The 72,089-nt window shown below is 38.4% G+C and overlaps 2 protein-coding genes and 2 long non-coding RNA genes across 6 annotated transcripts; 3 read left to right on the top strand and 1 right to left on the bottom strand.

Annotated features, from left to right (window-relative positions):
* Positions 1-4,598: 4,598 nt before the first annotated feature.
* LOC131381056 (uncharacterized) lies at positions 4,599-13,748 on the bottom strand. The gene is made up of 3 exons (XR_009209479.1): positions 13,633-13,748; positions 6,521-6,590; positions 4,599-4,685 (listed from the first exon to the last, which is right to left on the bottom strand). It is a non-coding gene; the product is annotated as an uncharacterized LOC131381056 (long non-coding RNA).
* LOC131381055 (uncharacterized) lies at positions 10,780-13,791 on the top strand. The gene is made up of 3 exons (XR_009209478.1): positions 10,780-10,912; positions 11,164-11,235; positions 13,412-13,791. It is a non-coding gene; the product is annotated as an uncharacterized LOC131381055 (long non-coding RNA).
* A 90-nt stretch (positions 13,792-13,881) lies between these two features.
* EIF5A2 (eukaryotic translation initiation factor 5A2) lies at positions 13,882-29,440 on the top strand. Of its 2 annotated transcripts, none has more exons than XM_032174000.2 (5): positions 13,882-14,013; positions 14,701-14,900; positions 15,433-15,537; positions 28,350-28,481; positions 29,361-29,440. In XM_032174000.2, exons 2-5 carry the CDS (start codon positions 14,736-14,738, stop codon positions 29,418-29,420), a joined length of 462 nt encoding a protein of 153 aa, XP_032029891.1. In that variant the 5' UTR covers positions 13,882-14,013; positions 14,701-14,735; the 3' UTR covers positions 29,421-29,440. The 2 variants fall into 2 exon arrangements, with proteins under 2 accessions (XP_032029891.1, XP_058282947.1); XM_058426964.1 differs by having other exon boundaries at positions 13,888-14,013; positions 14,730-14,900.
* A 15,861-nt stretch (positions 29,441-45,301) lies between these two features.
* Positions 45,302-49,698, top strand: RPL22L1 (ribosomal protein L22 like 1). 2 transcript variants are annotated; one of them, XM_032173999.2, is made up of 4 exons: positions 45,302-45,347; positions 47,068-47,157; positions 47,321-47,442; positions 48,899-49,698. In XM_032173999.2, the coding sequence occupies exons 1-4, from the start codon at positions 45,339-45,341 to the stop codon at positions 49,041-49,043; spliced, it is 366 nt and encodes a 121-aa protein (XP_032029890.1). In that variant the 5' UTR covers positions 45,302-45,338; the 3' UTR covers positions 49,044-49,698. The 2 variants fall into 2 exon arrangements, with proteins under 2 accessions (XP_032029890.1, XP_032029889.1); XM_032173998.2 differs by having other exon boundaries at positions 45,306-45,347; positions 47,065-47,157.
* The last annotated feature ends 22,391 nt before the right edge of the window (positions 49,699-72,089 follow it).

The raw sequence follows: 72,089 nt of genomic DNA, 5'->3' as shown, positions 1-72,089 counted from the left end.
TTGTTTTTCTATCAGTACCATGCTGTTTTGGTTACTGTAGCCCTGTAGTATAGTTTGAATTCGGGTGGCGTGATGCCTACAGCTTTGTTCTTTTTCCTTACGATTGCCTTGGCTATCCGGGCTCTTTGTTGGTTCCATATGAATTTTAAAATATTTTCAAGTTCTGTGAAGAATGTCATTGGTATTTTGATAGGAATAGCACTGAATCTGCAGACTGTTTTAGGCAGTCTGGCCATTTTGATGTTTATTCTTGCTATCCATTAGCATGGGATGTTCTTCCATTTGTTTCTGTCTTCTCTGATTTCTTTGAGCAGTGTTTTGTAGTTCTCCTTATAGAGCTCTTTTGCCTCCCTAGTTGGCTGTATTCCTAGGTATTTTATTCTTTTTGAGGCCATTGTGAATAGGATTGCCTTCCTGATTTGGCTCTCGGCTTGACTGTTGTTGGTGTATAGAAATTCTAGTGATTTTTGAACAATGATTTTGTATCCTGAAGCTTTACTGAAATTGTTTATCAGATCAAGGAGCTTTTGGACCAAGACTATAGGGTTTCCTAGCTATGGAATCATGTCATCTGCAAACAGGGATAGACTGACTTCCTGTCTTCCTATTTGGATGCTCTTTATTTCTTTTCCTGCCTGATTGCTCTGGCCAGGAATTCCAATACTATATTGAATAGGAGTGGTGACAGAGGGCATCTTTGTCTTGTGCTGGTTTTAAAGGGGAGTGCTTCTAGGTTTTGCCCATCCATTATGATGCTAGCTGTGGGTTTTCATAGATAACTCTTATTTGAGGTATGTTCCTTCAGCACCTAGTTTATTGAGCATTTTTAACATGAAGCAGTGTTGAATTTTATCAAAAGCCTTTTCTGTATCTATTGAGCTAGTCATACAGTTTTGGTCTTTAGTTCTGTTTATGTGATGAATCACATTTATTGACTTGTGTATGTTGAACCAATCTTGCATCCTGGAAATGAAGCCTACTTGATCATGGTGGATTAGCTTTTTGATTTGCTCCTGGATTTAGTTTACAAGTATATTGTTGAGGATTTTTGCATCAATGTTCATCAAGGATATTGGCCTGAATATCCTTGATATTCTCTTTTTTTGTTGTGTCTCTGCCAGGTTTTGGTATTAGAATGATCCTGGCCTCATAGAATGAGTTGGGGAGGAGTCCCTCCTCCTCAGTTTTTTGGAATAGTTTCAGTAGGAATGGTATCAACTCTTCATTGTACATCTGATAGAATCTGGCTGTATATCCATCTGGTCCTGGGCTTTTTTTGGTTGGTAGGCTATTTATTACGGATTCAGTTTTGGAGTTCATTATTGGTCTCATCAGGGAATCAATTTCTTCCTGATTCAGTCTAGATTTTGTAGTTTGTGTGCATAGAGGTGTTCATAGTAGTTTCTGATGGTTATTTTTATTTCTGTGGGGTCAGTGGTAACATTCTCTTTGTCATTTTTAATTGTGTATATTTGGCTCTTTTCTCTTTCTTCTTTATAGCTTGCAGCCTATCTTATTAACTTTTTCAAAAAACAAACTCCTGGATTTGTTGATCTTTTGAATGGTTATTGGTGTATTGATTTCCTTCAGTTTAGCTCTGGTTTTGGTTATTTCTTATCTTCTACTGCCTTGGGAATTGATTTGCTCTTCCTTCTCTAATTCTTTCAGTTGTGATGTTAGGTTGTTAATTTGAGATCTTTCCAACTTTTTGATGTGGACATGTGGTGCTATAAATTTCCTTCTTAACACTGCCTTAGCTGTTTCCCAGAGATTCTGGTATGTTGTATCTTTGTTCTCGTTAGTTTCAAAGAACTTCTTGATTTCTGCCTTAATTTTATTATTTATCCAAAAGTCATTCAGGAACACGTTGTTTAATGTCCATGTAACTGCATGGTTTTGAGTGATTTTCTTAGTCTTGACTTCTATTTTATTGCACTGTGGTCTGAGACTGTTTAGTATGATTTTGTTTCTTTTGTATTTGCTGAGGGTTGTTGTATGTCCAATTATATGGTTGATTTTAGAGTATGTGCCATATGCTGATGAGAATAATATATATTCTGCTGCTTTGGGGTGAAGAGTTCTATAGGGGTCTATCAGATCTATTTGGTTCAATGTTGAGTTCAGGTCCTGAATATCTTGGTTAATTTTCTGCCTGGATGATCTAATACTGTCAGTGGAGTGTTTAAATCTCCCACTATTATTGTGTTGAAGTCTATCTCTCTTTCTAGGTCTCTAAGAACTTGCTTTATGAATCTGGGTGCTCCTGTGTTTGGTACATATATATTCAGGATAGTTAGGTCTTCTTGTTGAATTTAACACTTTCCCATTATGTAATGCCCTTCTTCGTATTTTTTTTTTTTATCTTTGTTGGTTTAAACTCTGTCTTGTCTGAAATTAGGATTGTAACCCTTGCTTTTTTCTGTTTTCCATTTGCTTGGTACATTTTCCTCCATCCCTTTTTCTTGAGCCTATGGGTAACATTACATATGAGATGGGTCTCTGAAGACAGCATACCATTGGGTCTTGCTTTTTTTATTCAGCTTGCCACTCTGTGCCTTTGAAGCGGGGCATTTAGCCTGGTTAAATTCAAGATTAGTCTAAGAGTCTGTTATCATGCTACTGATAAGGACATACCAGAGACTGGATAATTTATAAAGAAAAAGAGGTTTAATGAACTCACCATTCCACGTGGCTGGGGAGGACTCACAATCATGGTGAAAGATGAAGGAGGGGCAAAGGCACATCTTTCATGGCAGCACGAAAGAGCATGTGCAGGGGAACTCCCCTTTATAACATCATTAGGTGTCATGAGACTTATTCACTATCATGAGAACAGCACAAGAAAAACCTACCCCCATGATTTAATTACCTCCCACAGAGTCCCTCCCATGACACGTGGGGATTATGGGAGCTACAACTGAAGACAAGATTTGGGTGGGGACACAGAGCTAAACCAGAGCAATCCAACCTTGGCCCCTCCCAAATCTCAAGTCCTCACATATCAAAACCAATCATGCCTTCCCAACAGTCCCCCAAAGTCTTAGCCCATTCCAGCATTAAACCAAAAATCCAAGTTCAAAGTCTCATCTGAGACAAGGCAAGTCCCTTCTGCCTACGAGCCTGCAAAATCAAAAGCAAGTTAGTTACTTCCTAGATACAACGGGGGTACAGGCATTGGGTAAATAAACCCATTCCAAATGGGAGAAATTGGCCAAACAAAACAAAATTGGCTACAGGCCCCATGCAAGTCCAAAATCCAGCAGGGCAGTCAAATCTTTAAGCTCCAAAATGATCTCCTTTGACTCCACGTCTCACATCCAAGTCACACTGATGCAAGAGGTGAGTTCCCAAGGCCTTGGGCAGTTCCACTCCTGTGGTATTGCAGGGTACAGCCCCCCATCCTGGCTGCTTTCATGGGCTAGTGTTGAGTGCCCGTGGCTTTTCCAGGCACATGCTGCAAGCTGTTGGTGGATCTACCATTCTGGGGTCTGCAGGATGGTGGCCTCATAGCTCCTGTAGGCAGTGCCCCAGTGGGGACTCTGTGTGGAGGCTCTGACCCCACATTTCCCTTCCACACTGCCATAGCAGAGGTTCTCCATGAGGGATCCGTCCCTGCAGCAAACTTCTGCCTGGACATTCCATACATCCTCTGAAATATAGGCAGAGGTTCCCAAACCTCAATTGTTGACTTCTGTGCACCCACAGGCTCAACACTACATGGAAGCTGCCAAGACTTCGGGCTTGCACCGTCTGAAGTCATGGATCAAGTTGTACCTGGGCCCCTTTTAACCACAGCTGGAGTGGCTGGGATGCAGGACATCCCAAGTCCCCCCAGGCTGCACACAGCATGGGGTCCCTGGGCCCAGCCCATGAAACCATTTTTTCCTCCTAGGCATCTGGGCCTGTGATGAAAGGGACTGCCATGAAGGTCTCTGACATGTCCTGGAGACATTTTCCCTATTGTCTTGATGATTAACATTCAGCTCCTCATTACTTATGCAAATTTCTGCAGTGGGCTTGAATTTCTCCCCAGAAAATAGGTTTTTCTTTCTACTGTATCATCAGGCAGCAAATTTTTCAAACTTTTATGCTCTGCTTCCTCATGAACACTCTGCCGTTTAGAAATTTCTTCCTCCAGATACTCTAAATCATCTCTCTCAGGTTCAAAGTTCCATAGATCTCTAGGGCAGGGGCAAAATGCTGCCAATCTCTCTGCTAAAGCATAACAAGAGTCACCTTTGCTCCATTCCCAACAAGTTCCTCACCTCCATCTGAAACCACCTAAGTCTGGACTTTATTGTCCATATCACTCTCAGCATTTTGGTCAAGGCCATTCAACAAGTCTCTAGAAAGTTCCAAACTTTCCCACATTTCCCTATCTTTTTTTGAGCCCTCCAAACTGCCCCAGCCTCTGCCTGTTACCCAGTTCCAAAGTCACTTCCACATTTTCAGGTGTCCTTATAACAGTACCCCCCTCTACTGGTACCAATTTACTGTATTAGTCTGTTCTCACACTGCTAATAAAGGCATACCTGAGAGTGGGTAATTTATAAAGAAAAAGAGGTTTAATGGACTCACAGTTTCACATGTTTGAGGAGGCCTCACAATCATGGTGGAAGGGGAAGGAGGAACAAAGGCACATCTTACATGGTGGCAGGCAACAGAGCATGTGCAGGGGATTTGCCCTTTATAAAAACATGATAATTGTTCACTATCATGAGAACAGCAAAAGAAAAACTCACCCCCATGATTTAATTACCTGCCACCGGCTCCCTCCCATAACACGTGGGGATTATGGGAGCTACAATTCAAGATGAGATTTGGGTGGAGACACAGCCAAACCATATCAGTTAGTGTTGATATGTATGGATTTGATCCTGTCACTGTGCTGTTAGCTGATTACTGTGCTTGCTTGTTTGTGTGGGTGCTGTATAGTGTCACTGCTCTGTGTATTTAAGTGTGTTTTTGTTTTAGCTGGTAGTGGTCTTTCCTTTCTGTATTTACTGATCCTTTCAAGATCTCTTGTAAGGCAGCTCTGGTGGTAACAAACCCCCTCAACATTTGCTTATCTGGAAAGGATCTTATTTCTCCTTCACTTAGGAAGCTTTAGTTTCAGATACCTGGGCTTTCCAGGTTTCCCGGCAAAAGCTGTAACTCTGTCAAAGAAGGAGGAGAAGGAGGTTAGACCCCTCCCCCATACATATCTCAGAACTTTGGGAGGCCAATGCAGGTGGGTCACTTGAGGTCAGGAGTTTGAGACCAGCCTATATAAATATATATATATATACAGGCACCTATAATCCCAGCTACTCAGGAGACTGAGGCAGGAGCATCGCTTGAACCCAGGAGGCAGAAGTTGCAGTAGGCTGAGATCACGCCACTGCCCTCCAGCCTGGATGACAAAGCAAGGCTCTATCTCAAATATATAAATAAATATTAAGATTTTGTTTCACCTTGTGTCCATTTTGGTATGTTGTATTTTTCAAGAAATTTTATATTTAAAAACGCTTTATAAAGTGTTTCTTATAGACGGCATATAGTTGGGTCTTTTGTGTGGTCTCTAGTCTGACAATCTCAGCCTTTTGAGTGTTTAATCCATTTATATATAATGTAATTATGGATATGGCTAAATTTATCAATTTGTTATTTGTTTTCTATTTACCCCATCTGATTTGTTTCTTTGTTTATACTTTCCTGCTTTTTTTTTGTAGGTGGAGGTGGTAAATCTAATATTGTTTAGAATTCCATTTTAATTATTTCATTTGTTTCTTAGTGATTCCTCTTTATATTGCTTTGAATGGTTATTCTAAGAACTATAATATGCATTGTTATCTAATTTTAGTCTATTTAGAGGCAGTATTAGAAAACTTCACATGAAATCTAAAATCCTTGCAACAATATACTTTCACTTACCTCTCATTTTTTGTGCTAGTTATCATATGCATTACATCTACATATGTAATAAACCCCAGATTACAGTATTGTTATAGTTTTTTAATCAATCATATGACTTAAAAAAATTAGAAGAAAAATATATAATATTTTATATTTACCCATATATTTACCATTTCAGGTGTTCTTCCTACCTTCTAATAGATTTACATTTCAATTTGGAGACTTCCTTAAATCAAACTTATAAATCTCATCATTCTACTTACAAATGTAGCACATAAGTTTAATCAATTTTAAGTAAGTTTTTAGTGAATGCTTGGTGCCAGTTACAAATCTAAACACTCTTAAACAGTACATATTGTATTTAAAAGTTCAATACATTGCTTTTTTTAAAAGTACCTCAATAGTCTAGTAAATAAATAAGACCTTCCCAAGTATAAACATAGCTCTTATAAATACAATAAATTTAATTCATAAATGTGGCAAGTCTTAAGATCTTCTAAATGTTACAATATTATTTTAAAACTTAGTGTCTTGAGTCGGTTTTTTTTTTTTTTTTTTTTTTTTTTTGCTATACTAGAATACCTGAGACTGGGTTTTTTTTAAAGAAAATTAATTTATTTCTTACAATTCTGGATTCTGGGAATTCTAAGGGTATGGTGCTGGCATTCAGTTGGCTTCTGGTGAGGACCTTCTTGCTGTGTCATAACATGGTAGAGGGCATCACATGGAAAGGAAAAGAGCATGCCAAACTGACTTTTATAACAGACCCACTCTGTGATAACTAACCCACTCCAGTGACAACCCATTAATCTATTAACCCATTAATCCATCTTTCTGCCCTCATGACCCAATCACCTCTTAAAAGCCTCACCTCTTAATACTGTTCCATTGGGGATTAAGTTCCAACATGAGTTTTCGAGGGAACATTCAAACCACAGCACTTAGAAACACTTCAATTTAAAACCACGAGTTTAACCCAATCACCCAATTATACATTTTAAAATTTGGAATCTCAAGGCTTATCTTCACTTGAATATGCTAAATTATCTTTAATATTACATATAATTAAAAATCAAATTTGTACCATCAAACCCCTGAGAGTACCCTGTTTCTTTATTTCTATACATAACTCTCAACCTTCCCGAAGTTAAAACACATTCACCCACTAAGGAAGCAACTGTATCATCTCAAACGATTTGAACTTCTTTGTTTGAACGACACAGCCATATTTGCTGTTGAGATGCCCAGAGCTGCTTGATTCCTTTCTACATCGTTTCTCCCTCTTTCTCTCAATTGTGGCAGCTCCTTCATACTATTTCATAAAATTCCCTTTTTGCTTAACTTTTTAAAAATTTGTTTCTTTTGCTTGCAACCAAGAACCCTAACTAATCTACCAGAGAGTTGCAGCCCATACATTATATTGCAAATATGATTATTAAGAATTGGATAGAACCAAGATGGGGTAGAAGATCGTTAACTCTAAGTTCAAATTACAAAAGCAGAACATAGTAGTCTATGTTATACAGTGGTGAAACCGCTCAACAAATTATCTCTTAGGCTGCATGGCCACTGAAAATGAAGCTCTAACTGAAGGAAACTGGTAACTGCTGCCACTCAACAATTTAAAGAGTTTAAAGGATGAGAAAATTTTAGGACTTTGGGGGTGAGATGACTACTTCAGACAGGATTGGGTAACTTAAACCACGAGAAATTTGTTCCCTAAATTTCACCTTAGAACAAGAAAAAAATACTGACTCAAAGGCTAAGATTTCTTTGAAACAAATTTAAGAGTTTGAATCTGTGCATTGCTGGTCTCATTTGTAAACATTAGGCAACTGATAAGGGAAAGCTCTACAAGGAAAATGGGGACATCTATGTACTTCAACTTCTAAGTTGAAGTACTCCAAACCTCCAAATCCTCTGTAAACGCTATCAACAACACATAATCTGACAAAGAGTGTTTCTTGTAAACAACTGTATCTGCCTTGCCTGAGGAAACTGTCACTCCCTTGAGGAGGAAGCCATTAATTCCCTTATGCTCCACCCTTCATTGTTACTTAGGCCAGGATCCAATCCCAATTTGGAGACTGAAAGTCAAATTAAACTACCTGAAATTGAAATTGAACTACCTGAAAGTGAAAGTTTGGCCACAAAATGAGTTACAGGCATTTGTTGATTTATATGGTCAAAAATACGAAAATTATTTTAGAAACGGAGGGTGCTCAACCGTAGAGATCAGATCAATAAAATTAAATCAGGCTTAATTTGCTGATGTAGGTATATATGTCATTGTATTTTTGTGCAGCTGTCAGACAGTTTGCTGGTTTGGTTAATGCTATTCTAACAGTGCTATTCCATTTAAAAAGAAATCAACATGGTCGAACCTCCTTTATATAAAGCAGAATGTGAAAGGAAAATAAATCTCACCAAGCGAAAGGGGAAAGTCAAGCTGGAAACTGCATCAGGCAAACCTGCTTCCCATTTTATTCCTAAATAAGATAGCTACAAAGATAAAAAAGCTACAAAGCTCCCTCACAATTTGCCCACAAGAAAATTCCTCGTGGACCTCATGATCTTTGCCCTAAAAAAACAGTTCTGATTTTCACACCGGCAATGTAAATTGATAGCTTATCTTCACAGGTGAGGGACAAAAAACAGAACTTAAAGTCATCCCTCTGCTCAACTGAGACAAATACTTATCTGATTGCTTCCTAGGCCCTACTGTTCACCTAAAAATGAAGATTCACTGAGCCAGTCTAAGGCATAAATAACTATTCCTCTAAACCCCTCTCACATGTAAATTGTGTACTCAGTGAAAGGTTGATTAAAGACTCAGAAGAATGCAACCATTTGTCTTTAATCTACCCAGAAGCCCCACCCCACCACCAACTCCACCCCACTTTGAGTTGTCCTGTCTTTTCAGACTGAAACAATGTACAACTTACATGTATTGACTGACATTTCAGGTCTCCCAAAAATGTATAAAATCAGCAGAGCACGGTGGCTCACACCTGTAATCCCAGCACTTTGGGAGGCCGAGGCAGGTGGATCACGAGGTCAGGAGATCGAGACCATCCTGGCTAACATGGTGAAACCCCGTCTCTGCTAAAAATACAAAAAAATTAGCCAGGTATGGTGGCAAGCACCTGTAGTCCCAGCTACTGCGGAGGCTGAGGCAGGAGAATGGCGTGAACCTGGGAGGCAGAGCTTGCAGTGAGCCGAGATCGCGCCACTGCACTCCAGCCTGGGCGACAAAGCGAGACTCCATCTCAAAAAACAAAAAATGTATAAAATCAAGCTGTACCTTGACCACCTTGGTTACATGTCATTAGGACCTCCTGAAGCTGTAGCATAGGTGCATCCTTAACCTTGGCAAAACAAACTTTCTAAATTGATTGAGATCTGTTCCAGATACTTTTGGTTTGCAAGAGGTAGAAACAGGACTATTGGAGCAAGGTGCCTTGTCAAGGGGTGGACAGGAAATGAAAGCTAGAGCAATCCGAATTTCACCTTCCAGAACTTTAACTCTTAGACTTTGTATTAACACTTGTAGGTTGTTAATTCTAACAGCATCAGATGAGATTATACAATGGTTCTTTCCACAGAAACTCTAAAGTTGCACAGTTTCTATCCTTTCAGGCTTCCTTTCAAACCTGTAGTTATTCCGTATCATTCCTATGAAGACGTGCTTTTTACTTAAATTGGTAGGAACTGTTTTCTGTTGCTTGCAACCAAAAAACCCTAAGAAATACAATGTTCTTTCTCGTTCTCCTCTTCCGCTGGTGATCCTTTAAATAGCACAGGGCTCTATTTTTCACTCCTCTTTTTTCATTGCGCATTCTTCCTCTAAATGTTCCACTTTCATAGCTTTAATCATCACCTATATACTGATTCATAAATGTATCTCTATTTCAGATAGTTCCCTTTCCCATAGGAACCTTAAACTCAATCTGCCCAAAAGTGAACTCGACTTTCCTCGCAAACTGCTGTTTCTCCTGTATTTTCTATCTCAATGAAAATTCACCACCATTCACCCAGATTCTTACACCATAAACTGTTGAGTCTTAATTTGACTCTTTTCTCTTCTTCGTATTCTGTGCCTCCCCATTTTGATCCTTAACATTGAATTAATTATGACATTTTTTTCCATTTTCCCTTATAACTCTGCAATCTTCTCATTCATGTTTGTTCAACATAATTATGTCTAATTGATTTCCTACTTCCAATATTTTCTCCCCCTAAAAAATACTCCATATCACAACTAGAATAGTCTAAATTAAAAAAAAAAAAAAAAAGGCTGGGCACGGTGGCTCACACCTGTAATCCCAGCACTTTGGGAGGCTGGGGCAGGCAGATCACAAGGTCAGGAGATTAAGACCATTCTGGCTAACATGGTGAAACCCTGTCTCTACTAAAAATACAAAAAAAAAAAATTAGCCAGGCATAGTGGCAGGTACCTATAGTCCCAGCTACTCAGGAGGCTGAGGCAGGAGAATGGCTTGAACCTGGGAGGTGGAGGTTGCAGTGAGCTGAGATCACACCACTGCACTCCAGCCTGGGTGACACAGTGACACTCCATCTCAAAAAAAATTAATTAAAAAAATTTAAAAATAATAAAAAATTTATCATTTTCTTGTATGTACTGTCTCAATGCTTCTCTACTGCCCTTGGGAGAAAGTCCAAATTCACCCATCTTTACAGTACACACCATCATACTACACCATTTACAGTACAAATGATGCCACGATTCTGTCACAATACACCTCTGTAACCCCATTTCCTTTGCCTAAAGTGCCCTTTCTAAACTCCTCTCCATTGCTAACTTCAATTTGTCTTTCAAATCTCAAATTGATATCCCCCCAGAGAAGCAGTTCCTGAACCTTCTAGACCTATGATGCCCAATATGATAGCCACCAACCATGCCTAGTTATTGAGCGCTTGAATTATAGCTAGTCTGAATTTAGATGTACTGAAAGTGTAAAATACACCAGATTTTGAAGGCTTAGTATGGAAAAAAGTAAAGTATCTTAGTAATAATTTTTATATTGGTTACATGTAAAATAATATTTTGGACATATTCAGTTAAACAGAATATACTATTGAAATTAGTTTCATTTTTTAACTTTATGTGTCTAAAAGAAAACCCAAAACTATATGTGGCTTGTATCATATTTTAATTGGACACTGCCTAGCCTAGATAAGCCCCTTTTTTCAGTATCTTATAGTTATTTCTTTACTAGCCTTTGTTTTATATTTTAAAATTACTAGACTGTCTTCTGCAATAGACTGCAAGCACCTTAGGAACCAGAGGCTGTCTTGGTCAACACAGTAATACCAAAGGTAAGGCTGCTAAAGTACACACAGTCGATCTCCATTATTTTTTATTCCATATTTGCAAATTTGCATACTGGACATAATTTACTTATAATCTTAAAATCAATACTTGCAGTGCTTTTGAAGTCATTTGTGAACACGCACAGAGACTGGTGCCATCTAATGCACATTTAGCTGAGGTCAAACACAGCCATGCTCTGCCTTCTTGTTTCAGTTGTCAAACTGTAAACCAGTATTCTTTTCAGTCTATTTATTGCCAGTTTTTGCATTGTTGTGCCTTTTGTTGATTTCACTGTTCAAAATGGCCCCCAAGTACTGTGCTGAAGAGCTAATGTTCCGAAACACAAGAAAGCTACAGTGTGCCTTACAGAGAGCATATGTTAGATAAACTACCTCCAGGTATGAATTACATTGCTGTTGGCCATGAGTTTAATGTTAATGAACCAACAATACATAGAAAATCAGGTGTCTTTAAATAGAAACACACTAAAAATCACATATTAACCAATGTTGTGGCCCAGAGGCTCAGAGGAACCTAACCCTGTATTTCCCCTAGGAGCAATGGTTTAGTATTTGCCAATTCAGTGTTCTTACTGACTTCAGGAGAACTGACTGTATTTATTGAATGAGTGATGCTCAGTCATTTGATTCCAAACCCAAATCTTTTGTGAATGCAGTATATGGTGGTAGGTAGAGCAGCGACTCTGGAACCAAACTGCCTAGGTTCCAATCTTGGTTTTCCAACTTACTAGCTTTGTAATCTGGGGAAAATTGCTTAACTTTCCTCCTTTTTCCGTAACTAAAAATTCAGGTTAAAAAAGTACTGTTAATATTTGCCAGGGGCTGGATGTAGAGGGAGGAAACTGAGCACAAAAAACCACTAGAAAACTTTTGGAATGAGGGAAATATTCCATATCTTGATCATTGCAGATGATCAAGATATGTTTTTCAAAACTCATAAAAAGAAAACGGACAAATTTTACTTTATATGAATAACTTCAAAAGGTTAAAAATAGAGAGCAGCAGTCACAATCAAAGGAATAATGCACATCAAAAATTTAGTACACTACCTGCCTATATAAATACTAAATACTATTAGTGATCATTCTAAAAACAATAGGGAAAAGTTAGGAGGTATAAGGAAAAGCAGAAAGAGCTAATGAACCGAGATTCTAATCCGGCTCTTTCTTTCTGGGGGGTTGGGCGTGGGGGGGGGTGGTGGTGTCACTCTGTCACCCAGGTTGGAATACAGTGGCCGGATCTCCGCTCACTGCAGTCTCCACCTCCCAGGCTCAAGTGACCCTCCCACCTCAACCTCCCTAGTAGCTGGGACCACAGGTGCACGGCACCATGACCAGCTAAGCTTTTGTATTTTTGGTAGAGAAGGGGTTTCACCACACTGCCCAGGCTGATCTCGAACTCCTGAGCTCAGGGAACCCACCTGCCTCAGCCTCCCAACGTGCTGGGATTACAGGCATGAGCCACTGCTGTAATGGCTCCTTTATATATTAGCTAGAGGCTGAATTCAGTACATGAGAGGGCAGTAACTTATTGCAAAAGTTAAACTGGACATGTTTGAAAGATATGTGTAAACTGTAGAGTCATACAGGAATGTGAGATATGGGATTATTCACGAGACAGCAATAGGAAGTCAGAGTTACCACATAAATGCGGGTGTGGGATGGGAAATAATTTCCTAGATCACCTCCCCAAGATAGAATACTGTGGTAGGTTGCGAAATGAAACTGTCAAGAGGGAGCACATCGCTTTTAAGAACCTTTCTATGGCAGTCTACAAGCTCTAGGTCAATTTTGAAGACCATCCAAGCGTTCTAATGTGGCAGGGTTAAACCCCAAACTCTAAGGAATGCCAATGCCAGGAGGAAAGAATGGATGAGTTGGCAGAACACCTCTCTGGACCCACAATGCCGTAGGAGTCAGACGCCCTTTGCCTCCACAACTTCCCAACAGCCTTTGCTGTGAGAAATGGGTTAATTCATTTCACTGCTGGCTTGTTAGTTGGCGGATGCTTCAGGAGTTCCCACCCCAAGCAGCAGTGCTGACTCCACAGGGGCATCCAGCAGCAGCCGCTGCCAAAAATCTCACCAAGAGGTGAATGGGGTCCTCAGGACCGGCGGTGCCGAGCTGGGTAATAAAATACTGCACCTGAATTCTTCTTTAAGGACCAGGAGGAGGTTCGAACCCCAAGAAAGGATGCAAGCTGAACCAGAAGCTCGAACCCAAAGTTCGCTTCACAGCCAGCCACACTGGCACTCGCTGAATCTACGCGCCTCGCGAATTCTGACGATCGTCATGTGATAACTGCCAAGCACCTGATGGCAGGGGCCACTGGGTGCCTTGCTTGGTTCCCATTAAAGTCCACTGCGACCCGAACTCAACAAACCTAAGAGTTGGAAGGCGCAAGTTCCTCTGCCAGCGAGCTCACCCTCGGCAACCAGACTGCTGAAAGTGCGCTCCACGCCGGAAGTGCACTAATCCGCAGCACGTGGGGTTGCCAGGGCGCTCTTCACGTGACTGGGCGGAGCCTCGGGAATCTGGTAGCCAATGGTAGCCCGAGAGGGCGGTGCCTGTGACGCTCCGGGGCCTATCCCGGAAATAGGGCTGCGTGGGGGCGGGTAAGGGCGGGGAGGCTGGGGTGTGGAAAGTGTGGCGGCCCCGCCCCGTCTCTTGGAACTGCCGCGGCCGCCACTGCCGCCGCCGGCGCCGCTGCTGTAGGGGACCAGCGCGGGTGCGCAGACGAAAGGCGCTCTTTGCCAGCTGAAAGGTGAGGACCTGGGGAAAAGCTGATGGGGATGGGGCCAGAGCGAGGCAGGGCCGGGGAAGGAGCCCAGAGCCGAGCGCTAACCGAGGGAAAGAAGGAGAATGGATGGGGGAACAGAGGCGAGCGCGGGACCCGCCGGGGCTCAGGCCCTAGTGGGGCCGGGCCGGGCCGAGCTGAGCCCTGGATGCCGGCAGAACAGGGGGCGCCTGTGCGGCCCCGGCGGCGGCGTTGAAGGGTGGAGGGCGGGGTGCGCGCCAGCTAGCAGAGGGCCGGGTGCTGCTGGCCAGGTTCTGTTACCCCGCATCCTTCGCGGGGACGTGCGGCCTGGACTGGGTCCCCCGCAGTAGGGTTCGGGGCGGCGGCCGAGGGCTGGGCGGCGGGGGAAGGTCGCCGGCTTCTGCGGTGGGGCGATGGGGGCCGCAACCTGCTGTTTCCAGCGCGGAGAAGCGCCCAGGGCGGGTTTCCCCACCCTCAGCGAGCTCCTCTGCGACTTCTCATCCCACCTCCCCAAGCAATAGCTGGAAAAGTTTGTAGAGGCCAGAGTTAGAAAGTGTCCACTAGTCTAGGGTGGGTGTTCCTTACATGCAGAAATAACGGGCCCATGATGCTTGGCACATAACTTGTCCGAAATGAGACGTTTCCCTGCCTACATACCCGTTGTTAAAAAGCAAACACAAACTTTTTGTGTAGTTCCCACGGAAAAACTACCATCTCCCCAGCCCACCATGGCAGACGAAATTGATTTCACTACTGGAGATGCCGGGGCTTCCAGCACTTACCCTATGCAGTGCTCGGCCTTGCGCAAAAACGGCTTCGTGGTGCTCAAAGGACGACCATGCAAAATAGTGGAGATGTCAACTTCTAAAACTGGAAAGCATGGTCATGCCAAGGTAAGTACCCTTGCAGATCAGGCTTAGGCTTCGGCGTTGGGACTTTGATCATTTGTATTCCGTTACAGATCATGAGATTTCTATACTTAAAATTTTGCAATAAGCATTATTTTTTCCTTCCCACAATTACTGGGTAATCAGTTATTACATTGAATACTTAAAGGTAGCATTCCCTTCTTGGGCCCTTACTGGGAACTGAAACTTTCCTGAATCCTAGTGACCTATAAGATCTATTCAGTTTACAGATGAGAAAACCTGTTCTAGCAATTCTAAGAAACCTACACTTTATTTTTCTTGTGTAATCTCATAATTGAATCACTGGACTATATTGGGTCTTGACATGTCATGACACTGTTTAGTTGTTTACTAACTCTTAACTGTAAGACCACTACTTTTTTTTTAAGTAAAATTAGATGCCCTTGGAAGGAGGAGAAAAAGAATCTGTCGTAATCAGCGTTGGTATTGTGCTCTTGTGTGTGTAATGAGTGATATACTTGGCAGAGATTAAACAGGTTTCCTGTTCTCCTGTTAGGTTCACCTTGTTGGAATTGATATTTTCACGGGCAAAAAATATGAAGATATTTGTCCTTCTACTCACAACATGGATGTTCCAAATATTAAGAGAAATGATTATCAAGTAAGCATTGATTTTCTTTAGAATGTTGCTTGTTTCTTCAAGGTGCAAATACTTTGTACTATCAGTAATAATTTGACAAAACCCAAGAGAAGTTTTGTAGGTTTTTCTAACCAATTATTAGGCACCAGCTATCTTAGAAATTGGAGAAATAGTGATGTTTAACACATGTACTTTTCTAGGATTATTGCTAGTTTGCTATTTTTTTCACATTCTTGCATTTTTTAAAAAGTCAAATACTTATTACTGTTCCTCAGGCCAAGTGACTGCATATTGCAGTTAAGTCCAATGTTTAGTAAAATACTATTCTCTCTGTTGTAAAATATTTCTTATTCTAGTTTAAAACATCCCTCCTGGAAATTTTGTTTCTTTTCACTGATCAGACCTGAGACATTCAAGAAACTACTGAAATTCATGTTCCTACCAAGTTTTTGCATTATTGAATGTTAGGCAGAACTTGACATTCTTAAGTAGGGAAATAAGTTGAAAGCCATAAATATAAAGGATAAAGTACATGGTCACTGAGTATTTTGAAGAAAACACAAAAACTATATAATTGGTTAAATTGTATTCAGTGACCATGCTATGACCTTTTGCTAAATTATATATGTAAATTTCAAGTTTTAGTTCCAGTTATACATTTGGGTAGGTCATATTTAATGATAGCATTTTGTTGTTTGGAGTATTGATAATAACCAAATAATTGACCTTATAGGATGTGGAAGCTCAGATTACTTATAACTAAAGCTTTTCTTGAAAGTCTTCAATTTCTATATCAAGCATACCATATATCAAACTCATTTCTGCTCATTTTATGTAGTAAAAAATACAAAGTTGACACTGGTATTTGTTTTATCCGACTTAAACTGATTTTTTTCTGTACCCTTTGTTGTATTGTATAAATTTCTTTTAATGTTACTATCAACTGCACTTACGCAATGATTTCCTTTTGCTGTTTGTCCACATGCAAACATGCTTTTTTGTGGTTTTAATATAGTAAACACTTTTATATTTTCACTTTCCTACTTGTCATAAATGTTTTCTAGGTTGCTTTGAAGTCTTTGTAGAAATTTGAATTGTCTTGCAAGTGGGTTTTTTTAACCAGGTAGATCTGGGTTTGGATCTAGTTCTGTCACTTTCTAGTTGGATGATTTTGGACAAGTTATACAACCTTTCTGAGCCTGTTTTCTCATCTACAAAATAGGGATAATATGAGGATTAAATGAGAAAATGTACCCCATAAGAACTCCATAAGTAGATATGTACCAATAAGTGCTGTTCTGTTTCCCCCTTTTCCTATGTAAAAATTCTACTTAATCATTTCATTATTGTTGGAGCACCAAATTTGATGTGGTACATAGTAGGTGCTCAAAAAACATTTGTTAAATGTATATTGTACTTAATCATTTCATTATTGTTGGAGCACCAAATTTGATGTGGTACATAGTAGGTGCTCGAAAAATATTTGTTAAATGTATATGTGATTACTGAATGTGGTAGAGATAGTACAGCAGCTAAAGTTGAGCATAGAATGTTGTCAAAATTGGGTTTCTCTTTTCATCTTAAAGTATGAAAGCTTTGACTGTTCAATATTAATGATATTCAGTAATATTCATTCAATATAGAATGCTTTTGCCTGTTGCATGTTTCAGAAAGATGGTATCAGCAGTTCAGATAATTGCTATTATACTATGATAAAGTTAGCCAGTCATTGATTGGAGCTCAAGACTTAAAGGAAAAATTTGGTTTGGGTCCTAGACTAGGATGAGGCAAATGAAGTGAGGGAGGCTCTTGCCTCAGGCACAAAATTTTAAATAACGACAGAACTAGTAACAATGACAAGCCATATAGGAGCTCAAGGCGCAAAGAAAATTAATTCTGATCCCATCTTTATTTAGAATTTTGGTATTTTATGATAGGATTTTTGCATTAATTCTAATTTTTTAAAATATTGCATTAAAGTGCCTATCTGATCACTGCGGTTTTTTTGGTGCCTTCTTTAATTTTGCACCCAAGACAAGTGTCTTACTTCACCCTTGTCCCAACCCTTGGTATGTACTCCGCACTGCAAAGTGGGTAAGAGGATGATTTAAGCCAGGCAGGCCTGGTCCTAGTCTCTACTTTGGCACTTAATAGCTGTGTGACCTTGGTTGACAAGTTACTTAATCTGTTTTGCTTCCATTTCTTTCTTTATAAAGCAAAGACATAAATAATAACGCCTCATGGGATCATTTTGAGGTTTAATTAGTTAATACAACAATGCCTGGCATAGAAAGTACTCATTATTTCTCTGCTCTTCATTTTCAAGTCAGCATAGAAAACTTATTTCTGTTAATTTTTTAAAAAACTAGTTCTCCAGCCTGGGTGATGTGGTGAAACCCCATCTTTACAAAATACAGAAAAAAAAAAAAAAAAATTAGCCAGGCATGGTGGTGTACACAGCTGTAGTCCCAGCAGACCCGGAGGCTGAGGTGGGAGGATCAGTTGAGCCTTGGGAGGTCAAGGCTGCACTAAGCCATGATCACTCCACTGCACTCTAGCCTGGGCGACAGAGTGGGACCCTGTCTCAAAAAAAAAAAGTTCTGTGGGCCTTTCTATTTATATTTGTTTTGCTATGGTGGTCTTCACTTACCTAACCAAGTGCCTTGATTAAATAGCTACTCATTATTTGGCTGTGTGTAATCCTTTATATTTGAATTCAATATTTTGAGTGCCAGTTCGACAGTTGGCTAAAGAGAAATATGTATTCTGTTCATTATAATAATTAAAAAGTAAACAGGAAACAAAACATATTAATATTTATAGTTTTAATTTTATGTGTTTTAAAATAAGTTCAGAATGAAAGAAAAATTGTCTCCTGACTTCTCTTTCAAGATTAGCTTGGATTAGAATTGCTCATTTACGTTACTTCTCCCAAAAGTGGTTACAGATGTCCAGGACCGAGTGATGAAAATTATAAATACATCCAGATATACCTTTGGGAATCCCCAAATTCATACAGAAATGCTTATTCAGATTTTAGCACTCTCTGGAATCATATTTCTTTAGAAAGTTCTGTGTTGATAAGAACCTCACCACAAGTTAAATGCCGTTTCTGCATTTACTAAAGTTTTACCTGTCATGTGAAGACCATTTTCCAGAAGGAAAACTAATTACTATAGACACATAAAGTATATATGGTAGACCTTTGGATTATTAGTGAATTGCCAAAACTGTGACTATTAAATCCTAGTATATTCTTCAAATAAGTAGTATATTATTTGAATGTTGAGATATGTTAATTGAATTCAAATAAGTAGTATATCATTTGAATGCTGAGATATGTTAATTGAATTCAAATAAGTAGTATATTATTTGAATGTTTAGATATGTTAATTGATTGAGCTTAAAGTCTTTTTACAATTTTTACCTGTTTCATGGGTATCCTTGTGTTCTCAGATGGAAGCAGTCTTTCTTTGGAAATAGAAAACCTCTAAACCAATAGGGCCCAATATTGCGAGGACTAGAAGCAAATATTTGTTACAGGATCATTAAGGGTAATCATGAGAAGAGCCACTAACTTTAGTTCCTAGAACTGTGTATTCTACATATAGGAAAAATAGCATCATATATTGAAACATATTGTAACCTGCAAAAAACAGCACTCCTGGCCAACAAAGTACCATTCAGCAGGTGCCATATGTGAGTCTTCACTAGGCCGATCCACAGAGGCAAGCTGTTTTGGAATGATAGGGTACATGAACCAGTGAATTATCTGGGTGTTTCACTGCCTCGTTACTTTGCCTATAAAATTAGTTTTCTAGTCAGAAGTGATGCAATGTGAGATACTATGACAGGAATGAGGCATTCTGTAAATTGAGATGAGGTTTTAGCAGAAGCACTGCAGGCAAGAAAGGCAAATCCATATGTAGAGTAAAACCATTGCAATAAGAAAAAATTGCTGCCTGTTTCATGATGGAAGGGGTACAGTCAGGTGGCCACCTGTTCTTCTGGGAAACATATTAAGACTTCTTGTTCTTCTGTTCTATATTCTTCTTCTGCCATATCAAGACTCTCCTGTTTCTGTGAGGTTTTCAGTAGTGGCTACAGTCAGATCAGTCTTGGTGAGAGAAAGCCTGTGTCATTGATCCCACTGAGCAAAGACGAGGGAAGCTACAAAAAGAAGCTGAGGCCAGGCACGGTGGCTCACACCCGTAATCCCAGCACTTTAGGAGGCCAAGGCGGGCAGATCACAAGGTCAGATTGAGACCATCCTGGCCAACATGGTGAAACCCCGTCTCTAATAAATAAAAAAAATTAGCCAGGCGTGGTGGTGCATGCCTGTAATCCCAGCTACTCAGGAGGCTGAGGCAGGAGGATCACTTGAACCTGGGAGGCGGAGGTTGCAGTGAGCTAAGATCCCGCCATTACACTCCAGCCTGGGCAACAGAGCAAGACTCCATCTCAAAAAAAAAAAAAAAAGAAGGAAGGCATCCGTACATCTCTACAAAAAATACAAAAATTAGCCAGGTGTGGTGGCAGGCACCTGTAACCTCAGCTGCTTGGGAGGCTGAGGCAGGAGAATCAACTGAACCTAGGAGGTGGAAGTTGCAGTGAGCCAAGATCACACCACTGCACTGCAGCCTGGTGACAGAGCAAGACTCAGTCTCAAAAAAAAAAAAGAAGCTGAATGGCATTCACACATTCACAGAGAGAATCACCTTGTACACCTAATTTTTTAGAGCCTAATCTCTGCAGATTCCCTTTGGTGAGCATTCATATGGACACATTCTTCAATTATTTGGAGAGGTCTGTCAACATACCACTTCTCCAAACCTTACTGTCAGCAGTTTTCCTATCTTGTTCTTTCAGTGTCCTTAACCTTCCAGCCAAATTGTTAGCTATGTTAGCTATAGCTCATAATCAGTGCAAATCCACACTTCTGGTTCTGTCTTCTTTCAGGTCCAGTGCTTGAAGTTCTTCCCAAACCCACTTTCAGGCTGACCCCTGAATGGTGTCATCATATAATGCATAACCATCTAGAAACCATTGTGAATATTTTCCTTTCTCAGTCAGCTGGTCATAGGCAACTCTCCATCAAGTCATTGGTATGAGTTGAAGGAGAAGTGTCAGTGTGGTAAGAAAAAGTGTTTTCTGAGTCTGAGCCACTTCTTATATAACTTGTTTGTACCGTTAGGTCCTTCTCAAACTGATCTCATATATGCTACTTCCACTCAATGATGGAGAGCTGCTGTGCCTTCCCAGTTGTGTGCCTGTGGCTTGATGGGTCAGATGATGGGTCAGGTTGTGATGGTGTTATTTGCTTAGGCTGTATAATAATAGTGATCAAGCATTCAGTCTCTACCAGGGACCAGCAATTCTAAGGAAGTAGCACAGGAGTGCTATACTCTGGGGGAAAAGAAGGAAGAAATAAAAAGGAATAGGTGTTACCTAAACAAGTCTGGTTGTTTTGAAATAGAAACAAAATTAAATTCAGAAATTAGAACTAAGAAGGCACCTGTCCAGGCACTGTGGCTCACACCGGTAATCCCAGCACTTTGGGAGGCCGAGGTGGGCAGACCACAAGATCAGGAGTTCGAGACTACCAGGGAGGTAGAGGTTGCAGTGAGCCGAGATCGTGCCACTGCACTCCAGCCTGGCGACAGAGCTAGACTCCATCTCAAAAAAAAAAAAAAGAAGGCACCTGTAGGGATAATATACCTTCTCCAGCCTCCTGTTGTATATCAGTAGTACAAATGCAGGCAAAATAGTTTCCCGATAATTCCCCCTTTTCAGTGTTCTTTCCTATTCTGACTACATCTAAGACAGAATCTGCAGTCATTAACTCTCCCCACACTCCCTTTTAGATCATGTTTTGCTTCCTTAGCTTACTGTGCCTCCCAGCACTTAGTGGTTACAGTGCTCATTCTAGAATTCATATATACTATAGCATTTTTTGTTTCACTTTTTATTGTGGAAATTTTCAAAGTATAGTATAATGAATCCTGTGTACCTGTCACTCAGCTTCAACAATTACCAGTGTGATTAATTCTGTCTCTGCAATTTTTTGACAAAGACACTGGATCATTTCTTCTGTAGACTTTCCCACTGTATGGATTTTGCTAATTGCATTTCCTTGTTTTTTAACATGTTCCTCTGTCGCTTGTGTTTCCTGAAACTTGGTAGTAAGATGTAGAGTCTTGATCAGATTCAGTTCAGATTTTTATTTTCTTCCTTTCTTTCCTTTAACAGGACTACTCTGTAATGTTCTATGCAATCATTAGATAAATAAGTCTGATTGTTTCTCCTTTTGTGATATTATCAGATATGTGATCACTGCCTCAATCTATTAATTGGAGGAGACAAAATTTATGATCTGTCATTCCTTCATTTGTTTCTCTTAGCCAGAATACTTCTATAAAAAGAAACTTCCCTTCATCAATTTTTGTTTGTTTGTTTGCCTTAAGAGACAGTACCAGTGTCTGTGTGTGTAGCAGGGGTGGGTGTATTTGACTCTTTCCCTTTAAGGTACAGTTTATAAAATAAATTGGTTCCTAGCATCCACTAAAGATGACGAAATACATATTTTTTCATTATAAACTCCAGCATTTAAACATATTTGTGTTTCAATCCATTGTTTTTAGTGTCCTTATTTATTCTCACATTGTTCCATCTTGGCCAATGGGAGCTTATTCAAGTTAGGTCTTGAGTCCCTTTGACATGGGCCTAATTTTAATTCTCCTTGATAGCTCCTTGCTTTTTAGTACAACAGCTTGCTCCAGGTTCATCTTACACACTTCCTGATCTGGACCTGGAATTATCCAAGGAGCCCTAGAATATTTTAGTAGGAAATAAAAAATACCCCATTCTTTATCTCAAAAAAAAAAAAAAAAAAGAATGGGGTATTTTTTATTTGAGATAGAATCTTGCTCTGCCACCCGGGCTGGAGTGCAGTGGCATGATCTCAGCTCATTACAACCTCTGCTTCCTGGGTTCAAGTGATGCTCCTGCCTCAGCCTCCCAAGTAGCTAGGACTCCAGGTGCCATCACATCTGGCTAATTTTTGTATTTTTAGTAGAGACAAGGTTTTGCCATATTGGCCAGGCTGTCTCGAACTCCTGACCTCAAATGATCCGCCCGCCTTGGCCTCCAGAAATGTTAGGATTACAGGTGTGTGCCACCGCACCCGGCCAAAAATACCACGTTCTGATAGCATTATAACCTCATATACTGCTCAGGAGCTTGGTACGCCTCCACATGCCTAACATCTCTAAAGTTTTTTGACCCTCACCGCTGCTGTCTCCCTGCTTGCTACTAACAATAATTACTTTCTACCAAAAAAAAAAAATTGTTCAAAAACATCTAAAAGTAATCAAATCAGTAGGTTTGTTTAAAGGTAAAGGACCAGAAGAAGATACTTACAACAATTTCCTTACCATCCCCACCTTCCAACTCTATGGAGTCAGAGAGGCCTTTGAGAGAAGATGGAAACATTTGCACAAAATATGCTTGGGGACTTGACGATGACACTATTGGCTTTTTTTTTTTCTTAAAGTTTGCAAATTACAAAGGGGGAAAGTGTAACTTTGGAGTGGAAAAATCTGGCGGATAACTACCTTAGTCAGCATATCAAAGTTGGCATCACTTGTAATGGGACAAATTGACATTTGCCTCGTGATAGGATACTCTGAGGGCACATCATTTGTATAGTATTCCTTTCAAAAATGCATTACCTTAATCATGAGGAAACAGTGAGACAAACACAAACTGAGGAATATTCTATAAAACAGTGAACCCCCAGGAGTTTGAGACCAGCCTGGGCAACACAGGAAGACCCTGTATAAATAAAAATTAAAAAAATAAAAAATAAAATAAAAACCAACAACAGGCATAGTGGTTGTATGCCTATGGTCCCAGTGATTCAGGAGGCTGAGGTAGGTGGATCACTTGAGCCCTGGAGGTTGAGGCTGCAGTGAGTCATGATCATGCCACCACACTCCTGCCTGCATGAAAGAGCAAGACCTGGTCTCACAAAAACCAAACCCCCCAAAAAACAAAAAGATGACATGAAAGTTAAAGGGTGGGGGAAACTGTTTGTTAGAATTAAGAGACTAAACTGACATGATAGCCAGATAAATACAAGGTAAGACCCTGGAGTTAGGGAAACAAGTTGCTATCAAGGACAATACTAGGACAATTGGCAAATTTAAATATGTACTATATATTGAATAATAGGTTATCAATATTAAATTCCCTGATTTTGAAAAATAAATTGTTGTTATCTAAGAGTATATCCTTGTTCTTGAGAAAAATACACTGAAGTTTTAATTGCTGAAAAGTCATGGCTGTTGCACTGAAGTATTTATTGCTGAAGAATCACGATCTTTGAAACTTACTCTCAATAGTTCTGTAAAAATAATAAGAATGTATATGATATATATATTGGATGTATACATAGAGAAAATAATGCACATGTGATTAAGTGTGAACAATGGATGTATCTAGGTAAAGGATATGGGATTTCATTGCATTATTGCAATTTTTCTATAGAACTTAAGATTTTTTAATAAATAATTCAATTTAAAACATTGTATTAGTCCATTTTCACACTGCTATAAAGAACTACCTGAAACTGGGTAACTTAAAAGAGATTTAACTGATTCACAGTTCCACATGGCTGGGGAGGCCTCAGGAAACTTACAATCATGGAAGAAGGTGAAGGGGAAGCAAGGCATGTTTTATATGGCAGCGGGAGAGACAGCAAGCGGGGGGAACTGTCAAACACTTTTAAACCATCAGATCTCATGAGAACTCACTTAGTATCATGAGAACAGCATGAGGGAAACTGCCCCCATGATCCAATCACCTCCCACCAGGTCCCTCCCTTGAAATGTGGGGATTATAATTCAAGATTAGATTTGGGTGAGGACACAGAGCTAAATCATATTATTCTGTCCCTGGCCCCTTCCAAATCTCATGTTCTCACATTTCAAAACACAATCATGCCTTCTCAACAGTCCCTGAAAGTCTTAACTCATTCCAGCATTAACCCAAAAGTCCAAGTCCAAAGTCTCATCTGAAACAAGGGAAGTCCCTTCCGCCTATGAGCCTGTAAAATGAAAAGCAAGTTAGTTACTTCCTAGATACAATGAGGATACAGGCATTGGGTAAATGCTCTCATTTCAAATGAGAGAAATTGGCCAAAACAAAGGAGCTACAGGTCCCATACAAGTCTGAAACCTTGCAGGGCAGCCATTCAGTCTTAAAGCTCCAAAATAATCTCCTTTGACTCCATGTCTTACATCCAGGGCACACTGATCCAAAAGGTAGGCTCCCAAGGCCTTGGGCAGCTCCACCCCTGCGGCTCTGCAGGGTACAACCTCGCAGCTGCTTTCACTGGTGGGTATTGAGTGCCTGTGGCTTTTCCAGGCACATGGTACACCATTCTGGAATCTAGAAGACAGTGACCCCCTTCTCACAGCTCCACTAGGCAGTGTCCCAGTGGGGACTCTGTGTGGGGGCTCTAACCCGACATTTCCCTTCCACACTGCCCTAGCAGAGGTTCTCCATGAGGGCTCTGCCCCTGCAGCAGACTTCTGCTTGGACCTCCAGGCATTTCATACATCCTCTGAAATCTAGGCAGAGGCTCCCAAACCTCAACTCTTGCCATCTGTGTACCTGCAGGCCCAACACCACATGGAAGCCACCAAGGATTAGGGCTTACACCCTCTGAAGCAACAGCCCAAGCTGTACCTTGGCCCCTTTTAGCCACAGCTGGAGCTGGAGTGACTGCGACACAGGACACCAAGTCCCAAGGCTATACAGAGCAGCAGGGCCCTGGGCCTGGCCCACGAAACCATTTTTCCCTCCTAGGCCTGTGTTGGGATGGGATGCCATGAAGATTTCTGGAATGCCCTGGAGACATTTTCCCCATTGTCTTGGCTATTAATATTCAGCTCCTTGTTACTTATGCAAATTTCTGCAGCTGGCTTGAATTTCTTCCCAGCAAATGGGTTTTTCTTTTCTACTACATGGTCAGGCTGTACATTTTTCAAACTTTTATGCTATACTTCCCTTTTAAACATGAGCTCCAGTTTCAGATCATCTCTTCATGAATGCATATGACTGTACGCTTTCAAAAAAAGCCAGGTTACCTCTTGAGTGCTTTGCTGCTTAGAAATTTCTTGTGCCATATAACCTAAATCATTTCTCTCAAGTTCATAGTTCCACAGATCTCTAGGGCAGGGCAAAATGCTGCCAGTCTTTTTGCTAAAGCACAGCAGGAGTGACCTTTGTTCCAGTTTCCAATGAGTTCCTCATCTCCATCTGAAACCACCTCAGCCTGGACTTCACTGTCCATATCATTGTCAGCATTTTGTTCAAATCCATTCAACAAGTCTCTAGGAAGTTTCAAACTCTCCCTCATCTTTCTTTCTTCTGAGCCCTCTAAACTGTTGCAGTCTCTGCCCGTTACCCAGTTCCAAAGTCGTTTCCATATTTTCAGGCATCTTTATAGCAGTGGCCCAAACCCCTGGTACCAATTTTCTGTATTAGTCCTTTTTCACACTGCTATAAAGAATTACCTGAGACTGGGTAATTTATAAAGAAAACAGATTTAATTGAGTCACAGTTCCACATGGCTAGGGAGGCCTCAGGAACCATGGCAGAAGGTGAAGGGGAAGCAAGGCACATCTTACATGGCAGCAGGAGATAGAGCAAGTGAGGGGGAAACTGCTAAACACTTTGAAGAGAACTCACTCACTATCACGACAACAGCATTGGGGAGACTGACCCTATGATCCAGTTGCCTCCCACCAGGTCCCTCCCTCGACATGTGGGGATTACGATTCAAGATGAGATTTGGGTGGGGACACAGAGCCAAACCATATCAAAGATTAAATAATTCGTTCTCATTATTTTTGTTTTTCGTAGCTTAGTTTTATTTTTGAAAACTCTAATTGTATTTAATATAGCAATTTATTTTAATAAGATGTTTAATGTTTGTAAATGCATTGTTTTACTAGATGTTTTATATATTTGTACATTTGAAATGCTTTATATATTTCATTCCACAGTTTATGATTCTTAACTCTTAAAAAATAAAATAGCTCCATTACATACATCATTTTCAAAATATCAGTATTATTATTCTTCTGTGTTTCAGTCACTAGTGGCACAGTAGGAACATTTAACTTGAAATAGACAAGCTCTGCTTTAGGGAATTACTAAAAGAACAGAAATCAGAAAGATTTGCCTTGGAATGTTGTGGTTGTTTAAAAATTACACTTCAAGCTAGGTGCATTGGTGCACACCTATAGTCCCAGCTCCTCGGAAGGCTAAAGCAGAGGCTCACTTGACCCCAAGAGTTCAAGGCCAGCCTAGGCAATATAATGAGACCCCCATCTTTAAAAAAATATTTTTTTTAAAAAAAATTACACTTCTACCTCAACCTCCTTGCTCCCACTTCTCTACCAGCCACCTCACAAATATTTGAGGGTCTAAGTGGTTAGTTAAAAGTCTTTGTTGTAGCTCTGTAGGATTTCTTATTTTTGAGATTTCTAGACATATAAAAACTCAAATTTCCTGTGGTAGATGGAGTTTCTGTGGATAGCCATAGTCAGTTTTGGTAGATGGTGTATGTGGAGGAGAGCAATCCCAGCGATATGCCTGGCTTATATCATAGTGGTTACAGGGGTTCAAGGACCATTGTCTTTGACTCCTTTTGTAGATACTAGCAGCTGGTATTCTGGATGGTAGCCTCTTATAAAACGTGTCAGGATTCTAGGCATACTAATAGTGTACATGCTTTTAGTAATAGAATAAATGAGTGGAGGTTGGTTGGTTCCTCATTCCTGTAGTAAAAGAAGTTCAGTGGTATCAAAACCGTGCTTTTTTGCAGGTTGGGTTGACAACTGGGTTTTTTTTTGTTTTTTTTTTTCCACTAATGTTATCCATACACTAGTGGATTTTGTTGTTGTTGTTGTTGGCTGAAGACCAAAAGTTTTCCACTTAATTTTGTTCATACTCAAATTAGAAGATGCATTGTTTGTGATAGCAAACATAACTTTTATGCCCGGTAATGTGAAATTGGTTAAATCAGTTATAGTATGTCCATGCAGATATGTGGTAGTTAACTAAGGTAGGTTTATATTTTCTGTTTAGAAAGTATTTCTAAGACATATTATTAAGTCAAAACAGCTCACTGTAAAGTATTTACAATATCCCTTTTTTTTTTTTTTTTGAGACAGAGTCTTGCTCTGTCGCCCAGGCTGGAGTGCAGGGGCGCGATCTCGGCGCACCGCAAGCTCCACCTCCTGGGTTCACGCCATTCTCCTGCCTCAGCCTCCCGAGTAGCTGAGACTACAGGTGCCTGCCACCACACCTGGCTAATTTTTTGTATTTTTAGTAGAGACGGGGTTTCACTGTGTTAGCCAGGATGGTCTCAATCTCCTGACCTCATGATCCACCCACCTCGACCTCCCAAAGTGTTGGGATTACAGGCGTGAGCTACCGCGCCTGGCCCAGTATCCCATTTTGATTTAAAAAAAAAAAAAAAACAGCAACTATATTTATTTTGTGAACATAAACGGAATACACTGTAAAGAAACCTCTGTTTAATAAGGCAGAGATTGGGTATGGGAAGTACCGGGAGGAGTAAACTTATACTTCCATTCTGTATGTATATTTTTTATATTTTTAGCATTTTAAATACCAAGAATGTTAATGTATTACTGTGTACTTAAATGAATTAATATCAATTGCAATTTAACTATGTAAACATTACAAAGAAGTGGATATAATCTAATCAGCACAAATGATATAATTTCTTCTAATAGCTGATATGCATTCAAGATGGTTACCTTTCCCTGCTGACAGAAACTGGTGAAGTTCGTGAGGATCTTAAACTGCCAGAAGGTGAACTAGGCAAAGAAATAGAAGGAAAATACAATGCAGGTGAAGATGTACAGGTAAAGACTTAGAGAAGGATTGTTTTTGAAAACCATTTTATAAAAACTTCGACCTCAACTAGTTAACATAAAATACTACATATGGAATGTGGTTTAAAAATACTACTAAAATGTTGAAAATGATCTCTCAGGCAGGTTTTCCATAAAATCCTTAGAGACTCATTATCAAAGAAAGTATCAAAGTTCATTTTTGCTACATCAACATTACTCTCAAACCCAAATTTGTTTTGAAGCTCTGCACCTGACTTTTTTTTTTTTTTTTTTTTGAGACGGAGTCTCCCTCTGTCACCCAGGCTGGAGTGCAGTGGCATGATCACAGCTCATTGCAACTTCCGCATCCCACGTTTGAGCTATTCTCCCCTCAGCCTCCTGAGTAGCTGGGATTGCAGGCACACACCACCACATCTGGCTAATTTTTGTATTTTTAGTAAAGATTGGGTTTCAACATGTTGGCCAAGCTGGTCTTGAACTCCTGACCTCAGGTGATCTGCCCACCTTGGCCTCCCAAAAGAGCTGGGATTACAGGCCTGAGCAAGGCGCCCAGCCCTGAGCTATTCTTACAGGTAAGAAATGATGCTAGTGGAGTGTTAAAGAGTGAAGGAGATTTACTGTCTTTGTTACAACTTTCAGAAATGTAACGTGTAGTAAGTGTTCAAACGTTTATAGTTATTTTTCCTGTTCCCTGGAAGTTGTCTTACAAACCACTCTTTGAGAAATTCTGCTTTAGAAAACTGTAAAGAAAGTAGCTTGTTTTGGAATACCCCTTTCAGAAGTCCATATGTACAAAATATCCACAAATATACAATATATGAGGAACTAATTATATCTCCTATATGTATTGTCTTCTGAATAACCTTTTGCCTGCTTTTTTCCTTCTAGGTGTCTGTCATGTGTGCAATGAGTGAAGAATATGCTGTAGCCATAAAACCCTGCAAATAAATGGAAACATCAGGCATGAACACTGTTTAGGTCTGAATCAACTGCAGATCTAATTTGGCTCTAAGTTGTCACCAAAGCTATAGCCTTCATAAGCAACCTCATTTCTTTTTTTAATTGTTTTCAGATTGTGCTGGGTTAGTTTTACAAGCAATTGATAATTTTTAAAAAATTATCAATATGTATAATTTTTTTTGAATTTTGTAGGTATGTTTCCTATAATATTCCTGTGGTTTTCGGTATGTCAGTCCAAGAAACAAACAAGATAGCTTCAGCAGATGTGATTTGTCTGAGCAAATCATTCCTGTGTTTTAGTTAAATGATAAACCAGGGTTTTAAATCAAACAATGTAGCATAAAGTGGTATTGAAGTACCACATTTAAGTTGAACTGCTCTGCATTAATTACAGATTTAATATAAAATGAACTGATTATATATTGGAATTGTTGCAGTTTCAGCCTGTGTAGGGCAAACATAAATCCTTAAACAAAAATCATGTTATCAAAAAGTGTCAGTTATTTTGGTGGCCACATGCAACCACGTGATTACTTTGGTCATACTATTTACCAAATTATTGGCAAACTTGATGTAACCTTATATGGTGGTTTTAGTCCCTTCTTATGGTTGGCAGAAGGGCACTGAACTGTTGGGTGAAAGTTAGCAAGTAAGATTATAAGGAACACACAAAAGACAGTGGCAAAGAGCGTTGATTAAATCTATACGTTTTTATGTGAGGACTTTGTAAGTCAGCATAAAAATTAAAAGTTGTTTCTCAGTTGTTTTTGCTTTTAACTTTGCCCTCAACATTTAAAGGGAGTGGTCTGATTTATAGGATACTATGCAATGCTTGTTTTCCAACCATGTTGAAAAAAATATTAATATTTATCAGTAAATACTCCTTTCCAACTTTTTCTTTTCTTTTTTTTTTGAGACTGAGTCTCACTCCATCAGCCAGGCTGGAGTGCAGTGGTGCAATCTCGGCTCACTGCAACCTCTGCCTCCTGCGTTCAAGGAATTCTCCTGCCTCAGCCTCCCAAGTAGCTAGGACTACAGGTGCACGCCACCATGCCCAGCTAATTTTTTTTGTATTTTTTAGTAGAGATGGGGTTTCACCATGTTGTCTAGGCTGGTCTTGAACTCCTGATCTCAGGTGATCCACCTGCCTCAGCCTCCCAAAGTGCTAGGATTACAGGCATGAATCACCACACCCAGCCCCTTTCCAACCATTTTTAAGTAGATTTTTTGACATTAATGTATTTATTAAACAAAAACTGAGAATTCCTTAAATTGATTTGGAATTTTTGTTAATTTTATGTCCTTTTTTTCCTAAAGTGAATTGAATCATGGAAGCAGCATGACTTTATATGAATATTATTATTTAAGTTATTTTAAGTATATGCAGTTTTTCTGATTGTTGTGTGACTTAACTCAGTTGCTGGTGTGAAATATAACTAGCAAATAATTCTATAAACTGAATTATTTTAAAAGGTATTTTAGGTGACACCACTGCATTTCTATTTAATCTTTTGAGTCATATGTATATTATTTCCAGAATTTTAGACATTATTACAGGGTTTGTGAGGACCTTTGACTCAATAACAATCATCATATTGGAGCAAAACACAGAACAAAATCACTATCGCAGAAATACCTTAATTCTCTAAGACTGGCTCTTAGACCTCTCCCATCATGCCTTGACCTCTAAAAAGCCCTTTGTTCCTATCTTCTAAAGGAAAGTATATCATATATGATGATGTAACTGATCTAATCAGCGACTGGAAATAGCATTAGTAACAGAAGATCCCAAGTTTTAGTTGCTTAATTTGTACACACTTTTAAATATTGTCTTAGCCTCAGCAAACCCATTTGGGGAAGAAGCAAGATACTTTAAGAGAAATACAAAGGAAATTTCTAAAGCACAAGAAATAGTGAGGTAGTAGTTAGTCGTTTTTCCTATAACATTTTAGCTTTTGCCCATCTAAAGCACAATTAAAATTAGGCTACATTCTTTCCAGTATTCTATTTAAGTACCTACTACATACTGCTCTAGTTTCTTAGTACTCTGTAATGTGTATCTTAATTGCTACTGGTTGGCATTGTAACTCATAGGAATTCCAGAAAATTATTAACCTGTGCTGCTTGCAGGTCATTCATATGGCCCCTCTTAACCATGCTGGTGTTATGATTTAGTATTAACTCTCAATTAGCATGCCCCTGTTCTTCCTAACTTGTAAAATTTCACATAAATATATTTTCAATTGTGTACAAATTAAGGGTGTACAAATTATAATAATGCATCTCTATCTTCATACTTTGAATGGCAAATGCTATTTATGCATAAATATTTTCATTTTAAGTAATATTTGTAAATATTCAATATGTAAGTATAGATTTTAAAGATATGGGACTTTATTTTCACATAAGTCAATAGATGTCTCTCTAGAACAAAATATTTAGTAAAGCTTTATAAATTATATTAAAAGGAAGCAGGGAACATGTATTTTTTAACATAGAACAGAAGTGACTTCATTCTTTTTAGACATCAGAAATGTTAAAGTTGATTCCCAATATTTGTTGTACTTTTTTGTAGCAAATGTTAAAAATCACAAGTTACCATGTATAGAATGTGGACTGTCATGTTGATAGATTGTACAGTGATAAGCCATTTTTATCTGTATACATTTCACCAATTTATTAACAGGTTGAATATTTGTTTCTTTTTAGAACATTTTATTTATACTGTGAAGACTTTGTTATACCTTATTTGCTACAACATAGATCATATCATTGCTACTTTGACTTAGCATTTGCATCATAAACATAATTATGATGTTTTTCTCATGCTCCCTTCCAGGGGCTCAGTCACTTGAAGAAACTGTTGCTAACCGAGCTCTTGACTCTGTTTCCCTTAATGATACAAGTCTCTGTACCAGCGCTTTATGTTAATTACCAGAACTCTCCTGCAGTCAGAGCATGATATCTATAATAGGAGACACTGCAATAAAATGATTGGGCTGTAAAATTTGGAGACACAATTTTTCATTACAACACAATTTGCATGTGCACATGTGCGCACATAGCTTTGTATGTTAGTTCTTTTTTCCAAACTCCCAGCTCTTAAAAGTATTGTAGTCTGGTGGTGCCTCAACTGTTGGTAACTTTTTTTTTTTAATTTACAACTTTTCCACAACTTGTTTTTGTACTTTAAGGTTTCTCAATTCGAATATTTCTAGCTGAGCTGCAATTTGAATGCATTGTTCTCAGGGCTGTTTGTGCAAAAAGCTGAAACTCCATTATTTTCAAGCTAATTGCCTGAAAATATATTGCAGAATTTTCCCAAATTGTAATACTGTGATACATGCATATAAACAAAATCCTTAACGTCAACACACTTAAACTACATGTTAAATAATCAAGAAAAAAATGGAAACAGTAGCATCCATACTGGAATCTTGCCATATTTTTTTCATTTTAGAATAGAATTTGGCAGTCTCATCTTAGAATCCTATCCTTAGGATATATCTGAAAGCATTCCTTTGGCATGGACCCCAGAGATAGTTTTGGAGCCAGGCATTGATGTAGAGGTTCACCAAACGTATTTAGGGATAATAGATAAATTCATAATGCTCTTTTGGGTACACTGAAATGTTTACATACTGAATTCTATAATATGAACTAGGAACGCATTTACTATGAGAAAATATGGCTCTTAAGCAGTGTAAGAAAGAGTGAAAATATAAGCATATTTCCATGAACAGTATATTGTACTGATCAGCAGTTCTCATTTTAATGTCATTTAGGCATAATATTTCATAGTTTTCAAGCCTTTTTTTCCTGCTAACATTCAGACAAGTAACAAGCAACAAAGATTTAAGAAAAATTTATGGTGGAAAACCTTAAAAATTGAGACAATTCAATCTATTTAATCTATTAAGTTTTTTCTCTGAATTGGGTTTATCGCATCATTATTTGATTTTAGCAGGGAACATTTGGATTTAGCTTATGAAACACAGATGTTCTATGGGAACATGGCTTGAAGCCAATATGTAATTTAATGTTTTTCCATTAAACAAACATCTGAACACCAACTTAGCTACCAAGTGAGGTCAAGTGCCTGAAAAGTACTGTATACATCTAATAAGCATGTTTTCTTTATGTAAAAGATGCACTTTATGGCAATGCATACCAGGGTTTCACCTGCTAGAAACATACTTGTTGCCAAACTTTGCCATCTACCACTATTCCCTCCTTAGAACAGGTAGAAACCTATTTTACAAAAAAAAAAAAAAAAAGACAGGTTATTGTATTTATATGAAGTCCCTAAAACTGTTTCTTGGTATTGATAGACTTAAGTTTATCTTAGTTCAACATTGATTGCACTTTTTAAAAAACTGGACTATTTTCAGCAATGACTGAACAGCTTGTCACACATCATAGTTGTGATCTTTTTTGAGGAGTTATTTATTGTGGTTAATATCTACTATAAATAAGCACTCTTGTGCTTGTTACAAAGCATAATGCAAATTACTAGTTCTATACTAGTATAATGAAAATGACTAGTTCTGTACTATTATGTACTTTTGTCTTCCTCCCCAAAAAGGAACAGTTTAGCATTGTCTAAATTCAGTGGCACTTTTTTAGTAATACATTTTTTTTTCTTAGATACAGGAGAACTATTGCTTTTACCTGCAGAAACTCAAATGTTTTCGCTAAAACTTTAAAATTCTAAAATACGTAGTATGAGTATTACTAATTGTGCATTTTACATTTCAAAAATAGTTAAAATTCAAATGTTAAGTCTTTGACTTAAAAAACCTTTAAATGTAGATAATACCTTAACAATTATAACTTTGTGATATTATTAAAATACATTTGTCTGTTAACTTCATCAGTTGTATTAAATAAAAATAAAGTTAACTTAACAGCTTGCACTATTCTTGTACATATACATCTTTAAAACAATTTCATACCCGAAAATTGTATGACTTAAGTGTATGTCACTTTAAAAGAAAATCTAACTTGTTTTTATTGAGTACTTTTATATTCTAGGTCCTTACGTAGTGCCCTTGCATTATGGCTGGGACTATTAATTTCTAAATTTTAGTTTGAGGTTTAGGTACAATTTTATTTTTAAATGTTTAATGTTTTTTAAACTATATAAAATAGTCACTTGGTTCAAAATTCAGCAGGTACAAAAGACTAAAGACATTTTCCCTTCTTCATCCCCTTCCTGTGTCCTTCCAGAGATATTTAATGTAAGAGAAGGCAATGCTACTTCCCTCACCCCTGATTTCCCAGGGTCTGAGGTGTTTCTTTCCTACAAGCTGGGGTTGCTGTTCCCTTTCCACAACATGAGTGGTGTGATAATTCCCTGAAGCAAACGCTTCACCTTTTTGCCAATCCTCACCATGTCTAATCCACACCAACTGGACATGTTCATTTCTAGGTGACTCAGTGGTTTCTTCCTTATACACTGTACTATTCTAGAACATCCCTCTTGCTCCCCAACAGGTGAGCCATGCCAGAGATACCATGGCAGTTGTCACCTTGTATCTATGATCATTACAAATATCCATAAGCTACCAGATCCACAACGCAAAGTTGGGCAGTAAAAGAAGTACCAGTTAAAGTCTTCTAGCCTCTATCCCCACTCCTTTTTGCCACTTGCAAATTTGGTAGCCCACTTACCCAGAGGGAGGCATAGGAGGGAAAATGAAGACTGAAAAGGGCTAATTATGAGTTTTGTCTCTTACAATTTATCTGCATCTTATCCTTCCCCCATCCCCCATCATTAAATCATTAAACATTCTATCCAAATAGAATGCCCTTCTGTGGAGCTGCATATTTGGAAACCATACTGCCTGTCTAACTTATTCACTGCACTGGGAACTTACAATATCTGTTTCCCACGATACTTGCAGTCATATTAGTTACAACCACTGGGTGTGTATTGGTTCAAAAGGACCTACCTACAAGGTTATATCAATCCATTGTCCAATTTGAGAGATTTTTTCTGAATCCAGTTAAAATAATTTTGGGCTACACCCGGGGACACTTCCCAGGACCACAATGACTTGTACTCTAGTGCCCAAGAAAGCCAAAAAGGCCTGGCAACATTGGTTGCCACCAGATTCCCAACAGACAGATTCTAAGGGAGAAGAGAAGTTCATCGACTAACACTCATAGTGTGTCTGCATTTTTCCTTCATAATTACGTGAGTTTCACTTAATATGGCTGTCACTGTAGCTCATTTTAATTGCTACACAATCAATGAGGTAAATCTTTTGCATATATATCAAATATTACCATCCTGATGTTAGAGATTTTCTTTCCAAGGCAAATAGAACTTTCACCAAAAAAAAAGGATACTTAGAGCACAAAGAAAACAGCAGTAGCTTCTATAAAGCAGAAATATTAAAAACACTGTTACCAGTCCCAAGTGAAATTAAAAACAAAACTAGAAAATAAAAAGGTCTTTCTAACTAGAAATTTAAACCTATTATGCAGTGTACAATGAAAGGGGAAATACAAAAATTAAAGAATTCCTGAAAGAATGAAAATACTATATATCAGAATCGATGTAAAAGTATTATCAGAGGAAAATTCATTGCCCTACCATCTATATAAGTAAAAATGACAGAATGAACATAAATAAATAGTAAATCAAACAGCTAGAAAAATAAACCAAAAGGAAGCACACAGGAGGAAGTAACAATAACAAAAGCAGAAATTAATGAGATAAATAAGAAAAACAGCAAATTAAATAGATTAAAATTCTAGTTCTTTGAAAAATTAACAAAGTAGATCGATCATAAGCTATTATTTAATAAAGAAAGCACAAATATAAAAAATGAGAAATGACAAGAAGGAATACCTAATAATGCAGAGGAAATAAAAATAGAAAACTGCAAATCTCTGTGCACATAAATTTGAAAACCTAAATGATATAGTTTCTTAGGAAAATGCGGTTATTAAAATTGACCTCAGTAAAGATAGAAAGCTTAAACAGTAATTTTAATAGAACTACAGAAAGTTGTCAAGAAACTGTCCCACAAAGAAACCAAGATGGGGTTGCTGTTCCCACAAAGAAACCAACCAAACAAAACCAGGTCCAAATGGTTTCACAGGAGAATTTTACCAAACTAAATTTTAGAGACCATACGTTATGTACAATGTTTCAGAATAGGGAAAATAAACACTCTGAATTCTTTTTACGAAGAAAACATTGATACTAAACCTGTTAAAAATAACAAAAAATATATTGAGGCAAAAATCCTAATATAATACTAGTTTTTAGACTCAAACATCACGTGAAGAAAGTAATACACTATGTCTACATGGAGTGTCTATCAGAAATATAAGAATGGGTCAATATTAGAAAATCTATTAATATAGCTCACTATCATAGGACATATATTAATATATTGGGAAATCTTTTCATAGCATTTTCTATATTAATAGGCTAAAGGGAAAAAATAAGGCCGGGCATGGTGGCTCATGCCTGTAATCTGAAGCGGATGGATGGCTTGAGCGCAGGATTTGAGACCAACTTGGGCAACATAGCGAAACCCCGTCTCTATAAAAAAATACAATTAGCCAGGTGTGGTGGAGCACACCAGTAGTCTCAGCTACTCAGGAGGCTGAGGTGGGATGATCACTGGAGCCCAGGGGGTGGAGGCTACAGTGAGCTGTGATTGCGCCTGCACTCCACTCTGGGTGAGACAGCAAGACACTGTTTCAAATAAACAAATAAATGAATTGAAAAAACATATGATGTTCTGCATAAATACTAAAAAAAAACTTGGGTAAAACAAGATCTGTTCTTAAAGCATCTCTTTAGAAAATAGAGATGTATGAATACTTATTTGATGTAAATGTATTTATGTTTATATATGTTAACATAGTACACCTAACATTAGCTATGTGTATGTATACATATGTATAAATATGTGCATATATAGGTGTGTGTGTCTTTGCATAAAATTCCAAAAGCTAGCCTTTTCCTTGCTGGAGAAATGCTAAAGGCAGTCTCACTAAGGTCAAGAACTAGACAAGAATGCTCAATATCTTGACCCCTATTGTTTTGGAAGTATTAGCCAGTACAAGTGGACAATAGAAAACAGACATATTAAAATTGTAAGAATAAAAGAAAAGACTATTTTCTGTTTTCAGATGATCTGATAGTATATCTGGAAAATCCCAGATAATCAATGATAAAGCTAACTCAAACAATAAAGTTATTCATCAAGGTAGCAGGAAATAAAATTAACATGCAAAAATAAATAGCTTTATATATACAAATAATAACCAATTAGAATACATAATGAAAGGAAAATGTTCAAAGCCTATACAAAGATAACTATAAAGCACTCCCAAGAGACAGAGTTGACCTGAACAAATTCCATATTCTTGGTTTATAGCTAGTAAGATGATAGTTCTACCTAATTTAATTTATAATTTTAAGTCAATAAAAATATCAAGTTTTTTGAAATGAAATTAAACAAGCTGTTAATAAAGTTCATATGGAAAAATGAATATGCAAGAATCACTAGGAAAATACTGAAAAGACAGAGCCGAGTGGGGACTAGCATTACAAGAAACTAAAACATATTACAAAGCCTCTATATCAAAACAGTGAGGTACTGGCAAGTGAATAGACAGATCAATGGAATAGTATAGAAAATCCAGAATAGATCCAGATACACATAGAAATTTAATATATGATCAAGATAGTATTGCAAATCACTGGGCAAAGATTGACATACATTAATTGTTTTAGGACAACTAGAAAAATAAGATGAATTCCATACAACATACATATGAATAAACTACAAATGAAGCAGAGATCTAAATGAAAGCAATAAAACTATACAAGTTCTAGAAGAAAACATGAGTGACTTCCTCTGTAACCCGGCTTTAACAAAACTGGTTGGAAGTCTAGACACAATAAAAGAAGTTTATGTGTTGGTGAGACAGAGAACAAATAAGTGGGACAAAATAAGTAAAAATCTGGATAAAGGGTGTTTGTGTGTGTGTGTGTGTGTGTGTGTGTGCTTTGAACTGTTTTTACAATCTTTCATAACATTTAAATTACTTCTAAATAAAATTTTTTGAACTCAATAAGTATATATAGTACCATCCAATCTTTATAAATTTATGTCATCTAAAGGAGATAGATAGATAGATAGATAGATAGATAGATAGATAGATAGATAGATTATTTTTGGTTTCTCTATATTTTCTTGCATAAACATTTCTTTTCACGTAAGATAATTTTGTTAATTAAGATTAACAAACATACATATACAACATAATGTGTGGAATACGAATTTTTTTGTTTTTTTTTTTTTTTGAGACAGAGTCTCGCTCTGTCGCCCAGGCTGGAGTGCTCCACTTTGTAGCACATGGCACAGAAAGAAATAGAATACTGTTTGCTACACATACAAAATCTATATTTTTTTTTCACAATACTTAAATAGTGGTAACTTTGATGACTGGAAGTTTGGGTTAAGGGTAATTTAGAGACTTCTCTCTTTTTTTTTTTTTTTTTCAAATCGGCTTCTAGAAAATAGATGAGCTCTTTGGGAGGCCGAGGCAGGTGTATCATGAGGTCAGGAGTTTGAGACCAGCCTGACCAACATGGTGAAACTTCATCTCTACTAAAAATACAGAAGTTAACCAGGCATGGTGGCACACACCTGTAATCCCAGGTACTCAGGAGGCTGAGGCAGGAGAATCATTTGAACCCGGGAGGCAGAAGTTGCAGCGAGCTGAGATTGCACCACTGCACTGCAGCCCAGGTGACAGAGTGAGACTCCATCTCAAAAAAAAAAAAAAAAAAACAAAAAAAAACAAAAAGCAAATGAAAAAGAAAATAGATGAGCTTTAATAACAAGTATATTTCAGAGATGCACACATTGTCTACTTTCTACATTACAGTGTGATCCTTTGTGCTGTTAGCAGAGCTGAGGTCTTCCAAAAGACAACACTACAGAATAAGGTGAACCATCTGCTCCTGTAAGAAACCTGGTGTGATATACAAACCCAGGACAGATACAGAGCTGCAGAAAGAGAAGATGTATGACATATAAAAGGACCACAACAGAGAATTCTATTCAGAGTACTGTTTGCCTAAATGTCATCGCATTTTTTCATAGTTGAAAATACACAGATACTTACATTATGGATATATTTATGAATGACTGTAAATAATCTAATGACATTGTTAGATATGGTTTGCTAAATATTTATCTGTGACTATAGTATGTTGTGTATATATATATATTCATGAATGAGACTGGGGTATAATTTTCCTTTCTCAAAATGTCCTTGTCAGGTTTTAATATCAAAGTTATGCTGGCCTCATTAAAAAGCTGATGAATGTCTCTAATATTCCCAGAGAGTTTGTAAATTGGTGTCTTAGCCTATTGGCTGCATGCAGTTGATTTATTTAGGAAGTGATCTCAGGTAACAGAAGAAACTAGGAAAAATGAAACTTGGAAAGAACAAAAGCAAACAGAAATATGCTGGGGACAACCGAGGCTTAATTCTTCTGGAATCTCTCATGTAGTAATATAGAATGCACTAAACCGTCCAATCAAAAGAAAGAAAGGAGCAGCAACCAGTTTCATGCAGGCGTAACTTGACAGCACCTCCCCACATATATTTCACCTTCTACCCCACGGCTTCTCTGACATGAAGCATGGGACACCTGTGGGAACCTCCCTACCAATACCCACTTATACATTTACAACCTGAAAATGCAAGGGAGTTAACAACCCAAAGACAAACATTTATCCGTAGGGGACAGGAGGCTGTAGATAAATTCTCCCCTGCCCTGAATTAAAAGGTAAACTGGCAGAATGTGAGTTTTGGCATAAAATTGTTACAACTGGCATTGTTTCTTCCTCAATTGTTTGGTATAATTCACTGCTAAAACATGAACAGTATATAATCTGCCTATGGTTTTTTTGTCGGAAGGTTTTAATTACAAATGCAATTTATTTAAAAGATATAGGACTATTCAGATATTCTATTTCTTCTTGTGTACGTTCTGATAAATTGTATTTTTCTGGGAATTTGCTCATTTTATCTAATTTGCCATATTTTGGCAAGTGGTAGTTTATACTACCTTATTACTATTAATTGAATTATATATACAGAAAAAATGAACAGATTATAATTTACAGCTTGATGAGTCTTCACAAAGTAAACATACCCATGTAAATATCACCAAGATGAAGAAATACAACATTAACAGTACATAATCTGCCTATGATATTGAGTTTTTTAAAAAAGTTCTGTGAACCCACAAATTAGACATAATTATTACTGTTGTCTACAGTTAGTAGTTGTTTAGATTTACTCACAAGTTTGCTATTTTCTTTGCTCACCATTTCTTTTGACATATAGGCCTTCTTTCTAGGGTCATTTTCCTTCTTCCTAAAGTATATCTTTCAGAATTCCGTTACTGAAGAGCTCTTGATGGCAAACTTTCAGCTTTGTGGCCTAAAAATGTCGTAAATGCATCTTTACTCTTGAAATGTATTCTTGGTTTTGTTTTGTTTTTTGTAGCTCTAGGTAGACAGTTATTTTCTCACAGCACTCTGCAGATAATATTCCTTTGCCTCCGGCTTCCATTGTTGCAGATGGAAAGTTAGCTATTAGTATAAGTCATTTAGTAAATATTTTGTCTTTTCCTTCTCTGAGTGCTTTTGAAATGACTTTGTCTTTGTGTTTTGAAGTTTCACTACAATGTGTATAGGTGTGCATTTCTTTAAAATTATCCCTCTTGGGGATTCCTGTATCTGGAAATTCGGCCATTATCTCTCTAGATTTCGCCTTTTCCCCATTGTCTCTATTACATCCTTCTGGATCTCCTGGTTGACATATCCAGAAAACTTTTATTCTGACATCCTGGTCTCTTAACCTGTTTTTTAAACCTTATATCTATTTGCTTTTCCACGTTGCATTCTAAGTAATTTCCCACTCGCTGATTTCTCTTCAGCTGTTTACTCTCTAACTCATCTACTTTTTCTAATTTCAGTTTTTCTCTTTTTAATTCTAAACGTTCTGTTTTGCTTTTTTTTTTTTTTTTTTTTTTTTTTTTGAGACGAGGTCTTGCTCTGTTGCCCAGGCTGGAGTGTAGTGGCATGATCTCAGCTCACTGCAAACTCTGCCTCCCCAGTTCAAGTGATTCTCCTGCCTCAGCTTCCCAAGTAGTTGGGACTACAGGCGGCACCACCACACCCAGCTAATTTTTGTATTTTTAGTAGAGACAGGGGTTTCTCCATGTTGGCCAGGGTGGTCTCGAACTCCTGACCTCAAGTGATCCACCCACCTCAGCCTCCCAAACTGCTGGGATTACAGGCTTAAGCCATCATGCCCGGCCTTCTTTTGCTGTTTTTAAAAAAAAAAAAAAAAAAAAACTGATCAATTTTGATTGTCTCTGACTTCCTTAACGTATCTTAAATACTTTTAGTTTTTGCACATACTACAAATACTTATTTTATATTCTGCATTTCATAATTCCAACATATAAAGTCTCTGTGAGTCTGATTTCATAGGTTTTTGATGTTGATTTTCATCCACTGTGGCTTGTTTTCCTGTATTTTAGTGATTTTAAAAAACTGTCAGCTCTGCCGAGCACGGTGGCTCACATCTGTAATCCCAGCACTTTGGGAAGCCAAGGCGGGCAGATCACGAGGTCAAGAGATCGAGACCATCCTGGCCAACATGGTGAAACCCCGTCTCTACTACAAATACAAAAATTAGCTGGCATGGTGGTGCGTCTGTAGTCCCAGCTACTCGAGAGGCTGAGGCAGGAGAATCGCTTGAACCCTGGAGGCAGAAGTTGCAGTGAGCCGAGATCTCGCCACTGCACTCCAGCCTGGCGACAGAGCAAGACTCCGTCTCAAAAAAACAAAACAAAACAAAACCCTGTCAGCTCATATTTCTTGAAGCTTATCTCAGGGAATTATTTGTACCTAGATCTAAAATGCATTTCTCCAGAGAGCATTTGCCCTTGCTTCTGTCTGGTGTTAATAATACAAGCACACTTTAAACTACATATTCAGTTTGGAGCTTTTTCATGCTATCTGAGCAGAGCTAATTCAAGCTCCAAACATGTATGATCATGGCTTGCCATTTCTGCTCTCTAAAAATTATTTTACTTTTCCACCAGCTCAAACATACATTAAAAAATTATTTATAAAACTATATTTTAGGCCGTGCACAATGGCTCCCACCTGTAATCCCAGCACTTTGGGAGGCCAAGGTGGGCGGATCAGTTGAGGCCAAGAGTTCGAGACCAGCCTGATCAACATGGCGAAATCCCTACTAAAAATAGAAAAATTAGCCATGCATAGTGGTAAGCGCCTGTAATCCCAGCTACTTGGGAGGCTGAAGCAGGAGAATTGCTTGAACCAGGGAGGCAGAGGGTGCAGTGAGCTGAGATTGCGCCACTGCACTCCAGCCTAGGCGACAGAGCAAGACTATGTCTCTAAAAAATAAATAAATGCACACACAAAAATAAAACTATATTTTAGCCATTTGTAAGGTAGTTACATATGGAGGGTTTTTTCTGTATTTTTTTGCTTACTGATCCCTTTACTAAGGCTTCAGCATCATGTAGATCCAATGACTGAAGTTTATAATATATTAAATACTTACCTATCATCTATTATAATATCTTATATTGGAAGCGCTGGAAAGGCACACTCCCTTTCATTGGTCTAGAGTGTCTTGGCTCTTTTCAGACATTTATTGTGTTATATGTTTTAGAATTAGCTGTCAACACAAGCCATAAAGAACGAAATCACATACTTTGCAGCAACATGGCTGCAGCTGGAGGCCATTATCCTAGGCGAATTAATGCTGGAACAGAAAATCAAATATTGTACTTCTCACTTATAAGTGGGAACTAAACATTGGATACTCATGGACATGAAGATGGCAAAAATAGACACTGGGACTACTAGAAGGGGGGAAGAGTTGAAAATCTAATTATTGGGTACTATTTTCACTACCTGGGTGAAGGGATCAATCACACCCCAACCCCACCATCACTATATATACTCATGTAACAAAACTGTATATGTACCCTCTGAATCTAAAATAAATGTTAAAATTATTTTTTAATTGGCTGTCAAAATTTTTAAAAATAACTATAGGGTATTGACTAGCATTGTGTTACTATATACGTGTGCACACGCGCAGTTTGGGAAGAACTGAATTATTTACAACTTTTAGTCTTCCCATCTGCACATTTCTCGCTAATATTCTTGTTTTTTGTTTTTTTTTCTAATTGACAAATATTTTTCCCCATTACAGTTTCTAACTAGTTAGTTATTTGGCGATTACTTGTTATTGTGAAACAGCTATGTTTTCATATCCTCCTTGTACAAATGGCTTAATAGTGCTTAAGGAGTTTATTGTCAAGACATGGAAGACTGCTAAAGACAAGCAAAATAGAATCATTTCTGCCCCTCAGCTTAGGCAGCCCTTGAGGAGGAAATGCCAGTTGTTCCCTTCTATCCCTTTAATGTTTGGAAAAAGAAATGTAGTTATTGTGGCTCTTAAGGCAGACAACTAAAAAATCTTGTTGAAATTGATTTCTTCTAGGAATTCAGGGCCTCTCTTCAGACTCTACAAGTCATATACTCCATTAAAGCACAGTTTCCACGATAACTACTTGCTGGCATAAAGGCCTTGAACAGTTCTTACTTTCTGGGGTCATTCTTCAAATTAACAATAAACTCCACCCCTTCCCTTACCCCTACCCCAGGTATGATAATTTCATTTCCACGAAAACGTATTACTGCTAAACCCAAGGGGTTTAGCATGCCACTTTTCAGATCTGATGTCAATTTACAATCCTTCAAAGCTCAAAAGCTACTTTTTCCTTTTGTCAGCAAGACACTTCCACCCTCTTGTGTCTTGTACATACTGATAGTTAGGTCACAGCAAACATTCACTGAATTTTAACTGGGAGCATTTTGGATGGAAATCAAGAGACCTGGGATTAACTCTAAAACCGATGATAAATTATACCAAACGAATGAACAAGAAGCAAGCACTACGTGTTTTTCTCTTTGAGACAGTCTCACTCTGTTACCCAGGCTGGAGTGCAGTGGCGCGATCTCGACTCACTGCAACTTACGCCTCTCAAGTTAAAACGATGCTCCTGCCTCAGCCTCCCGAGTGGCTTGGAGTACAGACGCGCACCACCACGCGGGCTAATTTTTTAAAAGTTGTTTGTAGAGACGGGTTCTCCCTATGCCTATTCTGCCAAGGATGGTCTCGAACTCCTGAGCTCAAGAGAGTCTCCGGCCTCGGCCTCCCAAAGTGCTGGGATTACAGGCGTGGGCCTGTAAGCATATATATACATGTTTTTTTTTTCCCGAGGACCTGGTTCCCGAAGCACCAATTTCCCTCAACAGTCATTTAGAAAACGAGGCTCACAGACAAAACACAAACAGAAATAACTTTTTCGCTGGAGGATTATAACTGCAATAAAAGAGGAGATCCCAAAGCAACCTGAGACACTGCCTTGCCCTGATTGGAAAGGGGACTCCGGTGATTAGTGAAAGATGACTCCTGCAACCCTCGCGTGCGTCCGTATCCGGGAGCAGCCACTAGGTAACTGTAGGGGCCACTGCAATTAATCGGCTTGTACAGCCAGGAGCGGAAACCCGAGAGTCAGTTCAACCACACCCACCCGCGTGCGCCCGCGGAAAGCCGATGGCCTACTCTCGTCGGGCAGCGCACTGGTTTCCTCGGTTACCTGCCTGCGCGCTCCTCCCGCTTTCTTTTCCGGGCGGCGACAATCTGACGCTCTCAGCGCGTGACGCAGCACGCTCTGGCATAAATACAGACCGCGCGGCCGTAGCTTCCTCTCTGCTCGCGCGGCCGACTCGCAAGATGGCGCCGGTGAGTTAGCGATGTCTTGGTGGGAGTGTTGTGCGGCAATTTAATGATTCTTGCTGTAACGATTTTTGCATCTGTCGAGTGGAGACGTCTCAGTCAAGATAAAGGGAGGGGTGTAGTGGAGTCTGTGTCAGAAACGCAACCAAGACGCGAGGATCCTGAATTGTTTTTCGAAACTCCCTGGCAGCTGCCATGCGGTCTAGTGGAGTTGGAGCTGGGCCCGGCGGAATTGGTTTAGGATGGGTGGTTTTGGACACGCGGGAAGGAGGGAGGCACAACGGTAAATGGGCCGGTGGTACTGCATTCTGAGCCATTTCTTTACTATCTCGCGCCTGATAATGCTTTTGCCACTCAGCAGTGGGTAGGGGAAAGGTGGGTAATCGGGCCGGTCTGACGACCTTTGCCAGGCCAGAGGGAGCTCCGAGGCGCTCAGCTCCCGCAATGGCCGACATCACAAGTTTCTGAGAACTTTCAGTTGGGGAAGAAGTTTCTCGGTGAAGTAATTTTTAGAAAAGTAAAAGTCTAGATTCCAGCAATGTGAAATGAACGTGCTTCAGATATTTTACTTAAGTCATTAGTAAGGGAACCAGTAAGATGTTAAAATGTTCCTAAGAATATCTGAAAAGCTAGGTATATATGCGCAATTTACAAATAAAGTTAGGATAAAATTGCTGGGCTAGCTACAAAACTGGGTAATGCCCCGCATGGCCATAAACCCTATAGGGTTATCTGTTCCATTAGACAGAAATTGTTTGTGTCTCCCAAATTAACTTCTGCGCCAACTGAGTAATTTTCTTTTGGCACATGTTACCGTGCTACCTGAGAAAGCAAACTAAGGTGTAATATTTGGTAGCCACTTGGGTGAATCTAAGTTGGAGGTTATAGTCTGATAAATACTGGTTTGTTCATATTACAGTGAATGTACATGGTTGCTTGCCACAGTAACATTTTGCTTATGTAGCCATATGGTCTTGGTATAAAAGGTTTGGATATGGAAAATTTAAGCTCCACAGTGTTGGTTTTTGTTTTTTTTTTTTTTTTTTTTTGAGACAGAGTCTGTTGCCCAGGTCGGAGTGTAGTGGCATGATCAGGCTCACTGCAACCTCCGCCTCCCGGGTTCAAGCAATCCTCCCGACTTAGCCTCCTGAATAGCTAGTATTATAAGCATGCACCACCACACCTGGCTAATTTTTGTATTTTTACTAGAGATGGAGTTTCACCATGTTGGCCAGGCTGGCCTCGAACTCCTGACCTCACGTGGGCCTCCTGCCTCAGCCTCCCAAAGTGCTGGGACCACGCCTGGCCTTTATTTGGTTGTTTTTTTTATTTTATAACAACGTAATAGTTGAATTTTCTAGACATAGGTGGGTGGAATCCTAGCTCTGGCACTTAACTAAGCTTGGGCTAGGAGGTGTACTAATCTATTCCCATCTGCAGTGGGGTGGCAGAAAAGCATGATAATTTAAAATTGATCATTGGTAGTATAGAAAACAATGAAAGTCCATAACTTTTTGACAACTTGAACATATTAGGACTTGGTTAGAGGTTCAAATCAACCCCAGGGTGGGTGGTGATGGTGTTTTTTTATTTATTGTTACATTTCTGTATATGTAACCTCACAGTACGTTGTACAGATTGCATTGGTGCAAACTTTAAAATTGTTTATATAAGTTGAATAAATTGTTTTATATAGCTACATAATTATTTCACATTTATGTAGCAGAAAGACAAGAAGCCCAAGAGGTCAACCTGGAAGTTTAATTTGGACCTTACTCATCCAGTAGAAGATGGAATTTTTGATTCTGGAAATTTTGTAAGTATCATTCTACTCGGCTTATTTTTATAATCAGAGTTATTGATAATGGTTTAAATATATAGTATTTGATAATAACCTAAGCTCTATTCCTAGGGTACCTTCCCTAGTGAATATCTAGGGTTCTCTTCCCTAGTTTTGCATTTTTTCTGTTTTAAAATAGGAGCAATTTCTACGGGAGAAGGTTAAAGTCAATGGCAAAACTGGAAATCTCGGGAATGTTGTTCACATTGAACGCTTCAAGAATAAAATCACAGTTGTTTCTGAGAAACAGTTCTCTAAAAGGTTGGTACTTTTGCAAATTTTAATAAAATTATAGTAGTTTTGGGATATTTCATAGAATATGTAATTATTACATGTATTCTGTTTATATGCAAGAATAAATATGAACTTAACTAAAGGCCTACATAAATGCGAAATTCAGTAAACGAGTGCCAATTGCTGAGTCTAGTTGTAAGTGTAATTTATTGCTAGAATATGAGCCAGTTGTGTCCACGGTCCCTGTCTAGTAAATTATAGGCCCTGTAAATCCAAGTTGTATAAAACCTTTAATGCTGAGTACTTTAGTATTTGAGTATGTTGCAAGAAACATGTCTAATGTGTACATAGGAGGACTGTCTCAAGTTATTCAGTAGAGGTAGCCAATCAAAGTCAAAGTCTTAACATCTTGCTGCCAGTTTTTTTTTGTTGAATTTATTCACCAAATACTAAATACTACATGGGCAGCACAGGACTGGGTAACCCAACAGTGAACCAAGCAGGCAGTTTACCCACCACCAAGAAACTTCTAGTGGAGAAGAGAGAGTGAAATGGAATTAAGCAGTGATAAGTGCTGTAAAGACATAAAGCTAGTTGCAAAGTTTTTGGGTACGTTGGTAAGTTGATCAGGAAATGAAATGCAGAAGTGAGCCTTGCAATTGGGGGATAATTGTTACAGGCAGGATGAACCAGAAGCCTGGCAAATTAAAGTAATAGTAACAAAGCCAATGTGTCTGGGGTATAGTGTTCTGGGAGGAATGCATGAGATTGGAGCGTGTCTGGGGAGCAGATCTTGAAAGCCATGGGATGTGTAATGGGAAGCAATTGTTTATTGTGGCTGAAAAAGACTAGGGTGATACATTTGGTGGAAACTGAAGATGTAAGAGCTAATTTCAGTGAGAGACGATGATGGCTTGGACTAAAGTGGTTGCAGTACATGTTAACTGACATTATAATCACTAAGGATTCAGAGATAAAAAATATAGCTGTCCTCAAGGATCTTACAGATAATCAGATAATTACTATAAAATACAACTCTAGTTAATTAGATGTAGAGAGAGCCCAAGAATTTTCAGAGAAGTTGAGACTTAATGAGCATAGTATGGGTTTAACCCTATTATTAATAGGTTACCTCTTGAGCTGGGGTGGGATTGGGAGTTAGGGGGCTTAATAGTGGTGAAGGAGGTGTTAACGTTTTCACATATATATACACAGATAATATATTTGAAGAGTAAAATCATATTGCTTAAATAATTTGGCTGTGGCAGTATGACAATCTTGCACAATGTGTAGTGTGGCAGTATGACAAGAGGATGCTACCCTAACAGTCTTGCACAATGCATCCTGTGAATGGAAGGATGAAATATTTTGGAAGAAGCTAGGTACAAAAAAGATGAATATGATGATGTATATTTTTCGTATAATAAACCTTTACATAGTAGGAATTGTATTTCTTAATGAAATTTATGTTTTTATTTTAAAGGTATTTGAAATACCTTACCAAGAAATACCTTAAGAAGAACAATCTTCGTGATTGGCTTCGAGTGGTTGCATCTGACAAGGAGACCTACGAACTTCGTTACTTCCAGATTAGTCAAGATGAAGATGAATCAGAGTCGGAGGACTAGGCAAAGGCTCCCCTTACAGGGCTTTGCTTATTAATAAAATAAATGAAGTATACATGAGAAATACCAAGAAATCGGTTTTAGTGTATCAGTGAATGAAAAATATTATACTCTTGAACTTTTGTCTCATATTTTTGAGTATGCTGTTTATATGATTTTGATTTCCCTCTGATAACTATCAACAGTATTTAAATAGCTTATAGCTGTTATATTTTTTTCCCACGATTTCCAAAACCTTTTATGTACTCAGGTAAAAGTAGTGTTATATAGGAAATCTTTTTTTTAGACAGTCTCGTTCTGTCACCCAGGCTGGAGTGCAGTGACTCAGCTTCCTAAATAGCTGGAATTACAGGTGTGAGCCACCATGCCCAGCTAATTTTTTGTACTTTTTGTAGAGTAGGGTTTGGCCATGTTAGCCAGGCTGGTTTCGAACTCCTGACCTCAAGTGATCTACCCACCTCGGCTTCCCAAAATGCTGTGATTACAGCTGTGAGCCACCATGCCCGGCCAGGAACTCTTACTGTAGAACAATTTTTTACATAGCTGTATAAAATGTATATGATTGTCTTGACAGTCGCAAATACTGTTTTTAATAGTTTGTAAATGTAATCTCGAGTGCTTAGAACAGTTCTTACATAATATAAGTTGTTCTGTATTACTCTTCTGCTTCAGAGTTTGCTCTTCTAGTTAGCCCAAAGACTCTGAGTGTGAGGCCTGCTGTAAACCAATATTAAACTGCTTATTAGAAAGCCCTAACTGCCTGCTTTGTAGGCACCAGAAACTCAAAACCAAATCTCAACTCAGCTACTGAATCTACTGTGGTCCTTGTCTGATAAACTAGTTCACTCGGTTGGAATCTTGTCTCAGAGCATCCTCATCTCTTTCTCAAAAGCCCCTACCCCAACACTGGAATGTTGGTTGTCTATTAAAACTTACAAGTGGATGGACCCTTTCTCCCAAAAAAACTGGCCTTTGAAAGCTCTAATCGAAATGGTTTGGCAGAATCCGTACTGCAGGAGATTAGGGAAGACAAGGATGATGAGCCTTTTTGTACTGCTGAGCCTGATGGTGGTGCCACTACTTCAGGTACTTAGATGAGTCTTGATGCTAATAGAATTGTGTTGCCAAACGTATCTGGACAGTTACAACCTAATCTATGCATTAATTGATTTGGGAATTGCTTGAAATGATAGTTTAATTCAGTGTTTTAATTCATTTTCCTAAAAATTTAAGTGCCCCCTTCATCTTTATGCAATACCTCAATGCAGCAACTCCTTGGTTCTTGGATGCCTCAACTTCCTAACTTGGCTCTGCGCCATTGTTTCCATTTTCCATGTTTTTCACAAATAGTTAACCAGGTACCTACTACTGTGCACTGCTGCAGAGCATTGAGGATGTATGTGATGCTGAGTAAAAACACCCAGCCTGCTCTGCTGTGTTAGTATAATGACGGAAACTGATCAAATCATATGCGAACAAATTTACTGCTACAAAAGGGAGGGCTTAATAAAAGGAATTTCATCTGGGAAGGCAAATGAAGTTTGTGAGCACTTTGTAGAACAGGGAAGGTAGGCAGTATCTGGGAAGGGGAAAGTAGGGTGTTCCAGACAGAGGGAGGAGCACTTCTGAAGTTCTCAGGGCATTGGGAGTCTGGTTGGCCAGAGTACATTCTGGAATAGATGTGATCATGAGGATAATCTGGAAAAGTAGAAGCTAGCCAATGCAGGACTGAAGTCCATGTTTTCATCTTGAGGGCAATGGGAGCTTGTAATGAAAGTAATGTGACCTGATGAGATATGCATTTTGAAAAAGATCAGACTGTATTGTGGTGAATGGATTTTTTGTTTTGTTTTTTGAGACGGAGTCTCACTTCGTTGCCCAGGCTGGAGTGCAGTGGCATGATCACAGCTCACTGCAACCTCCACCTCCCAGGCTCAAGTGATTCTCCTGCCTCAGCCTCCTGAGTAGCTGGGATTACAGGTGCCTACCCCACGCGCAGCTAACTTTTGTATTTTTTTAGTAGAGATGGGGTTTCACCATGTTGGCTAGGCTGGCCTTGAAATCCTGACCTCAAGTGATCCACCTGTCTCGGCCTCCCAAAGTGCTGGGATTACAGTTGTGAGCCACCGCACCAGACCTGTTCTCAGTATTTTACATGAATTGACTCATTTATCATCATAACATTCTTTTGAGATAAGTATTAATATCCACATTGGCAGCTAGGGAAACTGAGGAACATAGAGTTAAATAATTCGTCCAAAGTCACACACTAAGTTATGCAACCCAAAGTTGAGAAAGAGGGTAGCTTTGGGAAATAGGGCAGGGACAATGCAAATTTTAAGGTTAAATTGCATTTAGGAAGTAATGAACAGTGAGAATGGATGAAATTGCCTGACAGAAATGTCATGATCTGATATATTTTAGATTACAGTGAAGTATTTCATTAGTCTATGACAAGAAGGAATGAGAATGCAGAGCATCTCTTAATCAGACTATGCATTTTGAGAATATGACTTCACAGTCGTGAAGCTGACTTTATTCTGAAGGGCCGAATATTCTGAAAGGGAGCAAATGAGAAGTATTGGCAAACACCAATTGCTTCCTCCATTCTTTTCCTAGAGTGATCTTTCAAAAACACATCTGATATCCACATGTTTAAAATTCTTGAAAGCTAATTTAGCATTTAATATTTATCGTATGCCAGGGGCTGGGTATATTATGTCAAGTAAGATATTCATGCCTTTAAGGGGTTGGCAGGTTTGTTAAATAATAAAATTTATTGAGGGCTACTGCAGGCTAGGTACTGTTTTGGATACTGAAGTAAACAAAATGGAAACTCCTGCCTTCATGAAGATTACAATCCAGTGGAGGAAGACAGACAATAAAATAAAGTGTATGGTACATGGTGGTAAATGCTATGAAGAAAAATAAAAGGAAATAGGGAATGTAGGAAGGAAGGCGTGTTGCATTTATAAATAGGATGAGGGAACATCCTCACTGTTCCCCTCCTCACTTTACTGAGAAAGGCTCATTTGACTAAAGACCTAAAGGAGATACTGAATCTAACCAAGTAGATGTCTTGGGGAGAAGCATTTCAGGTATAGAGAATAGCAAGTGCAAAGGCCTGAAGGCACAGGCACCCCTGGTATAATCAAGGAACAACAAGGGGGCCTCTGTGACCTGAGCTGAATGAATGGTGGAGAGTACAGAGAAGTGAAATTAGAGAAGTAAAAAGAGGTATATGTGGGGTGTGGAGAGTGAGATGATGGTATATGAGTTATCGATTACACTGAAATGTAGCAACTTGAAATAAATATATCTCACAGTTCCTGAGGCTCAGGAATTGGAACAGCTTATCTGCATAGCTCTGGTTCAGGGTTTCATGAGGTGGCAATCAAGCTGTGAGCCTGCGCTGAAGTCATGGAAGAGTTAGCAAACTACTACCTGTTTTTGTAAATACGATTTTCTGGGAACACATTATTTTTCATGTTGTGTATGATGGAAAAGTTAAGTAGTTGCAATATAAACCTCATGGCCTGCAAAGCTCGAACTATTTACCATCTAACCCTTTAAGAAAAAGTGGCTTGACTGAAGCTGCAAGATCAGCCTCCGTGCACACTGACAGGGCTGTTGGCAGGAGAATTCAGTTCTCTGGAATTCTTGCTATGTGGCCTCTGTATGACAGTGGTGATGACATGACAGCTGGTTTCCCCCAGAGCAAGTGATTCAAGGAAGAGGAAGAAAGAAACCAACATGGAAGCCACAGTGTCTATAACCGAATCTCAGAAGTAGCATGCTATATCACCTTTTCTTTATTTTACTGATCACATAGACCAGTCTTGGAAGAGAATAACAAATACCAGGAGGTAGGGATCATTTCTGGGGGCTGTCTTGGAGGGTGGCTACCACTGAGGGGATATCAAGTAGGGAGAGTTCTGTAGGCTATTACAAGGGCATCAGCTGTTTTTCTGAGTACAGATAGAGTACTGGGGAGCTACAGATAGACTTGAGCAGAGAAATGTCATGATCTGATATATTTTAGATTACAGTGAAGTATTTCGTTAGTCTATGACAAGAAGGAATGAGAATGCAGAGAATCTCTTAATCTCAATCAGACTATGCATTTTGAGAATGTGACTTCACAGTTGTGAAGCTGACTTTATTCTGAAGTGCTGAGAGATTCTTAGATTTTCTTGCCTTGCAGTCTCTGCAACAGCTGGGCAAATTTTTGTTTTGTTTTTAACTTTTTATGGTTTCTATTTATTTTTAACTTCTTATTATGAAACATTTCAATTATATATGTAAGTAGAAAAGATGTGTTTAATCTATATTCCTACTACTCCGACATCCCCAGATTATTTTGAAGCAAGTTCCCAACATTTTGTCATTTCATCTATAAACTTATGCTTATATCTCTAAATGTTAGTGTCTAAAAGATAAGGACTCTTTAAACATAACTGCCATACCATTATCACACCTATAACAAATTAACAATAATTTCCTATATTACCCAATGCCCACTCAGCACTTAAATTTCCCCAAATATCTGGTAATTTTTAACTTTGTACAAAGCACAGTTGTAATAAGGTCTACAGTTGCAATTAAATGTCTCTTAAACCTCCTTTAAAAGTTTGCCCTCACTCTATCGCTCTCTACTCCCCCATCCCAATTTCTTTATCACACTAGGTCATTTGTCATGTAGAATTTTCTCAATTCAGATTTTCATAATTCCCCTCCCCATAGTGTCATTTAATGTGGTCTTCTGTCCACTGTATTTCCTAAAAATTGATGGTCGGATCTAGAAGTTTGATCAATATCAGATTCAAATGATATTTTTTTACCTGAATACTTATAAGTGCCATTGTGCATATCTGTTAAGAAGTATGTAGTGTCTAGTTTCCTCTTCTGTCGTGTTAGCAGCCATTGATGACCATTGCCTAGATCATTGTTTCCCTAAATGTTGCCCAATGGTAATACTCTATCCTTCCTTTTTCACTTAGTAATTAGAATACCCCTATAAAGATGTACTTCTCATCAACCCTGAGGTACAATTCACATAAGAAAGACAGGATAAATGCTTGCTTCTTTTCCTTTATATTATAACTTTTCAAGTTAATTCCCAATCAGATACTCTCTAAAGGTGATCATTGAGGGTTTTATTTTTGTTATTTGGTTTTGTTTTGGTTTCTTTGTTTTAGTATCATATTGAACCTATGATTAAAAAGATATTTTATATTCTAATCCATTGTAGTTACTCTTACTAATATGCAAATAGTCTCATATTGAGCCAATAGGAGCCTCTTCAGGTTGACTCTTGTATCCTTTTGACATGATCTTATTTGGATTTTATTGCTTATTTGGTTTCTGCTATAATAGGATGTGCTAGGCTCTTCCAAACTTCCTGCCTCAGATCTGGAGTCATCCGTTTTTTTGTTATTGTTGTTCGTTTGTTTGAAACAGAGTCTTGCTCTGTCACCCAGGCTGAATGCAGTGGCACAATCTTGGCTCACTGCAACCTCTGCCTCCCAGGTTCAAGCAATTATCCTGCCTCAGCCTACTGAGTATCTGGGACTACAGGCATGTGCCACCATGCCTGGCTAACTTTTGTATTTTTAGTAGAGACGTGGTTTCGCCATGTTGGCCAGGCTGGTCTTGAACTCCTGACTTCAAGTGATCCTCCTACCTTGGCCTCCCAAAGTGCTGGGATTACAGGGGTCAGCCAGTGTGCCTGGCCAGGAGTCATCCATTTCTACAAGGAGCTCTGGACTATTTTCTAAGTGCTGGAGATGCTTGTCGTTACTGGGCTGGTGTTTGTTTCTAGGCCTTTTGAGTGGACAGAGTGCAGGAATACATTTTTGTTCTTAAGAGAAAATGATATGTTTATACTGATGCTTCCAATTCAAAATCAGGATAAAAGAGTTTGTATTTCATCAATTGTATGACCATATCTCTTTTTTCCCATGCTGAAAGTTCCAGTTCTCAATGACACCAACACAAATGCTCATTTGCTTTATCTCACAATATACACATAATAGTTTCAATAAAATAATACCAACATTACTACCTATAATATAATGACTTTACAGCTTAAGATTGTTTTGCAGTTCTTTTTGTCCTTATGGTATATCCCATTAGAAATGAACAAAGTTTCGTGTTTTAAAGTCACTAGAAATGATTCATCTCTGTGTGGGCATAGCACAAGCTTGATACACAGAGTCATTTGTTTCATTTTGCTTTTGATTAAAAGGTTTGCTTAAGCCCACTTTGTGTTTTATAATTCTGTAAAATATTTACAGGATTCTAAAGTCCAATCTACAAAACAAAGTATACTTAGAAAAGCCTAGTTTCTCTGTTTTTTTTTTTTTTTGAGACAGAGTCTCGCTCTGTTGCCCAGGCTAGAGTGCAGTGGTATGTTCTCGGCTCATCGCAACTCCGCCTCCTGGGTTCAAGCGATTCTCCTGCCTCAGCCTCCCAGGTAGCTGGGACTACCAGTGCCTGCCACCACGTCCGGCTAATTTTTGTATTTTTAGTAGAGATGGGGTTTCACTATATTGGCCAGGCTGGCCTCAAACTCCTGACCTTGTGATCCACCCGCCTTGGCCTCCCAAAGTGCTGGAATTACAGGTATGAGCCACCGCGCCCGGCCCCTAGAGTGGAGTTCTAAACCTGAGACTTATAGGTCAAAAATGAATGTGTAATTTCTTGATATTGCTGAATTTCCCTTTATGGGGGTTGTAGCATTTCGCTCTCCCACTAGCCTTCCCACCAGCAATCTATGAAATCTATTTTCCTGTAGACACACCAAGAGATAACTTTGTCCAATTTGAGGCTTTTTATCTGACAGGTGAGACCTGGTTTTCAGGGTAATTTTAATTTGCATTGTATTTGTGAGTGACGTTGAATGTCAATAAGGGTCATTTGCGTATCTTTCTCTGTGAGCTACCTGTTTATATCTCTAATATGTATCTGTGGAATTCTTGTTTTTATTTTTAATTTTCGACTTTTAGAAGCTCCCTCTATATTAAGGCTATTAACTCCTTGTGTGTGATGTAAATTACAATTTCTTTTTTCAGTTTCTCATTTGTCTTTTTCCCCTACTTATGGTATTTTTGTTTTTTAACTTTTTTTTGGAGACAAGGTCTCTGTTGCCTTGGCTGGATCATGGCTCACTGCATCCTTGACTTCCTAGGTTCAAGCCATTCTCCCACCTCAGTCTCCTGAGTAGCTGAGACTACAGGCACACACCACCATACCTGGCTCATTTTTTAAAAACAATTTGGGTAGAGATGGGGTCTTGCTGTATTGCTCAGGCTGGTCTTGAATTCCTGAGTTCAAGCAATCCTCCTGCCTGAGCTTCCCAAAGTGCTATTATTACAGGTGCGAGTCACCATACCCAGCTGCTATTTTTCTTTTGTTTTATTACTAGTTTTCATTTTGTTTTGTTGTTGTTTTTGCTATAGAAGCATTATTTTTATTTTTATGTAATTGAATCAATTAACCTTTTTCTTATTGCCATGGTTAGAAAAGCTTTCCTCATTATCAAGTTATAGAATTCATTTATGTTTTCTGCTAGTAGTCATGTATTTTCATCTTTAAAAATGTAGGTCTCTATTCTATATGGAATTTATCCTCGTTTACAATTTGAGAAGTGGATCCAATTATAGCTTTTTCCCATGTGACTACCCACCTATACCATTACCCCTGATGAAAAAGTTCCCAGGCAGTTTTGCTTAGCATAGGTTTTCCTACTTACTATCTGGAAACGCTTGTATGTGGTCATGCTGAAGGGACTGGAGTCTAGATATACAGCTTCAGTGTGTGCTCTTTTACAAGCTGGATGATTAAAATGCCAGGAAGGCCAGTTTTAAACAATGTGTTGCATTTACAAATGGCTTTCTCTTTTCTTTTGATCCCTTAACAGCCCTCTGTGGCAGAATATTATCTTCCCATTTTTCAGATGAGAAAACCAGGTCTCAGGTTTACTGGCTTGCCCATGGTCACACCATGGCACCCACCTCTCACTCCTCACCCAGTGCTCCTCCCACACACGGGGCCATGTCACACATCCTGCCTCTCTGTTGCCTACTAGCTTTGTGACCTTGGACACATCTCTTCACCCTCTGGGCCTCAGTTTCCCCTTCTGTATATAAAGAAGTGGTTAAAAATAGGTCAGTGTTTCTCAGGCTTTAGTAACACCTGCTTGCTTTTGATAAACACAGATATTTCTCATGTTCCCTGTTCCCAGTTTCAATTGCCACCCTGTGATATGACTGATGCATAAATATTCCCACCAACCAAGGTATTTTGGGGCTTTCTATTCTGAAACAAAACAAAGTAAGATTTTGGGATAATTTTCCCACTATAAACTCATAATATTGGATATACCTTTTTTTTTTTTTTTTTTTTTTTTTTTTGAGAAGGAGTCTTGCTGTGTCGCCAGGCTGGAGTGCAGTGGTGCGATCTTGGCTCACTGCAACTTCCACCTCCCAGGTTCAAGCGATTCTCCTGCCTCAGCCTCCTGAGTAGCTGGGATTACAGGCCCACACCACCACACCTGGCTAACTTTTTGTATTTTGGTAGAGATAGGGTTTCACCAGGTTGGCCAGGATGGTCTCGGTCTCCTGACCTCGTGATACACACAAGTTTCTTGAGAGTAACGTACTTCCCCCATGATAAGGTTTTTTTTTTTTCTGTCCTAAAATCCTATGATTTAATGAGCCAAACTGGGAATCACGATCTGCTATCTCAATTATGATGGAATAGATATGTTTTCTCCCAAGGGAGGGAACACTGCAACTCCTCTCTCCCTATTTCTCTGAGATGGGATGGTGTGAATTACAGATTCCATACATGTCACAAATATATGTTCAGTGATTTCTGCCTTGGCAGTCCCAGTCATGGGAGATGATGGGTGAGTTAGATATACTCTCTGCACTCAAGGAAATCCCAGTTCTAATCGGGGGAGCAAATGTAGGTACAAACAACTTTAGGTAAGTGGTTCATGCAGTAATAGAGATATTACAAAATGCTTTAGAAGCACCAATACCATAATGAGTGGGAAAATGAATCCAAGAAGGCCTTCTGGAAGAGGTGGCTTACCCTGACTTGTCTTTAAGGAAGAATGGGAATTGATGGGGCAGAGAAGAAGAAGGAGAGAATTCCAGGCTGAGGAGGAATGCTGATAGTACCTACTGCTTATTGAGGGCATCTGTTTTGGAATCTTTACATACTACATCTCATTTAATTTCCACAGCTACCCTTCAAGTTAGCTATTTAGTCCCCTTTTACAAATCAGAAAACCAAGGGCTTAGAGTGCTAAACAGTCGGTCTACGGTCACACAGCTAATAAGTTCCAAACTGGAATTTAAATTCAGATCTCTCTGGCTTCAATGCTCATGCTCTGTAAATGCTTTAGTGTAAAAAAATGTTCCTAAATTTCTCCCTCCCAGGCAATCTTTTCTCACAGTGATGCGCATTCAGCTGGCTCCTTAGGAGAACCAAGCCTAAGAATAATCTAGCTTTTGAAGAGAACCAAGCTTCTTTTTTCCTCTTCCGGAGAACCACAAACTGGCTTAACAGAGCGCTCTCTGACACACAGTTTTATTGTAATAAAGCCAGTCACAAGAGACGGCCTACTGCCTTCAAGAAACAGCATGGAACAGTCCTTATTTCATCACCCCTGTGCTTTTCATTGAGCACAGACTTTTCCAATGAGACTTTTTCCCTCCTATTTCAGCTGAGACGCCAAGAACTGAGAACAAAATTAAGGTGCCAAATATTCCCACATTCCAAATCTATGCAGAGCTTACAAAGGAGGTGCTCCAGCTCCAGTTTTCTAAGACTTGGTTCATTTCCTACTTCCAGGACACATGAGAAATTGAAGACTTTTAGGCATTTGACTCATCCTTGAGAAAAACTAAGGCAAAGGCAGGGACTGGAGCAGTTTGCCTACAGGAGAGCAATGAGAGGTACATTTCCATAGCTATAAGGAGGCATGGGTGCTTCCCCTGGACCAGATGTAGTCCACAGATGTAGTACACGGGGAAGGACCAGGCTTGAGTTGAGTTCTTGTTCACCTAGGAAGACTGCTTTGGAGAGAAGTGGGACCCCAAACAGAAAGAGTCTGTGTATAATGGACCACCACCTGCTCAGGAGCTATAGGTAGTAGTGAAGAGCCTGAGAAATGCCATTGCTTATGTCAAGAATGTTGCAGCAAAAGATTCTCTGTGATAAATCTTTCAGAAATCCAGAAATGTATACTTCAAGAGAAAGTAGAAGCCTTGAACTTTCTTCAAGCCCAGAAAGCCACGTCACCAAACTGTAGTGGCTGAGTCAGACCTTTTTTGTCCCTTCCTTTTCTCTCCCAGACCCTGCTCATTTCAAAGCCAACCCCAGAGAAACCAGAGGCAGCCTACTGAAGTTGGAGGAGGTACACACCTTGGAATTCCCTGGTACACAAACTAATACCACTGCCATTTTGTTTAAGCTATATCATAAACATTCTGACACTTTGACAGAATTTTTGGTTTACTTGTTTTCCTCCCTCGCTAGACTGTAAATATCTCAAGGCTAAAAACCAGGTCAAATTTATCTCTGTGTGCCTTTCTGGGTAAACAAATCCGTATAACTACAAAAGAATCCCAAGTCAGATAATTAATAACATTACCTTCCATTCATAAATGTAGAAAGGCAACCAAGGTTCACTCAAAACGAGTAGAACCAACAGTATCAAAGAAAATGATTGGAATGAACAAATTAAAACAAGTGACCCAGGACCAATACGAAAGTAACAGAAGAAAGTTTCCCTCTGCCCAAGAAAATCTGGATCCTCGTATTGCGAGGTAGTTCACGTAGGATGAAGGGAAAAGCTCATAACTTCCTGAAGAAGTTTCAGTACTCCAAAGGATAAAAAGAAAATCCCAAAAGCTTCCAGAGGGAAGAGAAAACAAAACAGTTTACCTACAAAGAAATAATCTTGAATTGGACCTACTAAGGGAATGCACTAAGCTTACCAGCAGGAATGTCTGGGTCTCACCAGCTATAAGAATCCTTTCCTGTCCTTAGGCTTCCTGTCTTCTATAAATTAAGAGATTAAACCAGCAGATTTCTGTTTCTCTCTCTCTCTCTCTCTCGCTCTCGCTCTGTGTGTGTGTGTGTGTGTGTGTGTGTGTGTGTGTGTGTGTGTGTGTATTTCCAGCTCTGACTTGCTGTGAATGCTTGTTGATGTACTCCAAGGCTGACCTCTCTTTTGGAGCTTTCCTCATGAAACCCAACAGGCCACTCCATAAATCCACAACACATACAGCGGATTTTTTTTTTAACTGCCATATGCTTTAAATAAGCATGTGAGTTTATTGCCGGAACACATGCTGATTTATCAACTCAATCTTATTTCTTAAGGACAGGAATAGTGGTTTCAAGTACAGTACACTATAAATAGAAAACACAACACGTGACTGCTGGATTAATCAATCAGCAAACTTTTATGAGCATCTGCAGTATGTCTCTTTCTGTCTCTATTTTTTTTTTTTTTTTTGAAACGGGGTCTTGCTCTCTCACCCATGCTAGAGTGCAGATCACAGTTCACTGCAGCCTTCACTTCCTGGACTCAAGGATCTTCCCACCCCAGCCTCCCAAGTAGCTGGGACTACAGGTGTGTGCCATGAAACCCAGCTAATTTTTATTCTCTCTCTCTCTCTTTTTTTTTGTAGAGATGAGGTCTCACTAAATCCCCCAGGTTGGTCTTGAACTTGTGGGCTCAAGGATCCTCCTGCCTCAGCCTCCCAAAGTGCTGGGATTATAGGGGTGAGCCACCGTGCCCAGTCAATATGTCTCATACCATGAAAAGTCATAGGATTTTGAGAAGACCATACAGATGTTCTGCTCCAGTGTTTAACAGAGTGCATAAAATAGGACTCTAGTTCCACATGAACATAATAAGTAGTACAGTAACAACAAAATAACACATGGGAAATTGACAGTTAAGCAAAACTAAACATTTATTTACTTTGGGACTTTTCAAGTCTTTGTGACTCTCCATGCATTGGTTCCCCCAAATACGTAGCTTTCCCCAAATGTAGTGGATCATAGAGTACTTTTATTTACCAATTCAAGAAAGCATATGAGTTTCTAGATCTAACTGATGGTTTACAAAAGATGCAGTGGGTAAAGAACATATTAAATGACACCAGGAGGATTTAATCAGCCATATCCAGAATGTAAGAGATTCTGCAAGATAAATGACCAGTTTCTCCAATGACAAAGAAATAGCATTAACAGAAGAGGGTGGGCCAGTTATAGAATAAAAGAGATTTAAGAGAAAAATCACCATATGTAATATGGGGACGTTTTTGGAAAATGATCCAAACAAAACAAATGCAAATAGATATTTTTGAGATAAGCAGATAATTGAACATGAACTGGTTATTAAAAAATATAAGCATTACATATTCTAAAACCTAACTATTGTTCATTTTACTCAGTGTGATTATGATATTATTGTTATTTTTTGGTTTGTTTTGATATACATGCTGAAGTGTAGTAAAGGTAAAATAATACTGGAATTTTCTTGTAAACATGTACTGGTAATGCTTTTTTCCTTGATACGAGTGTTTTGTAGGTGGGTATGTTAACTTTATTAAAAAGATGTTCTTAACACTTATGATTTGTTCACTTTCTAGGTGTAAGTCCTATTTCAAAAATTTTGTATTATTTAAATATTATATATGTATATATAATGCATATAGGTGGTTTAAAAATCAGTTTCTATTGTAAAAGAGTACACAGTGAAAAGTATTCCTTCCTTTCCCTGAAGCCTACTGACCCATTTCTTCTCTCAAAGGCAATGACTATTACCAGCATTCATCTGAAGGTATTTTTATTTTATGTGTGTACAAGTATGTCTATGCAGATATGTCTTGGATATAATCCATGTAAGTATATATAGATTTTTCCATTTTTAGTAGTAACATGTTATTTTATTGTGTGTTTTACTGTGCATTATTTGCCTGGTCACTTAGTGCTGGAAATTTAGGCAGTTTACAGTTTTTGTACAGTATTTGTACAGTCTTTATACTCATGGGTTTTTAAATGTTAATAGATGTTGCCAAATTGTCCTCCAAGATGTCTGTACTAGTTTACCTCCATTTCCACCCAGTAATATATATTACAGTGCTCAAGTTCATAGTATACTGAGTCATACATAGTAATGCCCTCAAGAGGGAGGTATCTTCAAAATAAATTCAGGATAAATTAACCTTTGATTATAACTGTTCTTACTCAAATACCTTAAACAAAGCAGACACGACTTATTTGTTTATAAAATTAGTATAATGGAATGTCAACTTACGTGCTTCTAGAATTAAAGCTTTTCTCTTCTACATGGTGTGAAAAATGGCTATAGTAATCAAGATTGTGTGGTGCTGGCAGAGAGACTATAAAAGGTTAGCTCAATACTATGCACAAGACGTAGCACCAGGTGCTTTAAATATATTATCTTATTTTCTAATGATACATTTTATAAATGAAGTAATTGAGACTCAGAGTGACTAAATAGCAAAACTGGAATTGGAACCACTTGCAATCAGTCTGATTCCACAGCCTGTTTGTTCCACTTCTTCAAAGCAGAAAGGTATGAGCAGGAGGAAATAGAGCTATAGTACATGGCGTAAGCGAAAGGGTATGGGGAATGTTGGAGGAAAAGTCTGAAAAATTAGAGTGGAGTGACAGTAAGGAAGAAATTGAAACAGAGATGTGTATGTTGGGGAATGAAATGATGAAGGCTAAAAGTAACATGTAAAATATATTAGTTGAAAGAGACTGATGTCTGGTTGGGGGAAAACCCTAGGAAATCAAAGAAAATTAGCAAAGAGACTTGAATGGTTACCCAGGCAGAACGAATTGACGGTTTGGTCTTGAGATGAAGGAGTGGATGGATGCAAGAGAACTTGATTTCATTTGCTTAATTTTGCACATATGTATAGAGTGCTTGCCGTGAGCCAACATGATGCTCAGGGCTGGGACTACAGCAGTGAACAAGATAGACCCACGCTCTGCTGTCATTGAGCTTATAAAAAGTACCAACAGGAGTTGATGATGAAATGGAGAGAGGGGTGAAAGAAAAATGGAGATAAAATAGACTATAATTTGACCCTGGAGGTCGAATTCTCAGAAGTGAGGACAATTCATATTTCTGATTTGATGTCATTGAGTTTGAGTTTTGAAATAGACGTTTTCCTGCTGCATCTTCATAGATGAAAGTTTTACATAAAAGAAAGGATGGGCAAGAACACTATGATGATTGTGTTTTCTTATCTGTTTCTAAGAATTGTGATTTCTTGTATGTCAGAGACTCTAACATTCTAGTTACGGAATCACTTCTCTTCAGTGGGGCTTGGTTTCCTCTATCGTAAAATATGTTGGCTGTCTTAAAATTCACCAGGGCCTAACCCTGGCTGCGTTAAAGTCAGCTGGGGGATTAGAATCACCTGCACATTAGAATCTCCTGGGAGAGCTTTTACATAATACCCAAGCCCAGGACTTACCCAGACCAGTTAAATAAGAATTTATGTTGGTGGTTTCAGGCAGCGGTATTTTTTTTTAACTTTCCCAGATGATTCTAATACTCAGCCAGGGTAGAGAACCACAAGTTAGATAATCTCTAATGTCCTTTCCACGTTTGAAGAGGCCATGATTCTCAAGGGCAGAAAATTAAACACTCTTAAGGTTACATTTTGTAGATTAATAGGGTGGGAATGAGCTTAGGGTGTGGGTGGTTATGTGTAATAAAAATATATTTATATTCGTCTAATCGAATGAAAGAGATGCTCTCGAAAGAACTATAAAAATAAAAATAGCCGAGCATGATGGCTGATGCCTGTAATCCCAACACTTTGGCAGGTCAAGGCAGGAAGATCACTTGGGCCCAGGAGTTTGAGACCAGCCTGGACAACATGGTGAAACTCTGTCTCTACAAAAGATACAAAAATTAGCCGGGCATGGTGGTGCGTGCTTTGGTACCAGCTACATGGGGGGCTGAGGTGGGAGGATCACTTGAGCCTAGGAGTTTGAGGCTGCAGTGAACCATGATTGCACCACTGCACTCCAGCCTGAGCAACAGAGCAAGACCCTGTCTCTAAAATATAAAAATAAGAAGATATTTACATTAGTTTGATCCAAGGGAAAGAGCAGCTCTTGAAGGAACTTTTTGATCCTATCTGGCTGCAAGAAAGGAGAAGCACAGAAACACATCCAGTATTTGTGTATGTGTGTGTTTAAACTACATACACATATAATTATTATTAACACTCATAGAAATATTGGATTAATTCCTAGCTGCATGATGGGCTGTAATTTGATATTTTTCCCATTAGATGGAGCTATATCTTTGTTAAGGAGACTTGTTATAAATTTCTAAAAGGGATATTTTATAGATGATGAATTTTCCAGTGAAACAGGAAAGACCCATTATTAAAATGCATGATATAAATTGTTTTTAAAATAGCCACATTATTTCTAACTCTTTAAATATCTTGAGTTGTTCATCTGTTTGGCTTTGCACAGGCTTTATGTCTCACCTACTCTGTGTACATAAACATACTTAATAAAATTTTGTTTTCTGTATTTCCCTTCAAAAAGGCCCAAATCAAACTCAACTCCTGGAATAGTAGCTCTTAATAGTATTTCAATTAGGATATTTTTAGATACGAATCTACAATCTTTTATTTGCAGTTTCAAATTAAAAGAGGCACATTTCACAAATTAAAAAAAAAAACAGACATTCAGTCAAACTTGAATCCTACATAAACATTTTGTGTGCATGTGTGTGTATGTTTTGTAGAGACAGGGTCTCCCTATTTTTCCCTGGTTCATCTTGAACTCCTGGCCTCAAGTGATCCTCCCACCTCAGCTTCCTAAAGCCCTAGAATTACAGGCGTGAGCCACCACACCTGGCCTGAATGTGTATTTATTTTTTTTTTTTAGTATAAGTGTGTTCCATGCAATGTTTGGGGCATATACTAAAAAATTACTTGTTCCTACACCACCACCACCACCACAAAAAACAAAAACAACCACAACAATAAAAATTATTTGTTGTTTATCTGAAATTCAAATTCAACTGAGCAGTCTGTATTTTATCTTGCAACCCTATCTAAAAACCTTAGATTTTTGTAACTATTTTACGGCAAAATGTAACCTAGAGGTGAGGCTATTTATCATCTTTACTTTGTGTGAATGTTTATATGTATCACTGTACATTATATGTATTAATGTTTTTAATAATAGGTACTACTCCAGACTACACTGGGAATGTTGCATAATCCATGATATTTGTACCATATTATCTTTTTAGAATAAAAAAGCATGGAATTCCAAAATATATTTGTCTCCAATACTTTTGGAAAAGAGATTGTGGGCCTATAATAAATTTCTACCTTTGTAAGCAAGAAAAATAAATATACAAGAAGTTATTTCTGAGAGTGCTGTAAGAAATTTTTAAAATTTCAAAATTACTGCATTATCGTTAATAGGACTGGTAATAACCATCAATTTCTTTTTTAAAAGAGTCTCTTACACATGGACATAGGGAGGGTAACATCACACACCAGGGCCTGTCAGAGGGTGGGAGGCAAGGAGAGGGAGAGCATTAGGACAAATACCTAATGCATGCGGGGCTTAAAACCTAGGTAATGCGTTGATACGTGCAGAAAACCACCATGGCACATGTATACCTATGTAACAAACCTGCATGTTCTGCACATGTATCCCAGAACTGAAAGTTAAAAAAAAAAAAGTCTCTTAATTTTTGCTGTCTTCAAAGAAGTCAGGGAAAGAATAAGAGAGACAAGGCACCTACAGTCCAAACTGAAAGGACTAAAGGAGAAACCACTGTCCTCCTCCAAAGGAAAGTCACCACAGACCCCAAAAGATAGGTGGCAATTTTTTCTTTCCTTCAAGCAAAACAAACCCTGAGAAAGAAGACTGCCCAAATTTCTTCACATTGTATCCCAGAATGTTGTTACTTTGCTACCTAGGAAGTGCTTTTTTTTTTTTTTTTTTTCTGAGACAAGAGTCTCACTCTGTCACCTAGGGCTGGAGCGTAGTGGTGTGATCTCAGCTCACTGCAACCTCCGCCTCCCAGGTTCAAGGGATTCTCCTGCCTCAGCCTCCCAAGTAGCTGAGATTACAGGCACCTGCCACCACGCCCGGCTAATTTTGCATTTTTAGTAGAGACGGGATTTCTCCATGTTGGTCAGGTTGGTCTTGAACTCCCAACCTCAGGTGATCTGCCCGCCTCGGCCTCCCAAAGTGCTGGGATTACAGGCGTGAGCCACCGCGCTTGGCCTAGGAAATGCTCTCTAATTTGTCTGAAATCTGTCTACTTTCAGTACATGTTTAATGGAATCAATGTTGATGACCATTAAAGCACTGCTTACCAACATTCTCACAAATATGCCTTTTACTTCATTAAATACATATTGGTTTTCTCCTCAGATTTCTATTTCCAGTTTCAGTCACCTCAATTCCCTTCAGAATTTTTCCATTGTAGCCATTTCTCAAACATTATTATTATTATTCTAAAACAACTAGCATTAGTCTTGTATGCATTAGTATATTAAAAGCTTAATATATAGGATTACCTCTTTGCAGTTTATATACACCCAAGAATTATGCTCCAAAACAGTCTCAATCTTTACAATGTGTCCACTAGGTTTTTTTCTGCTAGGTCTCTTTATATCAAGTCAGTTTCTTCTAATAACTTTGAAAAATGTGTTTTCCCTAATATTCTTTTTTCCTTTTACAAAGAAACACACACACACAAACACAGACACACACACATACATGCATGCATGCATTTTGCCTTTATCTTCCAACTTTCTAAAATCATCTCAAAATCTTATTATACCCTTGTGTTGTCAACAAGTTTGTGGTGATCTGTCTTGCTAATTAAAAAATAGTAGTATTCCTTTGGTCATGCATGTATAAAATGCATTGTATCAAAAGGGAAACAGGTCTGTTTAGTGCCATTATATGAAATGGTCTATTCATAATGAATGTCAAAATATGTACCAAAATATATATTATATGATATAGATACATTTAACAGATTTGACCACAGTATATGAATAATTTTATATTTTTGTTGCAAATTTTAAATTTTGTTATAATTACAAAATCTTGTAATTTTGTATTTTCAAGCTAATATTATATATTTTAAGCTAATATTATAATGTAATCATTTTCCCAACAAACACAACTTTCAATAGGTCCCTCATGTAGACTTACCATAATTTGCTTAAATCATTCCTCTGTCGTGGAACATTTAAACTACTTTAAATTATTTACTAGTATAAACAGTCTGGCAGTGAACATCATGTTTAGTTTTTAAACACTTAGGGTTCTTTAGGATAGATTTCCAATAATTGAATTGTGAGGTAAAAGAATGAGGAATAATTTAAGGCTCTTGATACATAGTGTGGCATTTTTTCCCAAAAGGATTATGTCAGATTATAGTCTTGTTAGCAGTATATTAAAATGGGTCTTGCTTGCAATTGTCAGGTACCTAAATAAGGTGATCCTTTTCTTAAGTTTTTCATATGACTCTCTTACTGGAGATTTTTATTTCAAGATGGCTAAGAGCCTTACCTGAAAATGGCTAAAAAATTTACCTTTGTAATGAATTATGCAGTTTACTGAACCCAGTATTGGTCTGTGGCTTTTTTTTTATTGTACTTTAAGTTTTAGGGTACATGTGCACAATGTGCAGGTTTGTTACCTATCTATCCATGTGCCATGTTGGTGTGCTGCACCCATTAACTCGTCATTTAGCATTAGGTGTGTCTCCTAATGCTATCCCTCCCCCCTCCCCCCGTTCTGTGGCTTTTAATGAACATAGAATTACAAGTACAGAGAGTTTCTGATGTCAATTCTAATCCCTCTTCATTACTGCATGGTGAAATCCATAGTGAAACTAAATCAAAATGGCTGATACATTGCATGGAGGCACATGGACAGCCTTTGTGACCTTTGGAAGCAGAGAAATTGAGGGCGGACAACCTGCTAGCCCTCCCTTGTTAACTTAGCATTGCAGTTCCTTGTGGTAGTCACTGGATCTGATCTCAAATATCCTACTTTTCCTCTTTCTGGACATGAGACTGCACATTCCCAACTCCCTTTAAAGTTAACCGTGGGCATTTTGCTTGCTTTGGCCATTGAAATGTGAGAGGAAAGTGACACAGGTCACTTCTGGGTGGAAACTTTAAGAACTAGTGTATGTTTTGCCACTTTATCTTTTTACGCCTTGATGATTGTGGAAGCACATGTTGAGATGAAGATTCCATCAGATTGAGTCCCTAAGAGATTACAGTGAGCAGAACATCCTTGCCAATCTGCAATGGATATATAAGTGTGAGCAAGACATTAACATCTGTCATTTTAAGCTCCGGAGATTTTTTTTAAGTTGTTTGTTTATGCAGCAAAATGTAGCCCATACTGACTGATACACTCCTTACAATTCAGCTGCATATGGGAGAACGGTTTCTTTCTCCACCTAAGGTGAGTCAAAACATGTGTGTAGTCTCATTCCTGTGGATAGTTTCCTAGGAACTTCCACCTCCAGTGCATTTACAGCCCTTTCAATCTCCAAAGAGCATATGCCATTTTTCTTCTTGCCATACCATACCTAGATTTTGCTTTGGCAGCTCTTTCCTCTGTTCAAAGGTAAGAAAAAGGAATCTCTTTTTTTGTTTTATGCAAGGACGTAGAACACAACTAGGAGTGTGATGCAGGGAAGACATTGAGAGTTTATGTTAGGACTCATTTCACTAGTATTTCCCCATAACTGCGATTGGCCCCCATTTTTCCTTCACTCAGGTTCATTTATTGTTATCCTTCCAAATCCCATAGTTGTTCACAACTCAGGCAAGTCATGGTTCCCTTCTTTGATAAAGAATAATAATAACAATGCAGATTTCTCTCACTTTCTCTTTTTGCAGTTCTCAAGAGCAAATTTTAAACTATAGAATCTTTACTAACTGTATTTCTACTTCCGTGGCCCCACTACACAGTTTATTTGCTGCTGCATGCATCTTTATAAATGCTGGGGTTTAAAAATATTTCATTCTATGTTACTCTGCATAAATATCTGATGCCTGAAAATTGTTTTTTCAATGTGACTCTGATAGATGGGATAGACAAGGTGTCCTAATTTTTTTTTTTGAAAGAGGCAACTTCCAAAGTTGGATTTTACATTGAGATATTCTCCTTCATTATTAAAACAAAAAGACAAACAAAACCAATTCTGTGGTTATTTCCTGTCTTGAATTATGGAAACCATCCCTGTTATCTATGCTGTCTGAATTTTGGAAAACATCCCTGTATCTATAGCTGTCTGAATTTTGATGTTTGGGTATTTTTGCATCCATTTATGTGAGGGTTAGACCGATGTCTTATGACTATACGAGGAAATGACATGATATAATAGTTTAGAATGAAACTCTGAAGAGAACCTTGGCTTGTACTCCGGACATTCTTTAATGCAAACTTGGGGTGATGAAACCTATCCCAAAGGCTTGCTGTGAGCACTTAATGTGAATGGAATAGAGGAAAATAACATTATTATTCCTAATCCCCTTCACTTTTTAAAGAAGATGTTTAATTTGCTGATAACTGGGTATATAAATTATGCAGGTTGCGGGTGATAGATTGGAGGGAGGAAAAGGAATCAGTGGGGCTGGGGGCTCTATGAGGGTTGAAGGGGACAAGGAAAACCCCAGCTGGCAGCAGAGCTGGAGAGTTGGGGGAGGATAGTTAGCTCTGATGAGGATGTTTGAAACAATTTGATGAGGATATGCGATGTAAGACCTCTTTTGTGTTTTGTCTTTGAAATTTTTAATAAAGTCTATTTTTTAAAATCTCAAAATGCTGAGAATGATTGTGTTTCTTACGTAAAAATGGTGCGGAGGCCTAAGTTCTTACTGGCATTAGGCTAAAACAGAGTCAGTCTGCAAGGAAGGAGTAACAGCTTCTATCTTCATTATAAATGAAAACAGTCCACTGCCTGGCAAATCAAGAAGGTCTAAAAATCTCTCTACATCCATTGTCTGAGAGAGAAGGAGGTGTTTTGTAACAGGGAACAAGAGTGGACATTTATAGCATTTGAACATTGTTACACTTGCAAAGGTCTGTGATACAGCAATTAGAGATTGAAGTAGCTGGTGATTAGCAATAAAGTTAAAGAAGACATTGTTTCTTCAAGTCTGAGATTTAGACAATTGGAGACAGAAAGACTAAGGATTCAAGTACAATATAAAGAAATCAAGTGCTATCGTGAGGATTCAGACTGCCATGTGATACAGTCCATTGTGCATAGAGAGGTAGCTGTGGATGATACTGAACTAGGTTATGAGAGAATACAAAAATCTGGACAGGACCAGGGCTTCCATAGGAGTTTCTATAACCATTTATGGTGGATCATTCTTCTGTATCCTAGAGTAAACTGTTCTGGGGGAATATAGTAGTGTTTGTAAACTATACAGTTGTTATTTTGCTTTGGGGCTTGGCTCAAATGTTTATTAACTTTATCATAAATCATTTCTTAATGTGGGATCAGTTCTTAATCAAACTTTTTAACAAAATTCTTAGAAAATACATCTAGGTACCTAACTTAGATGGATACAGGATTACATTTATGGCTAAGTTTCTGAATCCCAGAACGTAGAGTGGGTAAGAAGCCATCCTCATGAAAATGTGTCTCAAAACTCATCATTGTGCACTTCCATGTGTGTTTGATAGCCCAGGATTTTCTTTTCAATATCCTTCCTCCTAGTTATAAAAGTAATAAGCACTATAAAAATAAACACTATAAAAACAATCCAAAATAGTTGGTCTGAGGGTGTTGGGTTATTGTTAAGCTGAGTAACATTGTCTCCTCCCACAACCATGCTTGACTAGTTTTTTAAAAATATAAAATGGGAACGCCTAAAGAAGAAATTGAAAATCATACTTAATCTCACCATCTAGATATAAACATTTTACACCACAGAATATTTAACATTTGGGTTTTGGAAATTAAGTTGACGAGCTCTATAAAGGACAACGCTGAAAATAAAAAATTGGTCCTTAGCCAAGATTGAGATATATGTACGTATATATCCTTTAATTATTGAAATTTACAGAGGAACCCTACAGTCTTTTTTATTATTCCTTAAGTACGCAATGATTTCAGTATTTGGAATTGCAGAAATGAACATTTGATTTGTTAAGATAACCTTTACTTGCTTGCCAAATTTGTTTAACTATGTAACAAGAAAAGTATTGACTACTCCAGGTGTTCCATCATAGCTGATTCATGTGTGTGATGAAACAGGTGAAAGTATCTATTCTCTCCCTTATTATTGTGAAATAAAAGGACATCTTTTCTCCTATTATTATACACCTTTATTGCAAGTACACTGTTTATTATAGTTTTCCTTAACCTCTTCACATGTTTTCTTTATTCTGTGTGTTACTTTTCTGATTTAACTCTGAAAAATAAGATAGAAATGAATGAAGAATGTAATTTTAAATAATTAGGACTTGATATAGTGACACATCTTCTTCTTAAAAATTATTAAATTCTATGGGAAAATTCACGGAACACTAAGCCCATGAAGGAATCCGCATACATGTCTGCATTAGGGTGTTGGAGATAATATTTTGGCAAGTTTGATTACAGAAAGACTTGCATAGGATGATAAAGTTTGGTAAGGGCAATGTTTTCTGGGGATGTGTTTAACCTCCCCTAGTGGAGGGGAGGAAGTCTAGGGAAAATTCCCTAACTACTTTGATTAGTCTGTAAAATTTATCTAATTAGATGACTTCCTCTGAGCACATTTGACTTGCTAATCAGTTTTCACTTAGTTAAGCAAGAAAAAAACTGGCCACCATTAAAGAAATTCTCACCCCCTACTCACTTATAAACTAGATCATTTTCATGGAGATGTTTAGAAATTAACTGAAATGTCATTAGCATATTCCATTTCTTAGTCAACCTAACAAGACAATTCCCTG

This window comes from Hylobates moloch, unplaced genomic scaffold (assembly GCF_009828535.3).
Source record: "Hylobates moloch isolate HMO894 unplaced genomic scaffold, HMol_V3 SCAFFOLD_13, whole genome shotgun sequence".
NCBI classification, from domain to species: domain Eukaryota; kingdom Metazoa; phylum Chordata; class Mammalia; order Primates; family Hylobatidae; genus Hylobates; species Hylobates moloch.
Note: the sequence above shows the minus strand (reverse complement) of the source record. Positions and strands in the feature narration are given on the sequence as shown.

Bases quoted from the DNA above. Each gene is read 5' to 3' on its own strand.
- RPL22L1 (XM_032173998.2), top strand. The intron at 47,158-47,320 runs GTAAGTATCATT...GTTTTAAAATAG, and splicing joins TTTTTGATTCTGGAAATTTT to GAGCAATTTCTACGGGAGAA. The intron at 47,443-48,898 runs GTTGGTACTTTT...TTTATTTTAAAG, and splicing joins GAGAAACAGTTCTCTAAAAG to GTATTTGAAATACCTTACCA.
- EIF5A2 (XM_032174000.2), top strand. From the start codon at position 14,736: ATGGCAGACGAAATTGATTTCACTACTGGAGATGCCGGGGCTTCCAGC. The intron at 15,538-28,349 runs GTAAGCATTGAT...TTCTTCTAATAG, and splicing joins TTAAGAGAAATGATTATCAA to CTGATATGCATTCAAGATGG. The intron at 28,482-29,360 runs GTAAAGACTTAG...TTTTCCTTCTAG, and splicing joins ATGCAGGTGAAGATGTACAG to GTGTCTGTCATGTGTGCAAT.